Source organism: Melitaea cinxia, chromosome 21 (genome assembly GCF_905220565.1).
Source record: "Melitaea cinxia chromosome 21, ilMelCinx1.1, whole genome shotgun sequence".
Lineage (NCBI taxonomy): Eukaryota > Metazoa > Arthropoda > Insecta > Lepidoptera > Nymphalidae > Melitaea > Melitaea cinxia.
The window spans coordinates 13168098-13240186 of NC_059414.1; the positions used below are offsets into that span (position 1 = coordinate 13168098).

Consider the following 72089-nt stretch of genomic DNA (forward strand, 5'->3'; position numbering starts at 1 on the left):
AAAACTATAATTATACTAGCTGACCCCGCAAACGTTTCGTTGCCATATATGTTATTAACCCGCTTAACCCCCCCCCCCCCTTATAACTTAGGGGTATGAAAAATAGATGTTGGCCGATTCTCAGACCTATCCGATATGCCCACAAAATTTTATTAAAATCGGTCGAGCCGTTTCGGAGGAGTTCAATGTTTAACACCATGACACGAGAATTTTATATATTAGAAGATAAAACAGCTGCACTAGGGTAACTGTTTAGCCCCGGGGCGAGGTGGCGAATGCAAGCGCGACCCCATCTCGCCCCACTCAGGCGGACGACTGCTCACACGAGGTGGATTTTTAGTCAGTAGGAGTCTGACATAGCCCTCTGGTGGCCCCGCGCTGGAGAGTATCCATGATGGATTTTCCCTACGTAAAAAAGGGGTAACTGTTTAGCTAGCTTAATTTTAGTGCTAATTTGATAATTTTTTATTTTGCCACGAGAAGTTGTAGCAGCTGTATATAGACAAATATCACTCACAAAATTAAAATCTTTCTTAGAAAAATAATAGCGATTTTTAATAATCAGTAATATCAGTGATGTTTCTTACTACTGCGTAACCAGTACCGACCTATCTAACTAACCTATCACGACAACTATCAGTGTCGTGAACAAGAACCGAAGAGTTGTCAGCTTAACGTACCACCTGAGACTCACAAGGGCAGACATCCAGAACGAAAATACATATTGGTCCTAGTAAAAATAATCCAGGATTCGAACTTATGACCACCGGTATTTAGATGCCTAGACGCATCATTACACCATAGTGGTTGCAAATTGATTAAACGATTTTTTTGTCAAGTTTGTATACTAAAAATTAGACTGCCATCTCATCCGCACCAATCCATCTCATTCATGCCTTCAATATCTTGATTATACCACGTGCCATTGACGAAACAATCTGTGCTAGATGAACACTGCTTTTGGCTTGACTGATTTAATGATATACAAGGCCAAGATACTTAAATGGCAGGCAAAGGCTCAAGTGGTTGGAAGAAGTGCAACAAGATGTTAAAATTATTAGTGTGACAAGTTTGAGAGCTGGAAGAAAGCTGCAGACAGGGTGAGTTAGATAATTTTTCTTGACCAGGCCAATGCCCTCATCTAGCCCTTAAAATTATGAGTACGATTAAGGGACACTTATAATCCATTAAACCAAAAATAAAGCTGGTCAGAATAAGGGTCACTAAGCATTTTCAGTCTGAGTAACGTATCACCGGCCATGTTGCAGCTAATTGTGCGCGCATCGAACGTCAGTCACTCGTTTATTTATACACGTAACAAGCCAGGTGTAGTGCTAATTACATCACAGTGCATACCACGATCTGATCTCCATCAGAGATCAAATGCTGACTTAGCACTAATGAGCAGACTGGATAGGGTAGACAAAGTGATTGACAAGTTCGAATAACCTACAGCTGGGAATGTTTCACCTCTTATTTGGAAGTGCCTATTTAAAATCTGGTTCATAGATTACTTAAGTCCGAATTGATTCGTAGACGTATTGTATTTTTTTATTAGATAGTAGTCTTCAGGGAATTTGTGACGGTGCTGGTTAGCACCGTCTCAGAATTTACGTAGCGATGAAATAATCACAAATGCTTTGACATTTTTAAATTGACTAAGACCTGTAAGTGTGGAAAAAATGTTGTTTTTTTTTGACTGACTAAATGACTGACTAATTAGCCATAAGTCCGCCCATTGTACTTCACTGTCTGTAACTATCTTTATGCTTTGTTTGTAATATATTTGTGGTGTACAATAAGGTATAAAATAAAATAAACAAATAAAAATAAATATAATGAAAAGGTGTACCTAGTAATTTTACATTTGGTTTAAATATTTTTAATGGCGTGACTAAAAAAAATAGTGACGTAATAATACAATACGCCATTCGGCAGAACATAGCTTGTAACTGTCCACAATAAAGTAACTTTGAATTTGGTTTTGTAAAAATGTAGTGAGGTTGCATTAAGTTTAGGTTATAGAAGATAATTACAATCATTAAAAATGTATTGACCAACTCTTGACTTCACTTATATTCAATTATAAAATATTATCAGTACATGGTCAAAAAATATTATTGATTGTGATAAGCAGGTATACTTAACTAATATTAAAAAAAAAAACAAGATAAAACGTTATCAACCAATCGGGTGCCAAAACCTAACAAAGGTGAAACCACAACGGAAGTATAGTTATTAGTATAATGATTGGGACATTCGACACGAAGACGTGATATGATCGCAAACGTAGTTGACATAAATCGCGCCCGGCGACCGGTATGCTCACCGCTGTCACCGCTGACTTCACGAAAAGGTATCGCTACAAACAGCAACATTATTCACAACAGGGCTGCCGTTGTTGTTGAAATACCTACAATGATGTCCATTTGTTTTTGAAGTAAAACATCTTTACGCGCGCTTGACTTGGGGAGTAGGTAACTTGGTGAATGCGTGACGAGAACGTTACGAAATGTGTAATGGGACGAGACGAACGGAGCAAGAGAGAGAGGTGCGAACACACATTTTCTTTCTGTCTTACTCTTATAGCCAGTTACGTTTCGTATCTAAGACACAGTGCAGGCCTGTTGCTAAAAAAGTTTTACTTTAGTCACGTGGTCTAAAGCACGCCCGTTTTTTTCTTTATTTTGATTAATAATAATAGTTCGAGTCATAAGGAATTGTAAGTAAATTACCATTGGAGCTGTCTGATAACTGATTAGATGATAAATTAATAAAAATATTTAAATTTCCACATTTAAAGGTTTGTGGAGGTAATAAGTGTCAATAACGACAATAATAGATTTATTCGTAAGTCAGTCAGGCATTCAGTTCAGCGTATTGCAGTCCACTGCTGGACATAGGCCTCCCCAAGTTCGCAAATTATCGTATGTATTTATCCGTAAATCATAGTAAAAAACAACAACTTTGAATGAGTACCTACTTATTAGGATTTCGTATCCAAACTGTACCATTTACTGACTATCCACTGTCTGTCTATCAGTGCAAACTTCGTCTTTGCAAATATAATGGGTACCTATATGGAAGTATATATTTTTCACAATAAGCATGTTACTATGGTTCCTATAACAATTTACATAGCAAAAGTTTGTGAGGATGGGTGAAAAGATGTTTGGTACGTTGATAGCCAAGATACTTTTTATACTGTTACCACAGTATTTGACATCACGTGACTTAAACTGCGAGCTACAGCCTGTACATACGTAATAAAAAATAAATAATCATATAATTCAAAAATATTCACAGAGTGCCTCTAGTAGTGATGGAAACTGGATGAGGATTGCGCACCATTTGGCTTATTGTGGATAAGAGGAGTCCCATGACTAACAATGGGCTGCGGATGGCTATATTATGCGATGGAATCCAACTTGCAGTAAATATGTTTTTCAATAGTAATAAGTATAATAAAATAAGCAGTTCGTCAACGGACATCGGACCGTGCACACACGTATTAGCAACCTTAAGCAATTTATACCGGCACAGTGGTTCCCAAACCAAACCGTTAAAATGTTTAAATGTATTCGTTGTAACGTTGAGTTTAGAGATGGAGCGCAATGCTCTGTTTGTCAGGAACGATTTGACTTTCCTTGTGCTGGAATAACTGAGGGCGGATACCGGAAGCTGGGAGATCGTCGCAATTCATGGAAGTGTCCATCCTGCAAGAGTACAGGAGCTCCTAGTCCACATTTCCTACCCAGTAAGAAGGCACCAGGTTTGTCCCCCACGTCCGCTGACATGGACAGCATGGCTATGGACATAAAGAACCTGACCTCACAATTGGCTTCGCTGCCGACGTTGATGGCAAGTGTGAAAGCTATACAATTAGATATAGAAGAATTGAAGTCACTGAAAGCGGACTTAACCGATATCAAGCTCCTAAGGCCTGAGTTATCCGAAGTGAAATCCTCCCTTGATTTTATACATAGCTCCGTGGAGTCGCTGACCAGTAGAATATCTGAGATAAGCCTCGAAGTACAAGGATTGCTGAAAACCAAGGATGATCTTAATCAGCTACAACAAAGATTTGACAGCCTCGACATTAAGATAAAGGAAATGGAGCAAAGGTCTCGACTAAATAATATAGAAATAAAGGGTGTTCCAATGACTGCTTCGGAAAACCTGTTTGAAGTCTTGGAAAAGCTCGGCAATTATATCGGCTTCAGCATACCGAAAGAGCAGGTTAATCACATAGCTAGAATACCTATGCGAAACAATGAGCACAACAAAACCATCATTGTAGCTCTGCACACCAGGAATTTGAAGGAGGACTTTGTTGCTGCTGCAAAAAAATCTACCATAAGTTCGGCGGACCTGGGTTTTACAGCTAATCAAAGAATATTTGTCAATGACCACCTGACGCTGGAGAACAAGTTGCTATTGAATAAGACAAAAAACTTAGGAAGGGAGAAGGGGTTCGCCTATATTTGGGTAAAAGGATGCAAAATATTTGCTCGAAAAAGCCCTACCTCCCACGCTATTATAATAAAGTCAGAATCAGACTTGAAAAAGAAAATTGTTTAATATGTGAATTTATCCTATTATGTAACTTTAGTTTAATAGTATTATTATATTTACAATTATTCAGTCTCTTTAGTTTGAGAAGCCACGGCTCGCTCGCACTCGATTGTCGCATATTATCACAAGGTACGAACTCACGTATTTTACTCATTCTATCGCCTGTCAGCTTATTATACTGTCCCGCTCATGACCGACCAGCCAATTGTACTTACCTTATATTTTGCAGATCGACGTGTTATGTTTATGCCATCTACCCTACTAATTGTGAATTCATTTTTATTTTTAATTATCGTAAATATTATCATTGTAGTCACTATCCTACTACTGCGGTAAAAATTTATACTAGATTATTATTCATCTATGTAGTTACTTTACAGTTAATTATGCCTAATTGTAGCCTACACTCTTTGATTTTAAAATGATTCTTAATGTTTATTATCAGAATGTTCGTGGTTTACGAACAAAAACTTCGGCGTTCTATCGTAATATCTGTCTCAATTCTTATGACATTGTATGTTTAACCGAAACATGGTCAATCGACGGTATCAGAGATAGCGAATTATTCGACGCACGTTATATAGTGTGGAGAAGGGACCGAGATTATATTAAAACTAAACAATCACTGGGTGGCGGAGTGTTAATCGCCGTTCGTAAGGAGCTTGCCGCTCAAATTCAACGTGAGTGGTGTTCAAATGCTGAGGACCTGTGGGTAACTGTAACACTCCGCTGTCGAAAACCGACTATTGTTTATAAATTGCACATATGTGTTGTCTACATTTGTAATCAGGGAACGACGTGCTCATCGGCATCACAGCTAACGACCTTTTCTGAACATCTACCCGAAATAGTCTTAAAAAATCCGTGTGATAAATATTTAATAATGGGGGATTTTAATTTACCGAATTTATCATGGGTACAATCACAAGATTCCATATACACTGCTACCAATATTCATGGTACCCACCAATTTGACTTTTTGGATTGTGTGAACATATGTAATCTATCGCAATACAATTGTGTTTTGAACTCTAATGACAGGATACTCGATTTAATATTTTGTAATGGTGAAGTAAGTGTTACTCGATGCCGAGACTCATTATTGCCGATGGATTCACATCATCCGGCGCTGTGTGTGTCGGCCGAGTTTGTTCAATTGCACACCCTTCGGCCTAGTCAATATATAAAATATTTATATAACAAAGGTGACTATGAATCAATTAACAGAAAAATAATTGATATAAATTGGTTTGCTGAATTTTCTTGTAGGTCCCTACTTCACGCAGTCGACTTTTTTTATGAAGCTTTAAATGATTTAAGAAGCACCCACGTACCAACAAAAGTAGTTAATAACTCACAAAAATATCCTCCTTGGTTTGAAACATGCCTAATTAAAATTATAAAGGAAAAATCTAAATTTCACTCTAAATACAAAATTTATGGAAACTATTCAGATTACCTGTCATTTACTATTCTAAGAGACCGCGTTAAGCACCTGGAAAAAGAAATGTTTGACAAATACATCTCTAACATTGAAAGAAACATCGCTAAGAACCCAAAAGCTTTCTGGACTTATATAAAATCTAAAAATCAGCACAATAATACGTATCCTGCAGTGATGAGTCTCGGCCATAAATCGAGTGATAAAGGGGAGGATATTTGCAGTATGTTTAGTGAGTATTTTCAATCAATATTCTTGACCAATATTAACTCCACTATTGACTACTCTGAGAGCACTGCGGCGACCTTGTCAGATATTGAAGATATTGAAATTACTCAGTTTGAAATACAGAAGTTATTGGAATCATTAAACATCAGTAAATCTGCCGGCCCTGACGCTATTCCAGCCGTATTTATTATTAGGTGCGCCAAGAGTCTAGCCTTTCCTCTTTCCTTATTGTTTAGACGTTCTCTGAAAGAGGGCATTGTTCCCCCAATTTGGAAGTCAGCTTTCATCACGCCAGTACATAAAAAAGGGCCTAAAAATAAAATTGAGAACTATAGACCTATATCTAAGCTGTGTCTTTTTGCTAAAGTATTAGAAAGAATTGTATATAAACAAGTTTACGCTTGCTTGAGACATACATTTGCCTCTGAACAACATGGCTTTATAAAAGGAAGGTCTACTACTTCTAACCTAATTTTGTGTGCTGACTATTTATCTCAGCATATGTCAGAGCCTTCACAGGTAGACGTGGTGTATACCGATTATAGCAAGTGTTTCGATAGGATTGATCACGTCTTACTTCTACGGAAGCTACAACTGGTAGGCATAAGAGGTAACCTATATAGATGGCTGACCTCCTACATACACAACAGGTCACAAACCGTGGCTTTAAAAGGATTCACTTCTTCTGCCATTTATATTCCATCGGGCGTTCCTCAGGGATCCTTGTTGGGTCCACTGCTTTTCAATATATTTATCATCGACATTTCTTCATGTTTCATTCATTCCAAAATACTTTTATATGCCGATGATATGAAAATCATGTGTCCAATTAGAAGTATTGACTCTGCTATACATCTTCAAGACGACCTTCACAGATTCGAATTATATTGCTCCGACAATAAATTAGATCTTAACGTTTCTAAGTGTTACATCTGTTCATACACTCGTAAGCCCAACCCCATTGTATTCAATTATAAACTGAAAAACTCTGACATTTCTAGAGTTACTTCTATTCGCGACTTGGGGGTCACTTTTGACTCAAATTTAACCTTTGATATCCATATTGACTCTATAGTGAATAAAGCATCTAAATCACTTGGATTTATACTTCGTATGTCCTCTGACTTTACGTCAATTAAAACAATTAAAATATTATACTGTTCGTACGTAAGAAGTCACTTAGAGTATGCATCCCAGATCTGGAGCCCTATCTATAATACCTATATTAATCGAATTGAACGTCTACAAAAACGCTTTTTATCGTATCTACAATTCAGAACAAAAGAATATATACCTGGATATTTGAGACGCTGTCGTAAATTTCATGTTCTACCGCTACAAAATAGAAGACGCATAGCTGATCTAGCTTATTTATTGAACATTGCAAATGGCTCGGTCGACTGTCCTGAGCTATTAGAACGTATCGGTCTGAGAGTTCCTTCATCACCTAGGAGACTTTGTTCAATCTTTATACCCAGTACTAGAACTAATTATAGCCAGAATCGTTACTTGGTGAGAGCGAGCAGATTTTTCAATGAGACTGCAGATAAACTGGATTTAGACCTATTTAACACTACAAGTCACTATCTAAAACGTCTTATGGCTGATCAGTTTTTTAACTATAGGTAGACTGGCCTAGGGAAACAAATTTTTATTCTTATTTTATTTTATTTATTTTTTTTAACTTTAGTACTCTAGTCTTTTCTTAGCGCATTAGTGCACGTGTCTGTCCTATATTTAAGTTCACTTGTGTACCTATATGTGGAAACTTTTAATTGGCCTTTATGTACCTACTTGTATATTTAAATCCATGTAATTTAGCTGTAAGTTTTCCTGTAAAATAAATAAATAAATAAATAAATAAAGTAAAACTAAAGAACATAAGAGCAGAGATTTTTGTGTACCGAAATGTACAAAATTGTGTACCGTTTCATTTTAACAATGTAAGTAAGGTCGCGAACTCGCTTATGATACACCATACCGTTGTAAACTATTTTGGTAACTGGTTACAATCAAGACATATGCCTAATTGCACTATAATTGCTTAAAAAAGCTAAAATATAATAATATTGATGCACATAATTAAAAACAAGCCTTATTTAGAATTATAAACCAAATAAACCAAAAAGTGTTTATTGCTTTGAATTATGTTCAGGCGCAACCTTTATTGCATACTTTGCAAAATTTTCTTCTACATAATTCGTATTTTTTTTATATATTAATTTTATACCCGATTGTGTGTTAGGAATTTAGCTAACATAAAATGATCGATTAAAAATATATACGGCTTATTTTATACAACTAGGTCAGCAAACAAGCGTACGGCTCACCTTACTCACACTGCTTGAAAACAGTACTATTTAGCGGCGATCTTTTCGAAGGTTTGTGTACTTTCCCAGTACAGCTGCTCCAAATTAAATCAAGATATTTCGTATTATATCCTCACCTCAAGATAATAAAATTTGATAGTAAAATTTGAGGTAGCCCTGTTCGTTCACAGGTAAGTAAAACTATGCGAAGCGCCATCTATTCCGGGGCGCATTAATCAAGAGAATGGACGATTTATTAAGATCTGACGACGGCTCGGAGTATGCGTCGATGTGGATCGCTGTTACACGACATCGTGGAATCTGACGAGCTATTTTGAATCCAATGAATATTGATAATCATTTCTTGAATTTAGATTTGAAATTTAACAAAGTACTAACAGTAATAAAACTTTTACTGATATGGGATTTACTCCGAATGTGAACATGAGAACCAGTCACCCGCGACCACGGCATCTGAAACATCGCAAAAATGCCCGATATTTTGGAGATGTAGATTCCGCGTAAATATAAGTCCTAATAATGACTGTAAAGTTTAAAAACTTGTACCAGCATAATTATCTAACAAAATCTGTCGAAATATAGCCCGAAAATATCATTCATATTTTCATAAAGAACTCATTTAAAATATTGTATTATATCATATACTACAGCAAATTATTTTTACGGAAGTTTGCTGTCAATAACTCTTCAATGTCTAAATATTAATAGTTATTTATTTGTAAATAAACAAGACAGTCTATAAGAGAACCTTAAACCCTATATAGTACTAGGTCATCGGATAAAAAATGGCTTCTAAGAAACTATACGTTTGCCCATCTCTTATTATCAGTATACTAAGAAATAGATATACTCAGGGACGAATTAAGATGTACAATTCTCTTTTTTAAATCCTTTGAAAACAATTCAACAAATGAACAAATTCAAATATAAATAAATTTAATAACATCAATAAATAATTTAGTTATTAAACATTAAAAATAATAAATTTAAGAATACTCAGACAAATTTTTAGTTCTCTAATTTATATTAGATATTCTTTTCATTTGTTTCAATTCTGAATACAAGGCCAAAGAATCTCTACCAGCATCTGTTTTCGGAAAACTATAACCTGGCGATCTTTAAGTTGCGAGTGAATAGGTTACTTCTAGGTAAGCGTGCTCCGTCTTAGACCGCATTTTCTCTTATCATCAGGTGAAATAGTGATTAAACGCAAGCCATCATTGTATAATAAATACTATGATTGTTATCATGGCCAATTTAGTCTTCTTCTTCTGCTGGACATTATTATTCCCAGTTTTTACTGTCGCCGCACACTATATATACACACGACGCTTGAAAACCGCCAAATTGTACCACTAAGATTTATTTATTTATTTATTTTGTTTGACGTGTATTATCGTCTAGCTATGTCTTAGCGGATAATCTGGCCCTGCGTGTATTTAATACTGATAATACCTGCGCTCGCGCCGTTTGATAAAAAGCGTAAGACGGCGCCGCGTGTCAAATAATTACTGACATGTACGCTCGTGTAAGAAAGTAATTCACCATTAAAAATAGCGGTAATATTATCTGTTCATTTTAATATTAACACTTTCACGCGAACATGTCAATATTGTAGCTCTATGCGATATTGCACATCATTTTTTCATATAAATTCGAGCGGCGTCTGATGGCGTTCAGCAAATAGCTGATGGTATTGGTATTTGAATATATTGCGCTGACGTTCTTAGACGTCGACGTCCATATACGCTGTGCAATAATATATACCTATATAAAAATGTGCCATTACGAACGACCTATAATAACGCCGACGTATATAGGCACCTGGGCTTTAAAGCATAAATAAACATTGTATTTGTTAATTAACGACGGCTAATAACGTTAACAGTTTAAGAAGTATTTTGTATAAAAATACACCCAAGCACTACCCCCCCGAGGCGCACAAGTCGACTGAAGTAATGAAACTTCTTAGGCGAAACGACGTATAGTGACGTTGTGCGCTAAAAAAGTAGGTACTGAGTATCAGGACGGAATGCCATCAAAGAAGGCAAAATTAATCAGTGCGGCGTAGCACTACAATTTTTAGAATTAGATATGTTGTGGCACAGCAACCAAACTTTTAAACATTAGTATGGCCAGGCACCGTACCTTTACGTTGTGCTCAATAAATCGGGTTTTTGCTGAACGTTATAGTACGTTGTGCCATATCATATCTACCAATATGTGACGTACATATACGTTGTTCGCATGAAAGTGTTAATATTTAAATGATGGAAATATAAGACAGAAAAACATATATATTGAAAAGAAGTTCCTTACGGTAGGCTTGACATTGGGCTGGGCGACCGAACTGAAAAAATGTGATATTAATCATTACAGCCTATACAGTCCACTGTTGGACATAGGCCTCCACAAGTTTACGCCAAAAATAACGTGAACTCGTGTGTTTTGCCCATAGTCACCACGCTGGGCAGGCGGGTTGATGACCGCAGGGCTGGCTTTGTCGCAACGAAGATGCTGCTGGTGGTACTAAAACCGTAAGAAAATATATAACGGAAGTGACGTAGTATCAGTCGCACGACTGTATAATATGACGTTTGTAAAACTAAAATATTACTAGTAAACTTTTTTTTAATTATTTATGTATTTTTATACTGTCGACAAAAATAAATAAAGACATATGTTTGTTTTTATTTCACTTAGTAGTTTGAATTATTATTATTTTCTTTGATTTATTTTATTTTAATGTATTTGTTATTTTCTAAAATACTAAATTTCCTAAATAATTTTATGTACTTAATTAAAAACCAATCAAAAAAATTAAAAAAAAAATCAAGAACGAAAATATATATAAAATTCAACTTTTTTTAAATTGTGTTGCTTCTATACTATCCGAAGAAACTTCGTTCCTACCTGGTGTCCCATGACACCACACAATTTATATATATTTTTTAAAGATACATGAAATAAGCCTTCTAACATTATCTTATCATCGATCTAACATTATCTTATCATCGATGACAAGTATTATAATTCAGTACGAAAATCATGCTGTAATTTCCTTAACTAACTATTCAATTGACGACTTTTATATAAATGATAAAGATATATGGATTTAATTGCGCTGTATTTCATGCATGATTTGATTATAATGATAGTTTCAGTTTTTTAAGACTAATTATTGAGTATCTTATCTCCTTACACTTCTCAGCAGAATCTACATTCCTAATCAGTGGTAGCTTCATAATTGATTTTATTTATTTATTTATTTATTTATTTAATCACGTACAGAACAGGTTACAGCCATTAAAAGATACAGAAATAGTTCATACATAACATAATGTTCAGGTTGAAACCCTAAATGTGCACGACATACAGTAAAATAATACACTAAGCAGAAACAGAAGTGGATGAAAGGGAATATACTTATATAAATTTAAACTTAAAAACTAAAATTGCTTAACCAGTTACATTTATTAAAAGTTTGGTATTAAAAGAAGCGAGATTCACTAAAAACTATTATGATTATAATTTGTTAAATGGCAAATAAAAACTGTGAAACTTGTAAAAATAAATTTTTAATTTTGAATACGATTACTGTAGGATTTTGTCGAAAAGTATGATTTTGGGTTTCAAAAATTATATTCTTCATGTAAAACTCGTCTCCGCGACGGTACCGCCGCGTGCGCAGAGGCGCGCCAACTGCATTACTGTTTAATTGTTATCGGCTCTCACCCGGCGCCGAGACGCCGACCTGCGCCGTATTTCTGCTATAAATCACTTATAATTTAATATCCGCATTAAATCTATATAAATACCTCTCGATTATGATATTAATAGGAACATCTTTTCTGGATTCCTGAATCGAAAAAGTAGATTATCTTTAATATCCTTCCACTTGTTTGTCACTGATGTAATTCTTTATCTGATTTTGATACTAGCTCTGTCTGGACTGCGAAAGGCTGCTGCGATAGCTCTGTCTTGCTAATTTACCTGTTATTTACTGAGAAATAGTTAAGTGTGATGTACTGAGATGAAACATGAGTTTTTTCAACTACAAGATTTGATATGACCAAAATGAAATAAAATTTATTCAAACAGGCCTCAAAATCACTTTCGAATCGTCATTTTACAAATTATATAAGTTTATTTACTTTAAAGTGATTCATCACTTCAGCCTAATACAGTCCTCGCCAGAGTCGGATTGGATTTGAGTGGATACGATTCCTGTCTCAAGTCTGGACTGTAAATACTACAAGGTTTACATAAAAATAATTGACATATTTACATATTTCTTAATTCAACAAGTTCGGCAACAAGAGTAAGACTTGGCTGACGGTAAGCGAATACCGTAGTCTATAGACGCTGGTAACAGCACCAGCATCGCAACCGTGTTCCCGACCCTACCCACAATACTCCCGAGGTCTTGTCAACTTACTTACCACAGGAACACACCACAGCTTGAAAGCAGTATTATTTATTATTTGACATATATTATTTAATCGTCTGTGACGCCGCGTTGGCGCAGAGGTCACAGCCATGGATTGTACCTGTTGCGCTGGCGGTTGCGGGTTCGATCCCCGCACATGACAAACATTTGTATTGGTCATACAGGTGTTTGCCGTGGTCTGGGTGTTTGTGCAGTCCTAGTGGGTCTCCCCACCGTGCCTCGGAGAGCACGTTAAGCCGTCGGTCACGGTTGTTATCATGTACACCTGATAGCGATCGTTACTCATAGTAGATAATATATCCGCCAACCCGCATTGGAGCAGCGTGGTGGACTAAGCTCTGATCCTTCTCCTACATGGGGAAAGAGGCCTGTGCCCAGTAGTGGGATATTACAGGCTGAAGCGATTTAATCGTCTGTAAGGTCAAGGTACTTCTCCAGTGTAAATATCTAATATTTCATCTTAAAATTAAGAACAGTAAAATTATGTCTGTAAACAAATGGATTTGAGTACATACACTACATGTCAAATAATTGAGACTCGACTGAGGTCGTAAACTTTGTCAATTGACTGCACCCTGCGATGTCCGCATTCCTGTGCACAAGCGTTCCGCGTTAGTGCCTTGATACGCCTAGCTCACTAGAAAGTGATCTAGCCTTTTGTTAGACACGAAAGAGATCTAATCCAATTAAGTGGAAGATGTAAAGTCCGACGGGCTTTCCAACTTTCTGACCATATTTTGTTAATATAATAATGGGTCTTGGAATGTTTAGAATAAAGTTTAATGAAATATACTTACTTGATAAATACTTACTTGCACTGACTCTGGTATCAAGTCTCATAAACTAACCTCATCGGGTCTGACGTTTGCATTCGTATTATTTTTTTTTCTCTAGACTTTTTCCTTTTTAGTGTACATAGTTTTTCGGAGATCACATAAAGCTGTCGATCCCAAATTTTATCATAGACAAAAGTAATGTAAATAAAACAGAATAGTCAAAATGCAAAAGTTTCTGCAAAAATCATACTAAATAACACACACAAACGCCTTTCACTTTAGCATATTTGCTACGGTTTCAAAAATACATTACATGTAAATATAACATTACATATATAATACAATAAGAAAAGCTGCCAAAAAAGACTCGAACTTGTTTCTACGAAAATGGAACATTTTACAAAAAGTAATGAAAATATATTAATAAAGATTGTTCGCAATAAACTAATAATCATTTCTTTTAAATGACTTTAGAAGAAGTCGTTATCTAAAAATGTCTACAACATTCAACTTTCTGCCGCCACGCCGTGATCATGTAATTGCGTCAGAGAAAACAAACAAAGAATTACAACAACGAGGCGTTATCAAGAAAAAATAAACAAACCGAAAAATTCTTTGCGTAAACCATTAAAAACAGTTTTATTTACTACAATACGAAAAGTTATAAGAAGAAATATACGATAAAACTAAAGAGATACAGCTGTTAGTTGTGCTTGTTTGCTTAAAATTAAAACAATATTTTAGGAGAAATATTTATTTATACAAAATACCCTGATTGATATCAAATTAACGATTACAAGTTTTCAAGAAAGACATTTTTGTTTTTATAATTTTCAAATATCATATTTACATTACAAACTCAATTTGCTATGAAATAAAATAAAATAAAAACTTGAAGTACATTCAAATTACTAAAACTATTTACAACATATTTATAAAAAAAAAAAACAATTATTTAGTTATTGGTGTAATATCAGACGCATTACTGGAAAATAAAACGGGAGATTCGATGGAATACTGAGTAAATGATCTATCTAAGACTTTTAATAGATTCTGCAACAGATGACTCTGCTCTATAAACAACGTGCTTAAATGTTTCATCTCTTGATCAATTTTCTTTAAATTAAATGTCGTTTGGTCAATTTTCTCCTGCATACCTCGAATTTCTATATTAAAGTTCTGTTCGTTTGTTTGATTCTCGTTCTTAAATTTCGATGCATATTTGTTTTTGTACAACATTTCTTTTACTGATCTACCAGATTTCAATTTATTTATTTGAGCCATTTCGTAAGCGGCCATCATTATATCTGTGGGTAGTCTTTTTTCGTTAGGATTCAGGGGTTTTACGCTTAGTATAACTTTTCCCGCTTCCGGTGACACCAGCGCTGTTCTATATACGTATTTGTGTAAGCATGTTGGCAACCATGCACTGAACATGCCCATTTCAACGAATAATATCAGTTTTGTTTGTCGAACTAATTTCGATAATCCTGCCGTTTTCCGTAGACCTTGAATATCGTGGACGGCTATACCGACTAGTAGATTCATTAGTATTATTGTTACAAACATAAGGAATAAAATGAAAATAATTTGACATGAAAGTTCAGATATTAGTGGTGGATCCTCTTGTGTTGGATCGTTGATTAAAATATTTAAATTCAGTTCTCCGACCATCATTGACAACGTGCTAATAAAACCCATTAATGGATTTGAAAACATTTCTTCGTTTGGAAATACTACACAGAAACAAATCGTAAAACCGAGTAAGAGGCACATGTAAGCCAGTAAAAGTTTCAGAAATTCCGTTAAAACTTTCTGATACATAGCTACATAATCACCAAACATAGGTAGTTGACCCATCATCAACATTAAGTTTGTCCAAGCCCCCAGGACTGCGTATCCACCGACATGATTCTGCCAACCATATTCTTTCTGAATATTATACAAAGAAAATACTGATAGTAGTACGAACCATTCCATCAAGTTTTCGAAACTCGTAAAATATTGATACAAACTTGAATAACCAGTTATACCGGTTAGCTTCCGGACTATTTCGAATGCTGTAATCGCTATTAACACCCACCTCTCAAATTCAATTGGATTGTCTTCTAATATATCACCTAGTAATGACTGACGTTGACAGAGTTCATTTAAGACACCGTATTTCATAGAATTTTTCCCGTTGCACGTTTTCACTACGGCTGTCAACACGTAGATTGATAAGAACGAAACAAACAAGAAGCAAAAGATTAATCTAGCTAAATAGAATTTTCGTATCTTGCGCCATTTCATAAATAAAAATGCTGAACATAAAGGATGCTGCAAAATATCTTTCTGACCTTCATCGATCAAACTGTTTAAGTATGTTATTTCACGAGGGTAAGAATATTTCAATAACTTACCAAAGTCGAATTCGATTTGTACCTCTTCGTTACCTTCCGTCGATCGACTTAATGTAATTCCATTATCTAAATTATTTCTTAAAATAGCCATAGATTTTGGTGTCTTTCTGACTATAACACTTAAGGCAGTATGACCTTTTTTCGATTTGGATGTAACATCTGCTCCTAAAAAGATGAGTGTTTCAACACATTGTGTCAGTCCATCCATAGCAGCTAAATGTAAAGGAGAATAGCCGTACTCATCTTTTTTATTAACTTGAGCGCCCCAGCTCACAAGAGTATCGATGATATCACAAGCGCGCTCAGTATTACATATAGCGGCGTGCAAAGGCGTTCTCTTATCATGATCTTCAGCATTAGGATCAGCGTTTCCATCACGCAAAATTATTTCAACACATTCTAAACTCGAACACCTGGCCGCGAGATGGAGTGCTGTAAAACCTCTATAATTCCTGACGTTGGCTTGGGCACCTTCCGCTAGTAAAAGTTCGACACATTCCGCAAAACCTCTTGACGCTGCCAAATGTAACGCAGTACACTCCTTATCTCTTTGTTTTGTCAATCCTTTAGCACTCAGTTTAGTCTCCTTTAGTAGATATGTGAGGCACCTTAGAGCACCAAGTTCCGCCGCTAAGTGTAAAGCATTGAGTCCTCCCGAAGTACTGTAGCCAGGATCAACACCTTTTTCTATAAATAATTCCATACATTCTAGAGCATCATTACGCACTGCACAATGAACGAGGTTATCTTCACATCCAGCACGTTGCACTACAGCATGTAGAGATGCACCATGAGCTATTAAAACTTCAGCAACTTCAAGAGAGTTCCCAAAGGCAGCACAATGAAGAGGAGCAAAATATTTTGGTGCATAATCTATGTCTGCTCCTATCGATAATAAATAAGCAACAGATCTGCTTGCACCACTAAAGGCAGCTACATGAAGCGCCGTCAGTCCTATTGGCTCACTATAATGTATATCTGCACCTGATTCTATAATAGCCGGAAGCAATTCATCCCGCGTCAGGAAGGCTGCCCATAACAAAGTCAAATTGACAACAACTTCTGGGGCGGAACAAATATGTTCTTCTATATTGTCAGCTGTTATCAAACCACATTCGAGGTCATCAAAAAATCTCCCAGCTCCTAAAGTTAACGCCTTTTCACAAAGAGATTTCCTTATCATATCTTCGGTGAGCCTTGCTTCGGGATCCGGTGCCAAGATATCGAAACTGTGGTACACATTGAAGCCATCTTCAGCCGGGGGTGAAGGTCCAACGAATAAATATTCTTTAGCTTTCCCGGGCTCTGATGCGGATTCGAGTAAATCGATGCTGCGGACATGTTTGAAGTGACTTTTGAGAGGGTATTCTTCTGGTTCACGAGACCTTGTACTAAAAGTCCTGGTTATTCGCGATCTGTTTGTAGAGGGTGTGGGAGTTTGTAACGGTGCCGGCCACCCCATCTCGCGGTAACCAAAGTTGTCCATAGTCGGACGGCGACTAACTGCGGTAGTCTATCTTATCTCATCTCACGAGACAAGCGAGGCGTTGTTTGTCGTCGTGATTTATTACGCTATTTTTAATGCGTATTAATTATATTAAGTAAAATTTTAGGATATGTTATAATACTTTCAATGTCAAATAAACAAAGTATAGGTGTGCTGTACGTATTTAGGATACAGTTCATTAATTTATTTCCATTACGTATATAAGTTTATTGTTATCAATGAAATAGTCAAATACACAAATTGACGTACTGATAAAATGATTACGATTCTTAAAAAGTATTAATTCTGCGGAGTAACTGCTTTTGAAATAAACATTGAAATTTTCGACGAAATAATTCATTCAAATGGTTTATTTGCTTTCGTATCCTTCATGAAACGTTTGTTTATATAATTTGTTTATAAATACATGTTAAGGAAACACAACTCCGTTGTTTATAAAATTACTTAGAAATTTTATATAAATATTTATATTGAATCAACTTCGTATAGACTTTACAGACTGTATCAATAATTTTATTTCTATACGCTAACTGCATCAAAAATTTACGGTAGTTGTCATCTTGTTTTTATTTCTATCATCTTTTCAAATAAATTTATTACAATACTAGCTGTGTCCGCGACTTCGTCCGCGTAGAATTTAACAAAATAGTTATTGTTCAGTTCGCAGTTATAAAATAAAAAAAGTCTAAAATAAAAGTAGCCTAAGTTACTCCTTATTACATCAGCTGTCTCGTCAAAATCGTCCCAACCGTTTCAGAGATTAGCCGGAACAAACAGACAGACAGACAGACAAAAATTATAAAAAAAGTTCTTTTGGTATAAGTACCGTGTATAGGGGAAGAGAAGGTAAGACGGACCACTTAAGGAAAAACCGACATAGAAAAAAAAAATAACAGCTTTATTCTTACTTTTTTAACGTAACATAATTGAGCATTTATTAATTTTACCTATGATTATGGAACACATGAATCAGATCACAGATTTAAAAGATATTGGATGATTTCCAAAATCCTCGTTTTGGTTCGTTTTGCCCACATGTTAAGGTAAAATGAACCACACCTGAAGGTAAAATGGACCTATTGATGAAATGAAACAAATAGTTCGTATACTTATTAAGAAACACATCTTTCACAAATGAACCTAACATCTTCATCATCATCTTCAACACCGGCACAACTGCAGTGTGCCCATAAAGAACATGATGGACACTGAACCCAGCCTTCAGTGGACTCAGAAAATAGATGCGAACAATAAAAACATTGGACTTCTTCTTCATCTTCACCAGATGATTTATTTTTCTTCCTTTTATATTTCCCTTTTCCTTCACCTTTTCCTTTTTGTACTTTTGCTGGTTTTTTCCCCTTCTTTTCAGAGAATAGATTCTGTTTTGCTTTCTTTGCTCTTTGTTTTACCTCCTGGGTCTTTTTATTTGCTTCTAATTCTTCTCGATAAGGTGACGATGTTAGTTCAACTGTCTTTCCGCGTTTAATAGTAGATCTAGTCCGTTTGGAAGTTTTAGGAATAGGCATGATATCCTCTGGACCAATAAAAAAAGACGTAGATGGCTGTGGTTCATTTTTGCTAGCTAAACCTTCCATCTGAGAAATATTTTGGTCATTCGATGTTGACGATTCTACTTTATCACTATTTATGGATGTTTCAGGTTCAACTTTTTTTTCCTCGTCACTTATTTCTGACACATTTTTTTGAGTAGAGTCATGATCGTCCGATACTGGTTCAAGTTCAATAGTTAACGTTTCATCTGTTCTAGACATGAAAAGATCAGGGTCGTTGTGCGTCGACATTGGTTCAGCCATATAAATGTTAGTCGTAGCTGCTGCCAAAAAGTCTGCTTCTGTGAACACATCACGATTTAATGGCCAGATGCCAGTGACTCGAAAGGCGTTATAAGCTGTTGACAAAGTTGCAGCTTTTTGGAAAGCCTTGTCGACTAACTCTGCAACTTGAAATTGGGTTATTATTTTTCCTGAATTCAATCTTAGCCAACTATTTGCAGCTTCTGTATAATAGGTTGAAAAAGGTTTCATAAACCCTACGTCCAAGGGTTGTAGTCGATGGGTGCAGTGTGGCGGAAATGACAGGATGTGCACACCGTTATCTCTACCTAAATTTATAATATCTATATTTTTAGTGTGACTGGCATGCCCATCAAGTAAGAGTAAGACTGGATTATCGACGGACGCTCGTGAAAATTTTATAAACTTTTTGAACCACTCTGTAAAAATTTCTGTTTGAATCCAGCCGCTTTCATGACAAAACGCCCAAGATCCTCGAGGGGCATTAAGCATCAACTCCGGTTTCATCCTTTTACGGGGAAAAATAAACAAAGAAGGCATGTAAGATCCATCCGCACCAAAGCAGCAAACAACAGTAACCAGTTGACCTCGCTCAGCTGAAGTTAATAGCCCCACTTGTTTCTTTCCTTTAGTGCCAATAATCCGAGGCATACTCTTTGGTACAGTAGTCATGCCTGTTTCATCGACGTTGAAGATTCGGTCGGGTGTGAATTTATACTTAGTGACTAAATCAGTCAGTAAATCAAAAAATTGATTAACCATAACTTGGTTAAAGCCGGATGCTCGAGCTAGTGAAGTTGGTTCGGGTTTTCGAAAACTTTGATGCTAACTCTTTCTCTTGTGTTACGTTAAAAACCTGTAAATACCGGCCCATCTTCTTTTCTGTAGCTTTATTTAAGTCTTTTGTAGTTTCATATTTGGTCAGTCTTCTCAATAAAGTAGTCTTTGGAACCTTATAAGTGTTGGCGGCCTTGTTAACTCCCAGTTTGCGAGTTGCCACCTTTTCTATGGCATTTTTCATGTCTTCCTCACGCCAAGATTGGCGATCCGACTTTCTCTTGTAATTATTAACCATCTGTAATAAAAATAAATTTTAAAATTAACGAATTTCGAAACTAAAATCACAAAAAAATACATTAGAAGGCAAAACGGACTACGTAGTCCATTTTGCCCGTTCCATTTTGCCTTTTCGGTAGGTACGTAAATAATGAATAATTTTGAGGTTAAGTTGTCTGCCAAACTCGCTTATTTTATCTTTGAAATAAAGTGAAATAGTAAGTACGTACAACAAAAAATACACAAATCTGTATCAGTAACGTAATAAAAGTGAAGGCCGATCAAAATCTGCTGTTTTTACATCAAAATACACAAAAATTTACTAACCTTGATACACCCGCGTGCCGCTGCATGAGCACTCCAAGGACACTGACCGAAAATGAGTAAGACGCGACTACTAAGGTGTTACAAGTCAGCAATAGATGGTGTTCAGCGTTTTAAAGTTAAAAGAGTGGTCCGTTTTACCCACAGGGTCCGTTTTACCTTCCTTTCCCCTACATTCATATGCATTAAGTAAAAAGCGGTTATTTTAATATTACAAACAGACACATCAATTTTATTTATTTGTATAGATAAGTATACAACAAAGCACCTTAACATTATATACACAATATTTATTTATAAATAGCAAGTTCATTCAAAATTATATGAAATAAATAAGGATAAATTAAATTAAAAACTAATCATATAATAATTTCCATGAATATACAAGAAAACTGAATTCATGTTTTAAGTTCAAACAAAAAAATAATAATCAGACGTTGTTCTTTATATCTGTAAATACACAAAAATGATAAGAGATATTAACAGTGCTTAGTTTCAATTAGTAAATTCAACTAGATTTGAGAACAACGTGAAATGATAAAATTATATAAGTACTCGTAGTTCTTGTTCACGTGTATTTAAACATTATTATTAAATTCATTTGATTCTTAGAATAATTGTAACCTTCGCCACTCAACGATATCATGTGTTCACAATTTTATAACAACTCAGAAGAAGTAAATTGTAAAGTACTTTCAGACGAAGTCCAATGACGCGTCGTTTTTATTTATTTATTTATTTATTATTACCATACATATAACAAAAGTAACAAACATGTAACAAAAGCACAAATTACACATTCACAAAAAACCAAGTAGGTTTACATAGGAACATGTCATTCAACAATCATTCTTGTTCACCTTATCCATAGATATAAAAATGGTGTATATTTCTAACCACACACACTTAACCCATGAGTTTACGCAATTTTTGGCGCGAACTTGTGGAGACCTATGTCCAGCAGTGGACTGCAATAGGCTGACATGTGTGTATATTTCTCTTGATGACGACTATGGTGATCACGACTTTATTTATTTCGTTCATACATTTTTAAAGTTTCCTAATATTTTGTAAGTCCTTATGGCTATTAACAAAAAAAAACGAATGTGCTTTAGACCACACGACTGAAGTAAAACTTCCTTAGTTGCCTATACAGTAATATACGAAACGTAACTTTCCCTCTTTCTATCTTCACTAACTACTATGCTGTGTGGTTACGGCATTAAAGAATATAGCCACCCCCTCTCTTCCCGCGGATGTCGTAAGAGGCGACTAAGGGATAACACAGTTCCACTACTACTTTAGAACTTAAAAAGACGACCAATGGTGGGATAACCATCCAACTGCTGGCTTTGAAATACACAGGCCGAAGATGGGCAGCAGCGTCTTCGGTGCGACAAAGCCAGCCCTCCGGTCACCAACCCGCCTGCCCAGCGTGGTGACTATGGGCAAAAACATGAGTTCACGCCATTTTTGGCGTGAACTTGTGAAGGTCTATGTCTGCGAAAGGCTGATGTGATGTGATCATCTTCACTAACTTATATCTCTTCTTCTTCTTATCTAAACTTCCGTTTGCCTCACCCAGTCACATTTTTCGTAACGCTCTCGTTACACACTCACCAGCTTACTCCCGAAGTCAGGCGTGCGTAAAAAAGTTTTAATTAAAAAATATCACGTATAAAATTGTAAAATTACCGAAAAAAAACTTCGCATGACACTTCACTAAATACGCATCGGGCGCTTTAGCTAGTATAAAATAGTATATATCAAAATTTTAAACATATCTTCTTGGTAAAGATATAAGATTTCATTTACAAAAAACTTTACATGTTACCCAACAGTAACATGCTACACATGTTGTATTGGCCATACAGATGTTTGCTATAGTCATCAAAACGCACGCAGTATGAAGCCACTTAACTCCCTACACTCCGACACATTGTCAACCCACATACAATGACAGAGTAAATACAAATATTAACAGTTCTACGATCCCTTTGTAGCTCTTGACACGTTGTTTGTTCTGTCACGTCAAATATACACCAGACTTGTGGTCAGGGCCTTGATCCCTGACGAGACTTTTTTCGCAGTTAATCAAATCAAGAGGTCAACAAACTAAGCTATAATTATCATGTATAAAATTAGTAAACAAAAATATGCATTTCAACACTTGAATTAGTTAATACGATAAAACATCTTTTAATGATCTTTTAACAAAAAATGTTGTCATGTAAAAAAAATCGTTTAGTTAGACAATGAAAGAGAAATCATATACATTTTAGATAACATTCTCCTTATTTCTCTGGCGCGAACTTGGGAAGGCCTATGTCCAGCAATGGACTGCAATAGGCTGAACTGACTGACTCCTTATTTTACAAAATATATAAGTACCTATTATATTAATTTTATTTTTTATTTATTAAACTTTATTGGAAACACAAAAAAGAAGATACATTTTAGAACGATTACATACAAAAACAAATAATGTATGCAAAGGCGGCCTTATTGCTTATAGCGATCTCTTTCAGGCAAACTTTAATATGTATATTTATTTATTTTTTAGTCTCTACTCGAATTTGAACAGTATGACAGAATTCAGTCAAACGTAGTAAAAGTCTTATTCCAGCTTACCTCTTCCTGCTTCCACTTACATTACAAAATTATGCAAACATTTAGAGAGTTATAAAAAAATAATAATAAACAAAATAAAAGTAGCCTTAGTTACTCCTTATTGCATCAGCTATTTGCCAGTGAAAGTCTCGTCAACATCGGTCTAGCCGTTTCAGAGATTAACCGGAACAAACAGGCAGACAGACAGACAGATAAAAATTGTAAAAAAAAAATATTTTGGCATATGTACCATGTACACATCCATATGTATTTAGTAAAAAGTGGTTATTTTAATATTACAAACAGACACTCCAATTTTATTTATTTGTATAGATGTATTATATATTTTGATCTCAAAAGTTAAGCGTGTCATGTCGTTTGATGTCATTCTCGCGCAAAAAAATGGGTGTGCTTTAGACCACACGACTAGTACCTAAGTAACACTTCTTTAGCTTCATCTAACTTATATCTCCCTCTCAACTTCCGTTCGCCTCGCCCGATCACACTTTTGATAACGCTCTCGTCAAGCGTTCATCAGCTTACTCCCCAAGTCAAGCGTGTAAAGATTTATTTCAAAAACAATCTACATGAACATTGAATATTAAAAAACTAAAATTTTAAGCTTCTATAATTATATCTGCAAAAGTTATAATAATTATAGCGATTACACTTCACCTCATTAATGCAGTCAATATTATGCACCAATCACAAGGCGTGATGAGAGGCTTTACAACGTACGATATATTCTAGAATAGAACTAAACAAATTTACTGGTTTGATAACGTATATTTGAATTTAGAACGTCTAACGAACGAATCTTAATTAGACATAATTTTAGTACGTAACCATTTTCTTTTTTTTTTTACTTTTTGATAGAATAACTTTTTGAACGAAAGATTATGAAGTTTATTAAAGCTTTTAATTTATTTTTATCTGAGAATTTTTTTTTTTTCATATATAAGGAACTTTTAAATATATTTTTAACTTTATGTTTTAGGGGAGAACAGGTAGGATTCGTACACTTTTTACTCTTAGCTTTATAATAGAAAATTATTTAGTTATTGCTAAACAATTTAAATGCTACTATATCTATACAAATACGTTTGGAGTGTGTGTTTGTAATATTAAAATAACTGCTTTTTACTAAATTCATATTATGTATAAAGTATGTATACACGGTACATTTACCAAAATAACATTTTTTATAATTTTCATCTGTCTGTCTGTTTTCATGTACGGCTGTTTTACGAATGAATGACTTTACAGACGAGTTAATAAATTAAATTACGAGGTGTGAAAATAAAAATCGACTCGTTGCACTGAAGCCTGCCAGTACACCGCCGCCGCTATTAGCTGTTAGCGGAGACGCATTAACTGACCTCTTACAAGCACAAACAAAATTGGTTCGTCATGTAAGCGTAGTATTGCTATGACAACTGTACGAATGCTCCCACTGTACTAATCCTACCTGCTCTCCCCTACACAATGTATGATGTTTAGGAACAACTAAGATTTTAGAATCACTTATATTCACTTTTTATAATTTACCGATTATCATTATTATATAAGAATATTTAAAAAATAATCGTATCTTGACACAATCGTATCGTTTGATATCAGTAAAGCTCGCCACTTTCTCCCGAGTGAGCAATGTGAATTAATTAATAAAATAAAACAGTTGGTTCCTTGCCAGACTGGCCGATCAAACGTTACGGCACGGGTGGGTACCATTTAGTGGCAATGTACTGGAAAAGTACCCGCATTACTCGCCCGATTTACGTTACCGAATTAAATTATTAATTTTTGTTGGTAGTGTTAAATACTTTATTAACTATCTATGTTTGTTATGTTCGTTTGTATCTAACGAATGAATAAAGATTTCTTTATGAAAGCTAATTTAGTATTTTGTATATTAAATCTGTCCCCTTGTAAGATTTTGTATATTTTGTATATTTTTGCTGTCGTGTTTTCATTATATTTACGAACCCTATTAAAATTATGTAGTTGATATATGTATGTAAATGTAGGACGACGGTTTTTGATTGCTATTAAAATAGAGATAGAAAATTTTAGTTTATTATTAATTTGTTAGTTTCATAGCCTTTATCTTAAAATTTACTTTTTTCTTTTGAAATACCATTTTCTTATGAAGGTTTAATCGATTTCTTGTAAGTTTTTCTTGTAAAGCCTTCTTCGGCAGTCAAGATTACTCTTACTAATTTTACACTACGAGTACCAGGTAATTATGAACTACTAGGATATCCAATCAGCAAATATATATTCTCTGTAAAGACTATGTATGACGCAATGCTGGATCCTAGTTATGTGATATGACAATTCTATGGTATGTCTCATTATGTACTTACTCTATTACACTATAAAGTACCACCAGGCATTCATGAATAACCAAGAGCTCATCTTTGTAAACATAAGATTTCTATCTCATTGATTGTGTACTTATTTTGTAGTAAAATACTACGAGTTTAAGTACTAGGCAGCTATGAGTGATCAGGAGCACTTTTGTAAACACAGGTTCCCTGTAATGTCCATGCCATCAATTGAGTTTTTTGCAAAGTAACTGTTAATTTTCTTGCCGGTTCTTCTTTAGTAAAATCGTCATACTGAATGTTTAAACTAATAAATAACTATTAATAATAACAATAACTATTCTAGTAATAACTATTGCTAGAATTAATTAATTAAATACAAAATTAATTATTATTAACTTTTAATTACTCAAAATTGCACTTGAAGCCTACTTGAATATAGAAATTCCGCGAATTGAGTACCAGGCGTTCATGAACAAGCAGGATAAATTAATACTCTATTATTTCAAGTATTAACTACTAACGTTATGATCACAGGTCAATACGGGCCAACTCACGCTGTCTCAGTCATTAATGTCTAATAATAATCTATCTTCTAAATATAAAAAAAAAGTGGTCGCTAAGTGCGTTGCTAAAAGTATAACTTGTGAACGGCTGCACTAATTCGACAATTTTTTTTTTCAACGTGTTCTAATATATTGCAAAACGATCTTACGAAATGAAAATTTAAGAATATTGAGCAGAAAACTTCGATAACGTAAGGAAACAAAATTATTATTTCAACTTTAAACGTTCGACAGTTTCCAAGCCAACGTCTGTCAGTTCAGCTAGTTATTAATATTATCCACTTTCCTAGTACGTCTGTTCTCATCGCGGAGAACATGTCGTGATCATTAACCGCAACGACAATGCCAGGTTGACTCTATCGACGATATCGGTTGATATCGGTGACGATATGACAGGTCCGGTCGAGCGGGGACATCGGATCGACGACCGTGGTTCGGAGAGAATAGAAATTATATGCTTTAATATTATTATTATGGAAATTAGATATTAATATTGTTTTAATATTGTGAGAACTTCGTTGTTATGTAAAGTTTTTATTTCTCTTATGTAGTAGTATGTATAGTTATTTAAACATGTTGAGTAAATGGTACATGCGTGGTGGATTAGCCTCCGGCTCCTTTCCTACGTGGAGAAAGAGACCTATGTCCAGCAGTGGGATGTTACACGCTTTTTTTATATAACTAACTAAACTCTGCAAACAATTGTACGGATCACCTGATGGTAAGCGACTACCGTCTGCAACACCAGAAGAATCGCAAGCGCTTTGCCAACCCTATCCTCAATTCTCCCCAGGGGCTCTGGTCACCACTCACCAACAGGAACACAATACTGCTTGAAATAAATATTATTTAGCTGTTATCTTCTGTAAGGTCGAGGTACTACCCCAGTCGGGATGTTGCATGCATACTTTGAGCAGGAAATTTCCTGATGTGCCCTATCTCAATCAATCTGTCATTCAGTCATTCAGAGGTTGAATCGATCAATCAATCAGTTACAGATAAATAATTAATAATTCATACACCACATCAACTGTAACCTTCTTCGTCTAAATACGGGTAATTACGACATTGACTTCGACCTATTCAAATGTAGGTTAATCATATAACAGCCAAATATTTCATATTTACACGCTTCCTTGAACTGACGTAAATATTTATGTACATTAACTTCACATCATCTGAAGTATATGTTCATAAAATTAGCAAACTTGATGCGAACCAGACTCTGAACAAAGGACAAACAAACAAAGGAAAAAACAGTTAATGAATCAAATTCGTTTATTTACGTGATTCTTTGATGTTAATATTTCTCCGTATCCTCAAAAGAGGATTGTTAAAAATTACAAATTTCTCGGAATGTTAAATCAATTTTGATTAAAGTTCATATAGGAACAACTATGCTAACTTTAAACTTTTTTTTTCACTTTATTACAATAGGAATCAACAATAGTTTATTAAAAATTATACATATTTACAATTCACAACTTAAGAACTAAATATTTACAGATAGTTTTGGTATAAATCATGTCCACGTGGAATTGTGTCAAGAATGCTGGCAGCATTTCCCCGTTGAATCGCTATGCCGATTCTCTGGGCAAAAAATGCACCAGCCCTCTTCTCACAAGTGGAGGCAATAAGGCGAGGAGTTAAGACTTTAAGCTGACGTAGGGCACAGCAGGAAATTTCCTGTTCAAAATATGGAGCAGCCCGACTAGGGTAGTAACTCGACCTTACAAAAGATCACAGCTGAATAATACTGTTTCTAAGCAGCGTTGTATTTCTGTTGCTGAGTAAGGTTATCAGAGCTCCTAAGGGGAATTGGGAATAGGGTTGGCAACGTATTTGGGATACTTCTGGTGTTGCAAACGTCTATAAGCTACGGTAATCGCTTACCATCAGGTGAGCCATATGTTTGTTTGCTGATCTAATTATATTTATAAAAAAAGGGCTGCAAGAAGCCGTGTGACGTGTGACGTTGCCGAAGTTTGTCACTCGAATTTCTGCTTCTGAGTTGTGGTGTAGAGAGTTGAACTTTGGATTCGCAACGTTGGTAATATACGTATTATATTTCATACATTTAATTAAAAATATATACATATATTGACCATTAGTCTAAAACACAAACCTTTGCCATCTTTAGGAGTAGATGAATGCAAATTGCAGCCTCGAGTGGGAATCGAACTACAACCGTCAGTGTCAAAACATTTTTTGTTCTTTTTGTTACTCTAGAACAATTTAAAATCCTAGAAGTTATAAACAACATGCATCTAATATGCGTAGTTATCATTTTTTTTTTAAATGAAGCTATAAAGATTTGACATCCGACATAAAAAGATCTATAGCCATTTAATAATCCATCGTTATTTATAAACGTCTATTATATCTAGCAAATTGTATCGCTTCCTGTTTAGCTGTAAGGAGTCATCCGTCATATAACTTATATTGATCATTTATCATAATTTCGCTTTAATCTAACATATTAATTATTATTGACTTAAAAAAAAATCCGATTTGAATAGAAATTAAGAAATGGATTTGAATCAAACTTTTTAGTAGGTAATCTTTTAGCCAAATCAAACAAAATCAATAATTTAATTATAAAATTAGCGATAAGATCACTTTCCCAAACAAGAACCCAAAACCAAAAGAGAAAAGCAAGTTTACTACCGACTATGCCATCATGCTAGTCAGAGACAGGATATACATCATTAAGCGCCATCTAACGGCAGTATAGTCAATTTAGAACTAATAATTATATTAATGAACTGATCGGGATCAGCTGATATGAAATCATGTATCAGGTGATAAGAGATCAAAGATATGTCCTGTTGAAGAGTCTCTAATAATAGATTGAAGATTTAAAGGTTTGCACAGACTACAAGTGGGTTGAGAGAACTGTAGTGTAACGTCAAGTTATTTCTGTGCTACGCTTCAGCCTGTAATATCCCACTGCTGGGCATAGGCCTCTTTCTCATGTAGGAGAAGAATCAGAGCTTAATCCACGACGCTGCTCCAATGTAGGTTGGCGGATACTATGAGTAACGATCGCTATAAGGTGTACATGATAACAACCGGGACCGACGGACGATAATAATTTGTGAAATATAATTTCAAAATAATGACGCGTTAGCGCAGCGGTTATAGCACTTGGTTTATCGCTATTGAGCTGGCGGTTGCGGGTTCGATCTCCGCTAATGACATACATTTGTATTGGCCATATAGATGTTTGTCGTTGTCTGGACGTTTGTGTTTATGTATTTGACTAGACCGTTGGCACAGTTTGTAGTAGGCTCTGCTTTTTATGCTCCGCGGGTTGTGGGTTCGCGGTTGGGGATAACTCAAAAAGTACTTATCTGATCTCAGATTATTATTTCGATTAAAAAGGAATCATGAAAAAACAACATAAAAAAAGTATAGAGAACCTTTTTTGTTTAGTACTCGATCTAGGTAATTACGTAGTACTGTGATATGGGGATCGTCTACGCTGCATTTCATTTAATTTATATTTACTGAATAAGTGTCAATGCAATGGCGTAATGTTCCTACCGATTTACTTATAATTATTATTTAGTAAAAACGATCATTCCAAATTCGAAATATAATCATCGTTAATAAAGTCTATAAAATATCGTATTAATAAAGTTGGTTTCAAAATAATTTCGATTTTTTTTTCGATCTTCTGTCTGTCATAAACTTATTTTTTTTTTTTTATTTATGCATAAAAAAGTTAAAACTAACATTACAGTGAACCCAATGCGCTAGTTAAGTCGATCACAAATTCTACACCTACAGATTTTTGTATACAAATGACATTAAATTTAACAAATAATTTAATCAATTCAATAAAATCAATAAAAAAATTTAAGTCTAACTAATTAAATAATCACACACAAAAAAAATCATAAAATTCATAAAAATAATACATTATGTTATGTTATATAAACCCATATTAAAACATTTATAACTAGTATTAAAAGGACAGCACTTAACACACAAAATGCAAAACAAATCGGTACTGAAAGTGCCTGTCACGAACATTGTAACGTCATTCACTTCGTCACTTACAAGCAATTAAAATACAGATAAACCCTAGGACTAGAGAGAAAACTGAATGGTTTAATTTTGCGTTTATTTCATCAGTCTTGTAAGGAATATTGCAAACGGACGACATTTGTCACAATTCTATTCACAATAATAAAAAATTAAATTAAAAATTTAAAAAAAACCACTGACACAATAAATAAGTTGATTTTAAAAAGTAAAAAATAATTAAAGAAACTCAATATTAAAGTACCTAAGTCTGTACGAGTATTAATAATTCTAAAAATAATTGTGTTTGCTCGCAAACGAAAAAAAAACCGACTTCAATTACATCAACTAGTAATACAACGTAGATCGACAAAAACATAGTCAAGCAACTACGCGTTATCAAAGATTACTCAAAAAGTAGTTATCAGATCTCGATGAAATTTATATGTGACCACATGATAAACATCAGCTTTCGATTAAATCAAAAATTATCAAAATCGGTACACCCAGTAAAAAGTTATTGCGGATTTTCGAGAGTTTCCCTCGATTTGTCTAGGATCCCATCATCAGATCCTAGTTTCGTTATCATGGTACCAAACTAGGGATATCCCCTTTCCAACAAAAAAAGAATTATCAAAATCGATACATCCAGTAGAAAGTTATGCGGTATAATACAACGTAGGTCGACGAAAAAAGCGTCAAGTAAAAACGCATTATTAGATATAACTCGAAAAGTAGTTGTTAGATCTCAAATAAATTTAAATGGGACCAATTGGCACACAAAACCTTTCGATTAAAACAAAATTTGTCGAAATTGGTCTACCCGGTCAAAAGTTCTGATGTAACATACATAAAAAAAAAAAAAAAAAATACAGTCGAATTGAGAACCTCCTCCTTTTTTGGAAGTCGGTTAAAAATACATCGCATTGGGGGACCGCTCCTATTTATTTATTACCTACTATTTATTTTTCATTAGTATCACATGCCTACCTAAGTCTTTTACCCGAGCCATAATATTTAGGCAGACGTCGTTGACGGTCGTATCCGAAACGCAATATTTTGAAGTAATTTTATAAAAGTTTATTTTTAAATTCATCTACGTTGCTTAGTTAGGTTAGTTTAGACTATTTGTCATTGAATTGTTAGGTTTGGAGCGGTCCCCCAACGCGATGTATTTTTTATGATTATTTTATTTATGATAGGGAAATCGAATAAAACCGCTGAACTTTATTTATTTTAAGCCGTTGTGGTCCACTCTCTGATCCTTCTTACATGGGGAAAGAGGCCTATGTCTAGCAGTGGGATATTACTGAAGCGTAAAACAAATACATATAATTTCAATTTGTAAAATATTTTGAATCACTAAAGTGCTTTTGAAGGCTATTTGAATAAACAAATTTTTGATTTCTAGAGTTATCAGAATCCATTGTCGTCCCGTCTGCGGAATATTTCTAGATTAAGACTAACACACAAAATAGGGCAACGAAGTGTTTATTAAAGCACTACATCGCACGTAGTGGTATTAGTCACTTTTATCAATATTAATGCTATCAGCTGTCTGTCCGCTCGCAATAACTCAATTAAGTACGATCAACTTTATTCGCATGAGATCATCCAATACGGTCATATTTATTTGAAATTAATTCAAAGTTTATATTAAAAACAATATAATAGCTGAAACATATTCCTCTATATAATTATATGAAACATTCTCCTGAGGGAATTGGAGATAGGGTCGGCAGCGCGCTTGTGATGCTTCTGGTGTTGTAAGCGTCTATAGGCTACGATAATCGCTTACCATCAGATGAGCCGTACGCTTGTTTGCCGACCGAGTTGTATAAAAATATATATTATATGGGGCCATTCATTAATGAAGTGAGCTGAGAATTGGGGGGAAAGGTACAATGAAATCTCAACAAATCTCATTTAAACCGAGGGGGGGTAATCGAAAATCTCACATCAACTGCAAAAAATATCAAATACTACAGATACTATATATATATATATATGGTGTTCATTTTTTCGCTAAAATAAATCATGACTATTAAAATCATTTAGTTTTTACTTTGAATTTTATTTAATGTAAATAAATTAATATAGTATACTTGAACAGTTTATTATTTTCCGTCAATCTCTATTATATTCAGCGTCAATCTCACGTAAGGGGATCTAAACTCACTACATCTCACCTAAAGGGGGGGAGGTCTAAACTGATTGAAAAAAGCTCACTTAATTAATGGATGCCCCATATATATTATTCGGTTCAAGACTATGTATTAGTGATAAAAAAATGTGTGGATTTAGTGGTTGCACTTCAAGCAAGAATTTTATAAGCCGATTAATCTCTGTTAATTAAAGCAAACATAATTTTGACTAGCCTGTTGGCGCAGTTTTTAGTAGTTCTACTTTCTGCACCGTTGCGAATTCGATTCCCGCCTGAGTCTCAGTGTAATATTTGTATTTATATATTTATATATGTATTATTTTTATGTTTATTTATCAAATAAAAAAACTATTTAGGTATAACAGTCGGTCGTTACCTATAATACAAGCATTAAGTTGCTCAACATAGGAACAGACGACCGTGTGTATATGTTATAAAATATTTATTTATTTTAATTTGTATAATGACGATTCCAGGTGCTTTTGAAGCCTATTTCAATAACTGTTTTATTTTTCATTTGATTTAAATTCATTTACTGTAAAATTTTGATGTGTTTCAAATTATCTTGGTAGGAACTAAATTCTGTGTTTGTGATAGCTTATTTTTGAATTAAAAATACTTATTAAAATTAAGATTTAATACTATTGATGGGGAAAAAATACGAATTATCATCATTTGCCTAATTCCTTGTGCATTTTCTAGACACGTGTCATCCAACATAGCTCACACTTTCATTAATTCCTAATAATGAAATCAAACTATCAACTTCGTCTTTGTTTATATCATACACAGATGATAAGTCATTTTATTTAAGAGTTTATTACACACGAAATTCAATGTAAAATCGTTAATTTAATTTGCTAGCAGCAATTCATTGTTTTAAGCGGTCATTTCTTCTGAATCGACCTCGATTATATGAAAATATGTGTACATGGTAAAAAAAAAGTTTCTCGGTACGAAACTTTTTAAATCCTTATTGAAAAACGAACAATTGATTGTAAATTGATTTCCAATCAGGTAGTTACATTCCAATGCGGGAGTTTTAAGATTTTATACCCGCTATGGTCCCGCCACACTATGTTTGTTGACTTCCTGTATATATTTTTTTCCTGATGACCTGTAAATGTTTATAATAAATAGAAATATATAGTGTATACTAATAAATAGGCTTCTAAATACGTGTAGATGACCTTTTATTGTAATGATCATTTTTTAAAGAAATATCATAAATGATGAAATTAATAAAAATGAAACAAAATTTATGAACTGCGAATCCCGTGAAAAAGGTCGTAAGCGCCATGCAAAACGCATATCATTTAATGTGTTTCTTTCTTTATGTTGACACGTTTTTCGTTTCATTGCCTTTCTAATTAAAACGATTTTAAAGAAGTTTCATTTCAAGAATTGTAGCAAAATAACTAATATAAGCAATGTGTGGTCATATCCTTAAGTAAAGCCATACGGTATAGTAAATAAACTCCGTCGCTGACCATAAAGCGCTATTGTTAGTCGCGTGCGCGGTGCCGGAGTATTTTATGTTTATGTGACGCGACCTTTACTCAAGGGCTGTATAAACTCTATAGCTAAAATTTAAAAAGTTTAAATTTTAATTGTATGCGTTTTCTTTGAAAGCATTTCATTCCTTATTCTTTAATTATCTGACTGCTCTGAAGCTTAAAAGACTTACGGTTAAAATTAACATTCCATTGAACAATTCTGAATTGTGAAGCTCCGAAAGATGTCAGCAGTCTATTTTTAGTGGGGAAATGAAGAATTATAAGCTCCGATATTTGTTCATATATACACCCGTAAATGTGCGCAACTATCAGATACCTTAAAATTATAACATTTATGTGTGTTACTGCATATTCATTCGTTGAAGCTTCGTGAATTCATTTAAAATCGTTGACTGAATTTGTACTTACGGTGAAACGACAAAATTTCCACACTAATCTTTTTTTTTTCAAAACTACATTTTGGACAAATGAATAATCATTCATTTGTCATATTATTTATTTTTTTCCGTCATTTATGATAACATAAAAGGTCTCATTCTACTGTAAGCCGTGGAGTGTTAGGCGTCTATAATTAAACTAATAAAGCGAAGAATCAATTTGTTAAATATTTTCTTAAAAACATATATTTTTACATATGTCAAAATTATATTTACAAGTTAATATCACATTCACGCCTAACGTACTTTGAACCTTTAGAAAATATATATTTATAATTTTTTTCAGTGGTAGTTTGTCCGATAACTATTACTTCTGCTAGCGTCTTCACTTCCTCATTTACTTGTGTTCTCCAATTAAATTTTAGTTCTTCAACAAAATGGTCGACAATGTCTTCTGTAAGTATTTGTATATCTTCTTGTACCAAATATTGTTTACGTAAAGATTTTAATACGTTACCAAAATAGATAGCTAATGTGTCAGCATCATTAGTAAGGGTTTTGTCAATAATGTCTATTAATATAACAATTGCTTTGGATCGTGTTTTATTTTTACTACTATTGCTTGCTCCTAATTTATATTTACCAGTTATAATTGTATCAATCATAGAAAGAAAATGCCGTACTCTTGATAAATTATTAAGTATATCTTTCAGTTTATTGTTGATAATTCCAACTAACTTATCACCGAAAACGTCTCTGAAATAATTGCTTTTTCTTTTAATATCACTGCTAAGCCTGTAACTACATACTTTATTTTACTATCCGGTTTGTTTAGTATTTCCTTTATAACATCTGAAATGAAATCTGAGTAAGCAGGAAATGGTCTTCAAACATGTAGAATTTCGCACGCATATTTGAATTGTAGTTTTTTATCTTCAATTAATTGTTTAGAAAGTTTTTCTTTTAAACCATTGATTTTTTCTATATTAATATCAATTTTTTTAGTAACTTTCTTTAAAATATTATTACATATATCATGTATTATTTGATTCAATGTGATAGCTAAATCCAGTATAATATACTTTTTATCAATGCAACTAATTTTTGAATTGATTTGAAGTATACTATCAGTGTAGTTGTTTGTTATTGAAGTATAGTTTTCAATTGCAATCTTTTCGAAATCAGAAGTATTCATCTTAAGTTTTAATTGTTTTTTATGTATTTTGTTATTAAATTGAATTTGACTCTAGCTACCAAATGTTTATAACAAAGTTCAATTTTCATTTGTTTCGTAAGTTTTCTCTGATATTTTGTGAAATTGGTATTAATGTCTGATTTTAACCCATCTCCTTTTATTTTGTCACTTTTAATGATATCATCGTCATTATTTTTGCTAAGGAAATTGTTGTTTAGTAAATATATGTTTTTCATACTAAGTGTATATTTTGACAAGGGCAATGGGGATGGAATATAATTATTTCACATTGAGAAAAAAAAAATCTGACTTTAATTTTGAAGTTAACACTTCAGAAGCAACCAAAGTGTGCAATCGTTGATACCGCTAGCCTATGAGTTTTATAGCTGCTACATAAAATTACACTTTTTTATATATATTAACCGAATTGATCTAGCGTTTCTCGAGTTTTACACTTATCAATTAACAATTCATTTTTGTTTATATAGATATCAGTTACAAAATTCTATCGCTTACAAGTAAGACTGTACGTACTAACGTACACACTTAGTCAGCGATACCTAAATTGATTAAAACCTAACTAAACGAAAATTTGAAAAAATCTCTTCGATACATATTTCACAAAAAAAAAAAACTTTTTATCCAAAAGGCGTGCAATATTCCTAGCTATAGAAACTATTTTCATGACCTAATTTATTTGTAATCTGTTCCGTTGTATCAATGATTGTCATACTTACCGCAATATTTTAATACGACGAAGTAAATGCACAAAAATATAATATTTTTATCGTGTTTACTGCTCATTTCGAAAACTCGATTGCCTGTTTTAATTAAATTGTACGCGTTGCGTTTAATGATCGTGTAAAACGTATTTCTCGATTAGCAATTTTACGTCCATTAATCACTTTGCGTGATACGTCAATATTCTTTGACGTGGTAGCGCAGTGCTTACAGTAACTGGCTGTTGTGCTAGCGATCGTTGGTTTGATTCCGACTCATCAGATGTTCCCGGACTCTTGATATTGGTTTTTTATTTCTACTATGAATGGTTTAGCGCAGTGGTCACAAAACACCTTAATTATTACTATTATTGTTGTTGTTTTTGGTAATTTTTCTCAGCCTTTGGCTAGTTTGTCTGTATTTACGGGTCAAAACCAAGTAAATGCAGCGTGTGGTGTGTTAAAATTATGTGTTGTGTGGAATTTCGTGTTCGTCAATTTGCAAGAACTTTCTTACGATTATTATTATTATTACTTTCATAAATTACTTTCTTATTTAAAAATATCAATTAATCATCCCTAAAATCATAGCTTCGAACTATTCAAATTTGTAATATAAGTAACTGAATGTCTACTGAAAAGTTTATGGTATCTGCTATTGATTTAAAGATGTCGCCCGCAGCATCTCTAGCAATTATAGCAGATAATATACTACACTTTAGATCTGTAAAACATTTTAAATGTAATTGTGATAATAATAAAATGAAATATTGATGAGATCAATACATATCCCACTACTATAATAGATGCGAAAGTTTATAAGGGTTGAAAGAAAATTATAAAGTAACATTATAACGAAACAGCTTCTTCGCATTTTATCGCTGTTTACTAAGTTTTTTAGTTGCTCGATGCTTCGGATACTTTACAGCAAGCGTGGTCACGGGATTCCTCCCGGCTAAACATTAGAAAACAAAATGATAGATAATTGTTAACTCTTTTACGTAAATACTGTTAAGGGGCTACACTACCTCAGCTCGAATTCAGATTTCACCCGTACTAAATACACATGAGAATTGAGAGCGCTTGGTTATTCATCGCGCGAATTATATGTATTTTCTCCCCACAAACATTATCAATAGTTATTTTTTTAAAAACGCAACATATAAAATGTTCTTCATACTTATTTCAATTACCATGCTTAATCTCAAGTCTATAACTTCTATATTTACTGAGATATTGAGGTTTTAATACAAAAATAGGTAATTTTGCGATTTTTTTGTATCGAGAAAATTTTATGGAATCGTGTTTTTGAAACATATGAAAGATAGTTTATGTCCTGAACATTACCATACATAAATTTCAAACTTAAATTCTGCCGAGTGGAAAATAAGCAATTTGAGGTAGCATACACTCTTAATTCAAAATCTTGATAAATCTGCATAGAAATAATACATATATAAATACAAATATTACACCCATACTTAGGCAGGGATCGAAGCAGAAGAAAGTAGGGTCACTACAAACTGAGTAAACGGGCTAGTCAAAGTTGGGCCAGTTAAACTCAGTTTAGCAGTATTTAGTAGTCAAATATAAACATCATCACATCAACGATCTACGTAACATCGACGGTGTGGGCTGGATGAGGACTGCAAAGAAACGGGAAGTTTGGCGCAAACTGGGGTAGGGCACAGCAAGAAATTTTTTGTTCAATATACAGAGCAGACCGACTGGGGTAGTACCTGGACCGTACAGAAGGTCACAGCTAAATTATACTGTTTTCAAATAGTATTGTGTTCCTGTTGGTGAGTAAGGTGATCAGAGCTCTTGGGGGTATTGGGGATTGGGTCGGCAACGCGCTTGCAATGCTTCTGGTGTTGCAAACGTCTATAATATATATATATATATATATATATATATATATATATATATAGCTACGGCAATCGCTGACTGTATAAGGTGATCCGTACGCTTTTTTGCCGAACTAGTTATATATAAAAATAAATATGGGCAGACCTATGTCCAGCAGTGGACTGTAATATGCTGAAGCGAGCGATATTTCAAATTTAGGTACTATAAGTTCTCTGGCCCGGTAAACATCTTACTGCTAACAATAATAACTGTTTTATTCACGAATGTATCGATCTCTTTTATTTTATTTTTTACAAATTTATTCGTAACTATAACGAAAAAAATATTTATCTCCTTTGGTTCAGTCGTTCGGTATTATGCGTGTAAATACATTTCGAGGACTAATTTTTATTTATTTAGAATTTCAAATTCAAACAAGTTGTCCGCAACTAAAACGAAATAACACAAGCTCTTGTCAAATCAATCGCTTAATTATTTTGTCCTCGGGTAAAACAGCAACATTGTACATCAGTGTTTAATTAGTAACGAGTTTATAAATAATTATTGAAAATATTTAAAACAGAAACAAATAAACTGATGAAGAACTAGTTTGTAAAGTGATTAATTTACCATTTAACTCTAGATCAGGCCTTCTCAAACAATGGACGATACAATTATAGATGTTAGATAAAGGTGGATTAAAAGAGTAGAAACCCGCGCCGTTTGGATAAGTATTAGGCCTTTACCGACTGCTAAAGAAAAGATATCTTATATTTATTATTCTTAGTGTTATTTGTTAGTTCAGCCAAATGCAGTCCACTGCTGGACATAAGCCTCCCCAAGTTCGTACCAGACGTCCTGGTTTTCTGCAATCCTCGTCCAGCCTACACCGGAAATCTTAACATTCTTAGTGTTTACATTTGTACATTTACACTAGCCCGATAGGAGTTTTCAATCTACGTGAAATTGGTGATATCATCTGTATTACTTTGGCACTACTGGGAGCAATTAATCCAAACATATGAATGGACGTTTAATTTTTACTTTAACTCTTTTTAAACAAATTAGTTAACTTGCAAACGAAAATAAAAACTGACTTCAAATACATCGACCATTAATGCAACGTAGAAAGAAGAAAAAATAGTCAAGTAAATACGCATTGTAAGAGATAACTCAAAAAGTAATTGTCAGATCTCAATAAAATTTAAACGGGACCACATGACAAGCACCACCTTTCAATTAATATAAGAGTCATCAAAATCGGTCCACTCAGTAAATAATTCTGAGGTAACACACATAAAAAAACAGTCAAATCCTTAAATGAAGTCAGTTAAAAAAGATAAGTTGGATTAATCTTTTCAGAATGTAGGTAGTAGGAATGAGGATTAAATAAATGCTTAAAGTTGAAAAGTTGGGAATCTCTGGCTTCAATAAAATCACGCCTCGGGTGCTCAGGGCTGTCAGGTGCAAGTTATTATTTATTGTGCGTGTTTGCGCATTCATTGCAGATATCAAGTTAGGCAATAAGTGATTTTATATCCATAAATATTAATATGAAGAGTTTACAATACAATACACTTTATTGTACACCAAAAGAGAGATAAAACATATAGATTTAAACAGAGTATCATAAGGTACAAAGGGCGGCCTTATCGCTGAAAAGCGATCTCTTCCAGGCAACCTAGGGGCAGAGGAGTTGGTATTGTGTCGGTGTAGGTGTACAAATTGAAACATAAACGTTTGAATATATTTACTTATTTGCATACATACATACACAGATACATGCATACATAAATACATACATGCATAAACACATACACAAACACATACATAAAAAACATACATACAAGCTTACTTATTAACTTACGGAACGTAACCCTCTCTCTTTCTGTTTTCACTAACTTATGTCTCCCTCTTAACTTCCGTTCATCTCGCCCGATCAAACTTTTCGTAACACTCTCGTCACACTTTCACCAGGTTACTCCCCAAGTCAAGCATGCGTAAAGAAGTTTTACTTCAAAAAGTTTCTTACTCAATTATAACAAAGTATTATATTTATGACTATCCATACACACACACAGGACACAAGAACAACACCCATGAACACATTTATGAATATATATATATATATATATATTACACTATAATAGCCAATACAAACGTTTATCATGACTGGACATCGAACGCAGACCGCCAGCCAACCCATCGTTGTAATTAATAAATACCACCCAAGTCACATTATAAAATTTATTTCTACTACAAATTGCCCCCCTGCCTATTTACATGTCTACTCTATGTCTAGAGAAAAACAAAGATATTTTAACACTTTATAATTAAAATAAATTAGTACTAAAATACTTAGTAGCTGAAGTAATAAAAAAATATTTTTATTATGTATCTATTTTTTCTAAAGTTAAACAATAGATAATAATAATATATAGATAACATAATGTTACAGAACTTGTATAATTGAATTACTTGTAGAATGGTACTAATATAATAAAACTCGGGAAGGCCTATGTATATGTAATCTATTTTTTAAATATTTATAACCATCTGGCATGTCCAAACCATCGTATCCTAAGCTATCATACATAACAAATTAAATTATACATCAAAATAGCTTAAAATAAAATCATGAAAATTTAGTAAATAAAACTAACACTTACAAAAATGAGTTGTAAAAACTTAAAAGTAGCAGCCCTGTGTCTTTGCTAGGATAATAGAATACGGCGCTTTTGTATCATTCGTACTAGAATTGTACGAATTGACATAATTATCTACGGCGTATTCAATAAAATAGTACATAATAGAAACACATATCGCAATAAAAATAATTTAAATAAAATCAATTATACACACAACCTTCATAAATAAACATATGAAGTCTAAAATTGAAATTAAATAAAAATGAAAAAAGCATAATTTTGAATCTTCATTTCATAATTCATAAATTTATCAAGTATATTTAATGCTTTTCAATTTTATATTAATTATAATTTAATGGAATAAATATTTATAAATAAATGCTCTATAGGGCACTATCTGTTTCACCAGCAAACAGGCGTAAGACTCACCTGATAATAAGCGGATACCGTAGCCTATAGACGCCTGCAACACTAAAAAGCGGTATTATTTTGCTGTGATTTTCTATGAGGTAGAGGTAACTTCCCCTGTCGGACTACTCCAGATTTTGAGCAGGATATTTCTTGTTCCCCACCTCAATTAAGAATACCTCAACACTTTTTTTTTTAAATATCTTATCAAAAATCGACCGTTCCAGCGGGGATTGAACCTGCATCTCCGACTGACCGTGTCGGTGCTCTAGCCAATTAAGCTATGAAACGATGTACTCGATAGATCGAAATTTTTGGTATGATGATTTTATATTCGGTCTAAGCGACCGTGGCGCCGTCTATAGTGAGTTCTTTACAGAAACCCGTAACTATTAAAAGTTTCATATTACAATGAAAATCTTTGACAGGAGACGACACCATGCTATTTTTAATTTATACGATTTTATTTTTGTGTTACCCACACATTAGGAAATTCTTAATATTTTTTTAATATCATATCAAAAATCGACCGTTCCAGCGGGGATCGAACCTGCATCTCCGACTGACCGTGTCGGTGCTCTAGCTAATTAAGCTATGGAACGATGTACTCGCTAGATCGAAATTTTTGGTATGATGATTTTATATTCGGTTTAAGCGACCGTGGCGCCGTCTATAGTGAGTACTTCAACACTATGAGACGAAAAATACGACCGTCAACGAACATTAGATCTCTTAATAATTGTGTTTGCAGGCAAACGAAAAAAACCGACTTCAATTACATGGACAAGTAATACAACGTAGAAACACGAAAAAATAGTCAAGTAAATGCGCATTATCAAAGATTACTCCTTAAAAGTTGGAATCAGATCTCGATTAAATTTAAATGTGACCACATTATAAATATCGGCTTTCGATTAAAAATCATTAAAATCGTCAAATCATTTCTCTGTGATCACATCATCAGATCTTAGTTTCCTTACCGCACTTAAAATATCTCCTTTCCAACAAAAAAATAATTATCAAAATCGGTTCATAAACGTCGAAGCTATCCTCGAACATACATAATGTATATACGATCGAATTGAGTAACCTCCTCCTTTTGTGAAGTCGGTTAAAAAAGGTGACGCTTGATCTGAGTGCACACAAAATGCCCTTATCACACTTTTTTTTTCAGTCTTCTGCCCAAAGTTTGCTGGATCGCAACGACTGGAAGACAGTAAGGATTCATCATTACAGCCTATACAGTCCACTGCCGGACAAAGGCCTCCACAAGTTTACGCCAAAAATAACGTGAACTCATGTGTTTTGCCCATAATCACCACGCTGGGCAGGCGGGTTGGTGACCGCAGTACTGGCTTTGTCGCACCGAAGACGCTACTGCCCGTCTTCGGCCTGTGTATTTCAAAGCCAGCAGTTGGATGGTTATCCCGCCATCGGTCGGCTTCTTAAGTTCCAAGGTGGTTTTGGAACCTTGTTATCCCTTAGTCGCCTCTTACGACACCCACGGGAAGAGAGGGGGTGGCTAAATTCTTTAGTGCCGTAGCCACACAGCACCAGTAAGGATTATTAGTATATAAATGCATAAAAAGTAATGCAGAAGACTTGAAATAATTATCTTCTTAAAAATGCGAACTCGATGATCCCGACGAACTAAAACATGAAGAAAATCAATAAAACGTGTCTATATGATTTAAAAACAGAAAACGTGAAGACGATGTAAATACTATAAAACTATTGACTTGACTATAAAATCCGGTACAACAGCGTATATTCCACGTCTAAATACCACATATTTCCAGATTTACCTCAGCATGATAATTAAACTCTAAGTCTAAATTCTGACCATTCGTCTAAATTCCTTGCTTACGTAATAACCCATTAGTGTTTCAACACGGCGACAAAGCGATATTCTTCGTTGACAGAATGATGCGTATGCGACTCCTGTACTACTTTGAGTGCGGTTCAAGTTAGGAGTGATTAACGAATAAGAAAATAATAATAAGTCTAAATGTCAATTCAATCAATCTTATAAGTCATTTATATTTATTTGTATTGGTCCGACACTTACATTTTTGTTTAGTTTAAGCCGTAATTAAATTTCTTATTCACTTATATGTACAACAACAAAAAACTACAATAATTGTGTTTGCTCGCAAACGAAAAAAAAAACCGACTTCAATTACATCGACAAGTAATACAACGTAGATCGACGAAAAAATAGTCAAGCAACTACGCGTTATCAAAGATTACTCAAAAAGTAGTTATTAGATGTCGATAAAATTTATATGTGACTACATGATAAACATTAGCTTTCGATTAAATTAAAAATTATCAAAATCGGTACACCCAGTAAAAAGTTATTACGGATTTTCGAGAGTTTCCCCCGATTTCTCTAGGATCCCATCATCAGATCCTGGTTTCCTTGTCACCGTACCAAACTAGGGATATCCCCTTTCCAACAAAAAAAGAATTATCAAAATCGGTACATCCAGTAGAAAGTTATGCGGTATAATACAACGTAGGTCGACGAAAAAAGCGTCAAGTAAAAACGCATTATTAGATATAGCTCGAAAAGTAGTTGTTAGATCTCAAATAAATTTAAATGGGACCAATTGGTACACACCACCTTTCGATTAAAACAAAATTTGTCGAAATCGGTCTACCCGGTCAAAAGTTCTGATGTAACATACATAAAAAAAAAAAAAAAAAAAAATACAGTCGAATTGAGAACCTCCTCCTTTTTTGGAAGTCGGTTAAAAATACAAAGTTCCAATTTAAATGAGGTATCCTTAGAAAATCAGGTCAACGACACGTATTCGGCGTTCTTGATGAAATGAAGATAGAATTTAAAGTACATATTAAAGAGATCGTATATACATCGATTGATCGTTTGGAATTCTTTTCGGGCGACATATAGTAAAGAAAATTCTTTTTGAAGTGAAACTGCTTAAGGCGCATGAGGGTAATAATTTTAAGGATGAAACGTGCAACGTTTTGATTAAACGGTAACGTTTTCGTCGAACAGTTAATGTTGTTTTTGGTAGGTAGAGCCACCTAGCGTGTACTATAGAAACTACAAAGGTTGTTACAAACTAATCCTGTACATACAAACTATGCAAATAATTCTAACCTTAGCCGTATAGTTAGTTATCACATATAATGAGTTTTATTCAGAAATAGATTTGTTCAACATGACAAAAACAATTTTAAAAAAAGCACTCAAAAGTAAAGATGTAATTAATTAAAACACACGCACTCACACACGAATAGAACACACACACACGCACACGCACACATACACACACACACACAACTACTCACTCAATTAAATTCATAATTTATTTTTTTACAAACGCTTATAATACGAGATGTCTTCTAATTTGTTAAATAATATATTTAAACAAACTGTGTAATCCTGTTTTGGTTATTAGTAATTGTTATATTATACTTTAACAAAATAAGCTGTGTATTAACTGTTGGATTATCCAATAAATAAATAAATAAATAAATAGCTAGATGGTGCTGGAACGGAAATCTAAAGCTTTAGATTTTTATAAATGTAAACGAGGCTTACAAATTAGTTTACAAAGAAGTTTCACTTCTGACATGTGTACTTTGTAAAATAGATATCTATCATTATAAATAGAACTATATTTCTACCTCTACATAAATACCTACATCTATTTCAAAAATTATATTAATTATACGACAATCGAAATACAATAATACAATATTTTAATCGGATTCAAAAAACGAGAAGGTTCCCAATCGACTCCATTTTTGTCAATCGCAACCTGTTGCTTGTCGTGTTGTACCGTTTAAATTTGAACGATATCTGCCTATTAGTGTTTGAGTACTGCTGATAATGGGTATTGTACTATATATACTTGGTGACTTATATTAAAGTAGTTTTTTTTTAGAACAAACGCTTTTATTAAACAAATTCTTACTTCTATCTTTACGCTTTTGTCTTATACCATACACAAGTAACGGTATAAATCAGAAGGATGGTCCACATAGCGCGCTAATACGACACTCGGGATGGACTTATGGTACAAGCGAGATCGGGATCAGAACTGGACGCTGGATGAGAGGAATTTATTGTGATCTTCCCTTGTTAATTGTACAGTTATAGTTTCTTGTATATACAGATCGAGATTTGAGTTTAATTATAACCTATATGCGGATACATGGTGTGGAATTATAGATGAAATGGTAAAGGTTTTATTTAGATATTTGTACCAATATAGCCTATTTGATTACTGAATAGTTTATCAACCGTTCTGCTGATTTAAATTATTTTAAAAATAGAAGAATTGTCGTAATAAGTATTTTTTTCGGTGATTCTTTAATTCAATGGTTGCCGTTGTGACCATTAGTAAAAAAAAATATATTTTTTTTAATTCTAAAAACCAGTTCTAGTAATGATAAAGAAGAACTCGTACAAACATACCTACAGATTATTTAGCTTTATCATAATTATAATACAAAAAAAAATCTCACACCTAATTCTATTCTAGTATAAAATCTCGTGTTCGAGTTCCGGAAGTATATGCATTGTAAACACCTAAAAAGTTGTTATAACGAATTTTATAACCCAATAATATTTGTCATGGTCATGGATTCAACCCGTGACATGTGACACCATAAACCAGTCATTTGTAATATTTGGGTAAACTTGGTATAAATTGTATTACCATAAAGAAGAATATTCAATAAAATTATGTATTCAATAAAATATAAATAAAACAATAAATGATATAAATATCTTATAACCTACACACACGGTCGTCTGTTCCTATGGTGAGCAACTTAATGCTTGTGTTACAGGTAACAGCCGACTGTTATAACTATTATTATTTTTTGATAAATATACATTGTAATAATACATATATAAATACAAATATTACACCCAGACTTAGGCGGGAATCGAACCCACAACACGCGAACAGAAAGCAGAACCACTATAAACTGCGCCAACAGGCTAGCCGAGAAGAAGACGAACCAAGACGACTCATAAAATAAGATTCTAAACTCAAATCTTGATCCAATTTACACCACAGAGAGTAGAAATATACCAATCATTTGATTGGAAACCGTAATTTTTTAAGTTACTATTTTTGTCTGCAGCCTCTGGCTACTGGTCGTTATTATTCCCGAATTTCTTAGAAGAGCCTTCATTATTCAGGGTTCTGCGGCTATAGTATCAACCTAATAAAATGATTCGTAAAAAAAATCACGCATAATTTATATACATATGTATATTAATAACAAACACAAGGTTTGTATGAAGAAAAATAAAAACAAACGATAAACCGTGTAAAAAATTTAAAATCGCGATAGCTTTGATTACTATTTTTTTTTAATTATTTAAGCTCATTTTACATAAAAAGTTACAGTAATGCACTCCAAAAATCGCATCTCCGGATTTGTTCGGAGTCTTAAGTACTAATCAAATCATATTTAATCATAGGTAATATAAAAATTGTAATTTTTGTCTTAAATACTAGTCTCAAACATCACCTTTAAAATAAGCATTTTATTTCATTATTCTTATGATTTAATATCAAATAAACAATTTTGTATTCACAAAACAATTTCACAAACAATAAACAATTTTGTATTCACTTTTAATTTTTTGGGAATCGATTTTTGTACAATGAGTAACAATTTTGTTTTGTAATAATATATCGACTATAGTATATTAGCCAATGTATGATACGATTCAGTCTGTAACGTCCCACTGCTGGGCATAGGCATCTTTCTCCATATAGCAGAATGGTTTGAGCTTAATCCACTATGGTGCTCCACGAGTTGGCGGATATAGATTTAGTATTTAATTACATGAAAAAAATAAGAGAACAGGTTTTTTTTAAATACTAAAATTAGATAACTTTGCTAAACAATCCTTTGCTGTGTGGTTACGGCATTAAGAATATAGCCACCCCCTCTCTTCCCGTAGGTGTCGTAAGAGGCGACTAAGGAATAACACAGTTCCACTGCTACCTTGAAACTTAAAAAGCCGACCGATGGCGGGATAGCCATCCAACTCCTGGCCTTGAAATATACAGGTCGAAGACGGGCAGCAGTGTCTTCGGTAAGAAAAAAGGTGCCAAACCGCCTGCCCAGCGTGGTGACTATGGGCAAAACACATGAATTCACTCCATTTTTGGCGCGAAATTATGGAGGCCAATGTCCAGCAGTGGACTGAATTAGGCTGATGTGATGAAACAATCCTATAACATGAACATTTAGTACTTTTGTAATAAGAAAATAAGTTTTAATAATGAAAATCTTTAACCACTGTTACTTATAATAACAGACAAACAAATAGATTGAAGAAACCAAGTTAATGAAATGTTAGAAAATAAAGTAAATACTTTAATACAATATTTATTAATACAATATTTACATTAGGTATATTTTTTTAAGCATTATGACAACTTCGAACTTCATTTTTGTTTATTGTACACCTAACCTACTTCAACACGTAACAAAATATATACGTAGTTTCAATAATCGCATCAACCTGCGCGGTCGTCTGTACGTAATTTACATATTTATCAGCTTTGCTACCGTTTGATTCGTCTCGGAACACGCGTAATGAAAGTTTACGACTTTTTAATACACGGGCCTCTGCAACACCGCTTACATACAAGCTTTGATTTCCTACTTTGCTTTATTATTAAATTTTATTCTTTATATTTCGTAGTGTGCCATTTTTAGCTTTATATTTTATCTGTCTGTAAAATTCAATGATGATCTAATCCATTTCGTTGATAAACTTAAGATAAAGCAAACAGAATGAAAAAAAAATTATGTCTTGGGGCTTTTTTAAATATTCATGACTAATCCATAATCCGCAGTCAGACGCCGTGGCAGATTAAGCTCCAGTAAATCCTGTTTTTAACCGACTTCAAAAAAAGGAGGAGGTTACTCAATTCGACCGTATATATATATATATATTTTTTTTTAATGTATGTTCGGGGATAACTCCGTCGTCTATGAACCGATTTTGATTAATCTTTTTTTATTGGAAAGGAGATATCCCTAGTTTGGTACCATGCTAAGGAAACCAGGATCTGATGATGGGATTCCAGAGAAATCGAGGGAAACTCTCGAAAATCCGCATAACTTTTTACTGGGTGTACCGATTTTGATGATTTTTAATTTAATCGAAAGCCGATGTTTATCCTGTGTTCACATATAAATTTCATCGAGATCTGATTACAACTTTTGAAAGTAATCTTTGACAATGCGTATTTACTTGACTATTTTTTCGTCTACCTACGTTGTATTAGGTACTTGTTGATATAATTGAAGTCGGTTTTTCTTCGTTTGCCTGTAAACACAATAATTATATGTTCTTATAACAAAAATTTTCAACACACAGACAAACTTACTTCAATTTAATTATGTTAGATTTGGTCCTTTAATGAAACTTAGCAATTGACTCCGCTCATGAGCTTAATAACATATGTATGAAATTAACAAAATATTGCAATTTTAAACAACCGTGTCATGTTAAATTACTGACATTCTTGAAAATTGTTCTTGGATTACCATTAAAATTGACTACCCAATGTATCAATAAACTTTTAAATCAAATAAACAAATTACGGCACGTAACATTTAATTTATTAAAATGTTTTTAGTAGGTCCACAAGATTTTTTTTTATAAACTTTTACAATTTTTTACAATTCTCCGAACATATATAAAATATATATATATATATATATATATATATATATATATATATATACGGTCGAATTGAGTCACCTCCTCCTTTTTTGAAATCGGTTAAAAAGGAATGAAAAAAAGAAAAAGTATACAGAATAAAAACAGGAACCAGTACAAAAGTCTCGTTCTACCCTACAAATATCAGCAACAAATTCATCTTTAAATTGAACCCTTTGTGTAAGAGCATCATATTATAGTACTTTTTATTTTTTATTTTAATAATTGGCACATATTATTGCTCGTACGACTGTTATTTTCTTCGGCATTTATCATCACTTGAATAGTTGGCATTTTCTAATATAATCACGTGTCCAATTATAATAATACGATTTTTTCACGGCTGTCATTTAAAGTGCTATAGTATTGGAGTAATTCTTACATGTTAATTTAACTTGACATTTAACGGAGGTAGGGCACAGCAGAAATTTCCTACACAAAATATGGAGCAGCCCGACTGGGGTAGTACCTCGACCTTACAGAAGATCACAGCAAAATAATACTGTTTTCAAGCAGTACTGTGTTCCTGTTGGTGAGTAAGGTGACCAGAGCTCTTGGGGGGATTGGGGATTGGGTCTGCAACGCGCTTGCGATGCTTCTGGTGTTGCAGGTGTCTATAAGCTACGGTAATCGCTTACCATCAGGTGAGCCGTACGCTTGTTTGCCGACCTAGTGACATAAAAAAAATGTATTTATAGGTGACGGTGTGAGAGTAATATTTTATCTTATTTACCATCACGGTAGATCACGGGACGACTTGCTGTATTAACATCCAAAACGTCGGGAATCTAAAAAACTTAATAAATCCAAAAAAGTTGTTTCATTATAATGAGTGAAATTCGCGTAAAAAATACAATTTTTTATTGACATTCTAATTATAGTTTCCCTTTATAAATATATGCTAATATTATTGTAGCATCATTTCAGCCTATCGCAGTCCACTGATGGACATAGGCCTCCAGAAGTTCGCGCCAAAAATGGCGCGAACTCATGTATTTTGCCCACAGTCACCACGCTGGGCAGGCGGGTTGGTGACCGCAGGGCTGGCTTTGTCGCACCGAAAACGCTGCTGCCCGTCTTTGGCCTGTATATTTCAAAACCAGCAGTTGGATGGTTATCCCGCCATCGTTCGGCTTTTTAAGTTTCAAGGTAGTAGTGGAACTGTGTTATCCCTTAGTCGCCTCTTACGACACCCACAAGAAGAGAGGGCATTATAGCATACTGTTAGTCATTTTACACCTGCAGTTTTTGGGTTGACTACACATAGCGGGCAAACAACGATCTACGGGTCCAGTACAATTACAACTTCAGGGTTCTGATGGAGCTGCCGCGGCAGTGCAGTGCCTGAGGCATGTTTGTGGAGACGCATATGGATAATTTTTGCGCCGTTATGAGGTAACGATGGGCCTCCATGTTAGCCCTCCTCCGCGGGTACTCCGGCAGAATGCTGAATGTTGTTGACCGGTGGGACTCGCCACAATGTCGCCGAATTGTGTAACTGTATCGTACTAAATTTAGTTTCTAACTTTTAAAGTGTTACTAACAACGTTTATGGATGGAAATCTAAAATAAATTACTACGATTATTATTATTATACATATAAATCTGAAGAGATTGTTTTTTTATTTGTTTGAACGCAACGCGCTAATCCCAAAAATTATTAGTTCGATTGAAAAAATATTTTTGTGTTGGATTGTCTACTATTTACGAAGAACGGGTATAGGTTATATAATATTTTAGTATGTGTGTATCTCAAATTAACTCGGATGAAACCGCGGGGCACAGCTGGTCATATTAATACTCGGATTTATTAATATTGTCAGTTCTTTATTTAAATTATTTTAACTTCAAATACAATTTGGTCCTATAATTGATTAATCATAATTATTGTAAGTAATAAATTCACTCCATTATTTTATGACGCGTTAGCGTAGCGGTCACAGCACTGGCTGTTGCGCTGGTGGTCGCGAATTCGATTCACGCTCACGACAGGCATTTGTATTGGCCATATAGATGTTAGTCGTGGTCTCGACGTTTGTGCTTGTGTAATCTGTGTGTTCCCAGATCCTTGACACAGGAGAAAATCCTACAGAGGGCCGTTGAGTGTGAAGCGACTTTTTTTCTGAAAATTTTAGAAATTTGTGAATTGTTTTCTGCCGCAGAGGCTACGCTAAATTTTCAAAAACAAACTATTTTTTTATTTTACTGTAACGTCTCCTTCCTATTTAGGTCCTGGAGCAAATCTCAAAAGTAACTGCGGAGTTTCTTGCCGTTTCTTCTCTGCAAAATCTACATTCCGAATCGGTGGTAGTTTACTTTTTAAAAATGACAATCACTTAAAAATTTCAATTTGTAAAACGACCGTTCGAAGGTGCTTTTGAAGCCTATTTGAATAAAGCTGGAGCTGATTTGTAGTTCGACTTTTAATCATAAGGTAGTTGCGGAAATTTGATACTTAACCGCCAAATAAAAATAAACAGAAATAGTTTTGAACACGTTCACATATTCGCGTATTTCATCGAGTCGAGGCATCGTGATTTTTTGCGTTATTAGAAAATCAATTGATACGGACAGATAAGTATCTTTATTTTATATAATTATACATTGCTAATAACTCATGCGGACATCGACCCGCGATCAATCACGACGCTGTTGTTAGGTATATAGGTGTACAGACTGACAACCGTTTTCATAAATCTATTTCTGGTTTTGCCCACTAGCGATTGATTTTTGACACAATTTTTATGAAACTTACGTCTTTTTTTTGGTATCTCAGGGGAACTCATTTACGGGTGATTTAAATCAGGAATTTCAACTATACGCATTTTAGTTATATAATATAGCGCAGGCACTCTCATACAATATAATAATTTATATCATCATTATCATCATCATTACAGCCTTTACAGTCCACTACTGGACATAGGCCTCCACAAGTTTACGCCAAAAATAGCGTGAACTCATGTGTTTTGCCCATAGTCACCACGCTGGGCAGGCGGGTTGGTGACCGCAGGGCAGGCTTTGTCGCACCGAAGACGCTGCTGCCCGTCTTCGGCCTGTATATTTCAAAGCCAGCACTTGGATGGTTATCCCGCCATCGGTCGGCTTTTCAAGTTCCAAGGTGGTAGCGGAACTATGTTATCCCTTAGTCGCCTCTTACGACACCCACAATTATAACAATAATTTATAATGGGTTGCTAAATTTAATAAACAAGAATTGTTTTTTTTACTACTGCATTTACCAAGGTGGAAAATTCCAGAAAAACCATACTTCTCAAAATAATTATTCGAAATAGACAAAGTCTCAAGACAATCTAGCCATAAATTAACATAGCCTTTTATGGTATAAGTAATCCAAAATCTGTTACTTTATAATTGTAACATTAACAAAAAGTTTACTCCCGTCTAGACATCACTATCTCGTAATAACTTTTTTCCTGATTATAAATAATAAAAAATTTGATCCTAAAATTAATTGAAGCTACCAAAACAGGTCTCAATAATGTATTAGTATTGATATCAAAACAGGAATTGATCACAACAAATTAATTTTTTCGCGAGTATTAATTGTGGCGCTCGGCAACCACAGAACCGCAAAAAAAATACCGATTTAATATTCATACTTTTTTGTACCATAGAAATTTGCAGTCTTACCATAGAATTTTACATATAAATAAATATAAATATCTTTAACATACACACACGGTCGTCTGTTCCTAAAGTAAGTAACTTAACGCCTGTGTATTACGTTACAGCCGACTGGTATAGCTACATATATTTTTTTTTGTTAAACATATTTATACATAAACATAAATAAATATTTATATTACACCCAGATTCGGGGTGGGAATCGAACTCACAACCCTCGGAGCAGAAAGCAGGGTCACTAGAAACTGCGCCAATGGGCTAGTCACACATATAGTTTATTTGAGTATTAATTAAAAATAATAATAAATGTTTTTGGTTTTCTACTACCTCAGCCTCATGATGATGATGATGGGTGATGATAATGAAACAACTGCTTCGAATTTTATCGCGGTTAATTAGGTCCTTTAGATGCCCGAAGTTTCGGATACTTTACAGCAACCATAGTGATGGGAGGACTGCTATTGTTATAATAAAAAATAATATAATATTTACTTATAAATGAACGATTTAAATTTAGTATCTATTCAATAATAATAATCTTTATTCCCCCTCTCGATCTCTTGCAGATTTCTTGGTTTTGATTAACTTTATAATACATAAAAAATAAGTATATTTTAACTAAATGAATTATGTTTTGAAAAATTAATTCGCCACTTTAGCTAACACTTTCTAATTAACCAAAAGAAATATGGCAGTAAACTAAAGTCCTGAGCACAATGTAACGCAGATATCTTTTGCAGCACAAACATCTGACGTGTATAGGAACTGATGACACAATGTCGCTATGAATGTCTCTAGAGATATTTTAATTGAGATGGATGTTAGAAAATTACGAGGAAATAATGCAATAATGCGCATAGGTCATACATTTAAATGATGAAGTTAATATAATAGTCGCTAAACAGAAGAGAATTACGGAATTACTACTCACTCACTCTACGCACTGTTTATTTATATGTTTATTATAAAGAAATTATTTTCTCACTAGACCTTATTAATGTGAATTTTTCTTTGTATAATGGCCTCCCCACCGTACCTCGGACAGCACTTTTAGCTGTCGATCCCGGTTGTTATCAAATACACTAGAAAGCTATCGTTACTCACAGTAGGGAGATTACTTACACATTAAAAGAAATTGTTCGAAAATAAATTAGAAAGAATTAAAATAACATTAATAAACATTTAAAAAAAAAGTTTTGAAGGGAAATTAAAAAAAAAATCAAATACAACAGCCTAAAAACCTTCTCTAAATTCTAAGATTTATTTAAATTGATTTACTATACGAACAAAATTAATAGTAATTTGTGATATTTAATTAAAAATTTATTTCCCAAATATGATCGTACACCTTTAGCCGTGTTGTTAATACATAACTATTTCATAAGTCATTGTTGACTCACTCGCTGTGTCGTGGGAGAAAAATTCTATGTAATTTACGTTGTCAACGTATCAATTGATATTTGTATTATTCAATAAGAATTTCATTTGCTAACAATTATGTTCTGTTTACAATCGATGAGAATTACTGAACTTAACATAACATAACAATACACTTTATTGCACACCAAAACAGAAATAATACATATTATGGACTTAGAGTATCATCAGGCACAAAGGGCGGCCTTATCGCTAAAAAGCGATCTCTTCCAGGCAACCTAGGGGCAGAGGAGATGGTATTGTTACAGTGTAGGTGTACAAATTAATTATTAATTATTATTATTATTATTAACTTAATTATATTTCAAGATATATATGCTATACTAACTGTACCCCGCGATTTTGTCTGCGCTAATTTGAGAAAAAAAGGCACCAAAACATTATATGCCCAATAGCGTCAGGAAATGGACTATTCAATACAAAACGATTTTTTTCAATTCGTAGCACTAGTTCCTTAAATTAGCACGTTTGAAAAAACAAAGTATAGATACGTATTAAAATATGGCCCATTTTAACATCTAATACTAAATAACGTGCCGTATAGCTTCGTGAACATAAACGTGAATTGGAACCAGATATCTTAAATTTTCTTAAATTTTTAAGTGCTGAAATTTGTATTTAAATATCTTCTTCTTCTTTTACTTTGGCTCCCTGAAAGATTTGCCAATATCTGAGTGGAGCTTAGCTTATGTTATGAGAATCGTTAAGCTAGGGCAGAAAACTTTGCTTTGTGTAAGGCTTTGTGGGAATGCAAATCGTAAGATCAAAAATAAAGACCAAAAAGTGAATCAGAAATAACGTCGGAGTTGTTGCCAGTTTTTCACAATTTTAAGTGCCGAGTTAGTATCTGAAACATATTTAAATATTTTTAAACAGTTTAATAAGGCAAAGCTTACAGACAGATCAGAGTAGCTGTAGCGTTATTATTTTAATATTCTTGTGATGCGTATTCGTAATGAGTTTGATAGAAGTCGACTCAGAAGATTACCGTTTTAAAAAAATATGCGGAAATATGAGAAATATCTTAGTTTGCTTCGATGACACATATTATAATTATTAATACCTTAGAGCTTCTACAGACGTCAGATCTTCTAACAGGTGATTGTTTTAATAATTATTATTTAATAAAAACAGCGAAAAATAATACGCTTCAGCCTGTAATAACCCATTGCTGGGCACAGGACTCTTTCCCCATTTAGGAGAAGAATCGGAGCTTAATCCACCACGCTGCTCCAATGAGGGTTGGTTCTACGTATGTCTGATAATGCCTCGTATTTTTAGTTAATTAAGTTAGTGATTATTGATTTTCCGCCCTTAATATGTGCACACTTCTAACCGCTGCTACTGTATCGTGTCCAGTACCCAAAGGTTATCTGGAAGTAATCGCTATTTAGCGACAAGATCGCCTTTGTACATCTTGTATTGTATCTCTCTTTATATGTGTCTGTATTTTGGTGTACATTAAGAATAAAAAAATAAGGTACGCCGTTGCAATTTGTTCTATCGACGATGATCAGTTTCTCGTGAAAAAGGTCGTAAGTACGTGTGACCTAGTTTGTCTTTAGTCTACAGAAGCCCTAACACTAATCTATACGTACTACATACAAATAAATAAAATTGGAGTGTCTGAAATATTAAAATAACCGCTTTTTACTAAATGCATATGAATGTGAATATGATACATATTATATCAAAATATTTTTTTTACAACTTTTGTCTGTCTGTCTGTCTGTTTGTTTGTTCCGGCTAATCTCTGAAACAGCTAGACCGATTTTGACGGGTCTTTCACTGGCAGATAGCTGATGTAATAAGAAGTAACTTAGGCTACTTTTAGTTTAGAAATTTATTTTGTAACTCTGTGAACTGAACAATATCCTTTTTGTTAGATTCCACGTGGACCAAGTCGCGGGCACAGCTAGTCTGTTATATGTTCATAATTGTAAACATCTACGCCCTTTACATTAGTATATAGTAGTTTCGCTTAATGAAGAATACGTAAACTCTATTTACTCAACGATTAATCTAATAAATTAAAATTGCATCAAGCGATCACGAATGCAATCACCGCTTCCTTGATTGCACCTCGTAATTCGTATCTATCTTTATCTATATCTTTTACCTATCTATTTATATTTCTATAAATTGTTACCGGTTTTTACGATTTCCGTTCGATTATCTGCTCGTTATAATTGTGTTTATGTTTTGCCAATTTGTTTGAAGAGCGATATTTTAATATATATTGGCATCGTTAAATACGTATCGCACATTACCGTTTGATAATAGAGGTACTTCACCAACTTTCCGGTTTAATATTGACTGAAGGTCTATCTGTGCTAAAGCTCCAATTCCTGCTCGGAAAGTATACGTATTTGTACAAATATTTTTCTCTATTCCAAATATTATGTGCGTCAAAAAATACGGCCGCAGGTATCTAGTGTTACCATAAAAATCAGATGACTGTCCAGCAAGAAGGCCGTATGATTTAGCTCTGACACGTATTTTTTCATATGTAAAGAGGTATTTGTCCAACAATGGGACGTTAAGCATACGCTGTTATTTATCATATTGTTTCAAAAATAACTAAAAATTTATTAATAGGCAATTCAGTCTAGTATATAAATCGAATTTAGTCAACCGAAATATTTGTAGCTATCATAGATATACAAGTTTACCGCATCTCAACAGTAAATGGGCAAAAAGCTGCAAAATAAAAGTTTAAAAAACCCCTTTCAGCGGGATTCGGCAGCGCATTCAAACAAAATGATGAACAAAACGTAGTATGCATGGTTTGTAAAATACAGAAAGCATAAACCATTTTTTTATACATTACTAGCGACACGCCCCGGCTTCGCACAGTTGCAAAAACTATCAGTGTTCCTCTACTATATTATGCATGTATTGTACATACAAACCTTCCTCTGGAATCACTGTATTTACTAAAGAAAACCGCATCAAAATCCGTCGCGTATTTTTTAAAGATTTAAGTATACAGACAGCGGGAAGTGACTTTGTTTTATACTCTGTAATTATAAATATTGCAGCAAAGTGAAAGCTTGTCTTTTTATAATTATTTACGCATTTACAGCGTTACCTTTATCTATATATCTATGGTTATAACTAAATGTAGATTTGGTGACATTGTATCTCATGCAAGATATTATCAATTATTATTAAAACATATTTTATCTTTTTAAATCAAGTTTATTTTTTCTTCTCTGCAGAATCTACGAGTAGGTATATTCTGAACTAGTGATAGCTTTATAATCAAAATCGAAATCAAAAATAGCTTTATTCATATTTTACGATACTATAATTTTAATTTGTAAAACGACGATTCGAAGGTGCTTTTGAAGCCTATTTGAATAAATTTATTTTTGATTTACTTATCAAAGTGTGAGTAATTCTGTACATTGATTTTTTTTCAATATTTCTTTTCATTGTCTTCTACTTACCCGTTGTACGCTACTTTACTCAAAACAGCTTATTTAATTATTTTAATGTGAAAGTTCTCATTTCAAAATAAAAGCGATTTTGACTTGCATATAGGTAAGACTTTATTTGCAAGAAGGCATAAAACTCAATGATACATATATCACAGATATCTTGTTCAAAATATAGAATTAAATATTTACAACTTAAATGTAATAACTTGTAACCAAATTTGCAATAAAAATATAGCTGTGAATACTAAATCCAAATAATTGTTTTTGCTCGCAAACGTAAAAAAACGGACTTCAATTACAACGACAAGTAATAGGTACAATGTATTACAAGAACAAGTAATTACTCAAAAAGTAGTTACCAGATCTCAATCAAATATAAAAAGGACTACAAGATAAGCATCAGCTTTCGATCAAAATTAGAATCATCAAAATCGGTATATCCAGTAAAAAGTTATGTAAAGGTAGAAGAAAAAATAGTAAAGTAAAAACTATCTAGTAATAATCTCGATCAAATTTAAATGGCTCTCGACTAAAAAAAGAATCATCAAAATCGGTCCACTCAGTAAAAAGTAATGAGGTAACACACAACAAAACAAATACCCTAGAATTTAGAACCTTCTCATTTTTTGAAGTCGGTTAATAAAAGCTAATTTCATTAAATTTTTGAAACCGAATTACTAGTAACCAAACTATTTTCACTTACGAATCATTAGTTACGTATAACCTAGAACAGATGATATAATATAGAATCGTAATTGTGGGAATCCCGGACGATGCACGGGAATTAACTGATACGACATGACCTTTTAACCTCGTCAATACAAATAGTTACCACTATTGAAAAAAAAAAGTTCATTGTGCTATTGTTATCAACCTTAGCAACATTTCGCTTTCATTTCGTTCATTTTCTTCCGTGACAATATTCTGTTCTTTACTACTGAATATTCAATTAAAAATCCAACCAAATGATAGAGCTGTCTTTACTCTACTGCGAACTTTGGGCACTTTATAATTCTCGTGCCACAGTGCCACAGTTACAATACTCTTCCGAAACGGCTGGACCGATTTTTATGAAATTTTATGTGCATATCGGCTAGGTCTGAGAATCGGGTAATATATAGATTTAATTAATTAATACAAAAATTTACACTGTAATATGCCGGTTGCTTGATGTTATAGAAAAGATAGAGTCGAGAGCTATATTTTAGAGCAAGCAAATAACTGCATAAATAGGCGCGAAATTCAAAAATAGAACGTTATGTTCAACTAGAACCATAAATACGTGTGTTACGGTAAAATCCCGAATAAATGGAAAATCCTAGGACGAGTTTAGGATTTACCAACATTGATTGGTAAACATCAGGACGCAATGTCATAATTTCTCGAAGTATTTCCATTGCTATTTGATACGTATTACTTACTTTAAACGTTTATTGATTATAATTTAGTCAGCATAGAAAATTTCTGAGATTAATTTTTGAGTAGTCTCTTCGAAACATAGGAGAAAAATCTTGCTAAAATTGATAGACCTCACCATTGTCTACCTCAGAAACAGCAAAAAAAATGTTCAGTTTATTTTTAGTTAGTTTATAATCGAAAGCTTTCTCTCTTTTTCTCGAGACTTTTTGAGTTATCACTACATACGAGTAGTATAAAACAAAGTCGCTTTCTCTGTCTCTATGTATGCTTAAATCTTTAAAACTACGCAACGGATTTTGATGCGGTTGTTTTAATAGATAGAGTGATTGAAGAGGAAGGTTTATATGTATAGTACATGCATAATATAGTAGAGGAATACTGGTAGTTTTTGCAACCGTGCGAAGCCGGGGCGGATCGCTAGTCTGTAATAAATACGTGTTTGCTATTTTCTCGACTGCCTGCGTTTTATTTGTTGATATATAATAAAAATGTAAATATTTGTGCACGCTAATCTCGGAAAAGATTTAGACGATTTGGATGTGGTTTTCAATTATATATTGTGGTAAGCTTCACGTAACACTTAGTGTTTGTTTTATATCAATCGGTTCATAAATAAAAAAGTTGTGCCAATTTAAAGAATCACGTTGAACATGTAAATACCCAAACTAATAAACCAAAAGATATATCCCAAAAAAATGCCGTCCAAGATCACTATTCCAAGTGGACGAAATTGTGGGCACAGCTAGTTGGTAATATTATTGATATAATACAAGTAGAGCTATCTTGTGATTATCTAATATATCATTTACCAATACACAGACTAACGTCACACAAGTTCAATCATATTATAACAAGCTTATTTACTTTACCTATATATTACGTGTCATTTAAATTTAGTTAGTCAATGAACAGTTCATACAAAAATCACAGGAAATCGTTACGACTAAGGAAGTCGTAAATGATGGTTTAATATACATATAATATAATAAAACTGTAGCGGGACTTTGTCTTTATATACACTATGTTGTTATTATATATTAAGAAATACGGACATTTCTAGAAGTCATTAAAAAGTGGGTATTATTTTTAGAAACAAAAATTGTAGATTTGCGCAAAAATGTTCGTTGAAAAAACCAAAAAAAAAGTGTTGTAATTTAAAAATGTACTTAATCTTTTATTTGTATACTTAAACCATATCTCATATATTTTGAATCTTATATATATAATTCTCGTGTCACAATGTTAGTATAATTTAATACTCCTCCGACAAGGCTGGACCGATTTGTATGAAATTTTGTGTGCATATCGGATAGGTCTGAGAGTCAGCCAACATCTATTTTTCATACCCCTAAGGGTGGGGAGGGGTTAAGGGGATTAATAACATATATGGCAAAATAACGTTTGCGGGGTCAACCCGCAACCGCCAGCGCAACAGGTATAATTCATGGCTGTGACCGTTGCGCCAACACGGCGTCTATGTCTATCCTTATATATTATATTTATTTATCGTACGATATAATAAAACGAGCAACGAAATACAGAGCCGAGAGGAAAGTATGATATGAATCTATTTAAGCATACATGGGTAATGAAGGCGACGCAGTGCGATTTCCTATGGGGATTCAGACAGTGAGGCTCTATCCACACCTTGCCTCTGCATCGCGTCCGGTGCGATAAGCTCAGGCGAATGAACTTGATGATTAAATGATACAGTATTATTTAATAGTTATAATTTGTTTCAATAGTCAAAACTCTTACAGTTTCGTTTCTTTTCGACTCTATACTGACCAGTGCCAAAAAGGTAAGTTTTCACCAAATTTCGAGGACATTTTTTTTTGTGGGAGATAAAAATAAAAAAACCTAAGTCACTTTTTGTATTTTTGCACTTAGTCATGAATTAACGTTCTTCGCCTCCCCTCCCCACTTTCCGACCTCAAATCGCCAGTAAATTGTTATTCCTCTTATTTTCGTTATATTTTCATACTTTCCTAAAGGTTTCCATCCTAATCTAAACTCTTTTTGGTCTCAAAAATTATCGACCCTGGTTCGATTTATTACTAACATTTTTTAAGACTGAGGTTTTTCATTTCATTCTTTAAACAGACGGAAAAAATATCCTGCTAAAAGTCTCCAGCACCAGCTGGCCAACTGGCTACGGTAACTGTTCACCATCAGGTCAGGTTTACGCATGTTTTCGGACCTAGTCGTGTACCTATTAAAAAAACAAACGAACATCAAAGTTCTGCGCGTTTGTAAGACTTCTCTAGTGACACAACGCTATCTATTATTATAGTAAGGTACTACAAATGTATTTTGTTTAATAAGTTTTATTTGAAAATAAATATAAAATTAGTATTGTCATTGATTTTACTGTAAAAAGGTTTTAAGAGTTTAAATTATTTGTTATATAACATTATACTCTTTAAATAGCTACTTATCATGATATTACTATAATATTTTTATTATTTGGCTACAACAATGTACATGTTCTGCTCCTACAATTAGTTAACAACCACACATACGAATATTTATCGTATCTTTCATTTTATATGATTTACCTCTAAAAATATTTTAAAGAATGATAACCATAGTTTGCAAAGTGTTCTCATCTTACCAATTTTTTTTTAGTTTCAAACCAGTTTACAAAATAACAATCGTAAATCCATTTTAATGTGAAATGGTGCTTCTACTACCGTTATGACATTAAACGTGTGGACACATAGCGACCCAGATGTACGTTTGTTAAGCGATGTTAAGCGGCATTGACCTGTGTTAATTAGATGATTAATTATGTTAATGTTTGATTGAATGTTAATATCTAATCATAGGATTTACTATCTTTGTTTTATTTTGACATAAGCGGTGTGTTATTCAAAACGGTTTCGATTAGTGAGAGCATAGACAGTCGTAATTTGGAGAAAGTATTCATTTATGTTTTTTATTCACACATTTTGCACTTATTTGCACATCAACATAGAGTAATAAAAGTAGATAAAATTTATTTATCGTTAATACAGCGATCTATTACGGGCTACAATTTTTGGGCAGCTTATCGGAAAAAACATTTGTAAAAATTTACATGTTAAAAAATATATTTAAAAAAAAGTAATGGCAGAATATTTACACTTATTTAGTTTTTTAATACATTCGTTATTAACTTACCAAAATTTTATATAAATTAGTATACGAAAGTTGATTGTAAAATGTATTATTCCCTAAAAACGTGAAAACAATTCACAATAAATATAATTCCATTCCAACTTCAATGTATGTAAAAGAAATAAACAATGGCAAATATATGTATAGTAAAATAGAGTAAGATCCCTAAATATATGATTGAAGAAAACCAGCAAAAGATTTCTACCTCATTCGTCTGTCTTCATCAGACTACATTCTCACCTATCCTTTAAAAATGTAAGTTCAGTTAAACTCATTTGCAAATTTGCGCTTGGCAGCCTCATTATTTTACCCAGGGGTGTAAAGAATACGTGTCATCCGAGTTTAGGTCCTTAAGGATTACAGGCGATGTAATTTATACACATATAATATATAGTCTGTTAGTAAAAAAAATCCTGTTACTGATTTGATTTGTTTATAAAATACTAGAGGACCTGCCGAACTTCGTATACCTTTCATATATTAGTGAAAATTATGGACTTAACTTTCTGAACGCACTTTTAAATATTTGACAATCAATTGACAATTTTTTGACAAAAGACATCAAATGTTTCACGGCTAGGCACATTTAGTATCGGAAATGTTCTCCATCCCACGTGACATTGGCGAAATGATATGTGTCAAACTGACAACTAAAAGCCATTCATCAAAGAACTGAACTAGTATCGGAAAATAAAATTGCGTTTTTAATATTTTCCGTTACTTATTATTTATTTTTATCACCGTTTTAACCTTCCCTGAACGCTAACAAATATTTCAAGATCATAATTAGCCAAATCGCTCCAGCCATTCTCGGGTTTTAGCGAGACAAACGAACAGCAATTGATTTTTACACATATACAGATTAAAATAAAACTTTACATTATGTCACTGGTGTATTTTATTAATTTATCATATAATGTGTATTTTTGTTGCACTGTAATTCATGTCACGCACACTTTGTCACTGTATTTGTATGAGATTGACACACATAATAGCATACTATCACGCAATAATGGTTTGAAACATCTACAACGCGTTAGTTGCAATAGGTGATCTCTTGGGTGCTCTGTCGACCGCTTTGTAACAGTGGCATAGCGGTATGTGGTCTGTAGTTTACGAGTTCTATAAAACTTTTATACACTGACCACTAAGTGCTATTACGTACATATTATTTTGTAACATTCATATCGCTTTAGATATTGTTGTATGTAACTATATATTTAAATAATAAATACATATCTACCCAATATATAAACGGTCGTCTGTTCCTAAAGTAAGCAACTTAATGCTTGTGTTATAGGTAACAGGCGACTGGTAAAACTGCATTTTTTTCGATATGCATACTTATAAATAATAAATAATAAATATATAAATAAATATATATATTACACCTAGACTCGGGGTGGGAATCGAACCCACAACCCCTGGAACAGAAAACAAGGTCACTACAAGCTGCGCCAACGGGCTAGTCAAAATTATATAGCAAAATAATAATATTTAATAAGTCGGCAAACAAACGTACGGCCCGGCCCACCCGGTGGTAAGCGATTAGCGTAGCCTATAGACGGCTGCTACAACAGAAGCATCGCAAGCGTATTACCGACCCTACCTCCTCCTACCCGACCCTCCTCAGGAGCTCTGGTCACCTTACTTACCACAGGAGCACGACATAGCTTTGAAGCAGTATTATTTAGCTGTGATCTTCTGTAAGGTCGAGGTACTTCCCCAGTCAGACTGCTGCAGATTTTGAGTAGGCTATTTCTTGCTTTACTCTACCTCAGTTAAATCAAGATGCAAATAAATATTTGTTTGCCAATACATTTAACTATTATATAAAAACTTTTAAAATAAGTGTAAAATGTGTTAAAATATTAACGCCTAGTAAAAGTTGAAGCAAGTTTTTGTCTAAATATAGCTTAATGCCGTAACTACAGGATGTACTTAAAATAAACCTTAGAATGAAGCATAGCTAAAGAATTGGAAGAACTACAGGAGGCTCGGAGGATACTTACTAAATTGTACTCCCATTCCTTTAGTCTAGACAGGGGTTCTTAATTAAGGGTGCTCATATACTCGTACATAGGAACGAGAGGAGACATTCTAAAAGAGTGTGAAACAGTATTTTTGTTACTTTAAATATGAACCTAGTTTAATTGCTAGTTTTTTAATAAAAATAAAATTATATAAATATAATTAAATAAAAATAAAATTATATAAATATAATTTAATAAAAATAAAATTATATAAATATAATTTAATAAAATTAAATTATATAAATATAATTTAATAAAAATAAAATTATATAAATATAATAAATATAATTTACGCATAAGTTTGACACTTTTTTTATGCTGTTATTATTTGTATACTTCTTTTTCTTTTTCTTCGGCTTTAGCTCCCTTGCGGAATTGCCAGTATCAGGGATGCTTCGGTGTTCGGTGAGTGATGTTCGGTGAGTGTCAGCTAAGACATAATTATTTGTATTATATTGTTTTTTTTTTTTTTTTTTCGAAGTGAAAAAGTGCTGTTGGCCCTAGCGGCCTTTACAGCGTCACCGGTGAGAGGGGCCGGGCACTTAGGCTAGCCGGCCGCGAAGGAAGAATGGGAGCCCTCTGGGAGGGCTCGGGGGGGAAAGACGCCCGCCCTAAGGGTGTCTCCTAGCGAGATCGCACCTCGGCTTAGAGCGTCGTCGGAGTGGAGGAGGCGCTATGCGGAGCGCTGAGACGGCTTACGGACGGTCAGCTACGCGCCTAGGCGCGTGCGAGCCGTCAGAACGCGGGGACCTCGCCCTCGCCGGCGGGGGCGGTGTGTGTGTGTCCTGTGTGTGGTGGTGTATATGGCGTTAAGCGCCGTGATCCTATCGTCAGGGTCGGTTAAGACGTGCATGGGACGCCTTTGTACGGTCTGTAAGTTACCTCTACCTACGTATTTACAAGCCTCTGCTACAAGAGGATTTGGGTGACTGCGCGCTCTCTCAAAATACGCTGTAGCGAGTATTTTGAGGTGCTTCGCGATTGAATCGATCTTAAGGTCGCGATGTAAGTCGACATTACGCACGTACCACGGCGAGTACGTGGCAGTGCGCAGAAACTTGTTCTGAATGATTTGGAGCCTATGGATGAGGGTTGGCGCCACATGACCGAAGACGGGGCACGCGTAAGTCATAATAGGTCGTATGCAGGCCTTGTATAATGTCGTCTTATTTCTAAGAGACATTTTACTCCTCCCGCATAGCAGTGTGTGCAGTCGGCCTAATATGAACGCTGCCCTGTTTCGGACCCGGTTAATGTAGGCTCTGAATGTAAGTTTACTATCGAGTATAACGCCTAGGTATTTTGTTTCCTTTAGCCAAGGAATCGGGGTGCCAAATAGGGTTATTTTCCCGGGTCGACCTTTTGTCCAGAAGACGCGTCTGGTGTGCTTGACAAAGTGCACTGCTGCACTCTTTTCGGGATTTACTTCGATTCTCCATTTCCTAAACCACTCACCTAGGGCGGTGGCCGCGGATTGGAGTCGAGAAGTTATAGCCTCGATGGAGGTGCCGGTCGTGAAGATGGCCGTCTCATCGGCGAATAGGGCCAGCTTGGTGGCTTTATTTTTAGGAATCGGTATGTCATTCGTGTACAACGAATATAGAAGCGGTGACAGCACCGAGCCCTGAGGGACTCCGGCGCAAATAGGACGGGGCGATGACAGAGTGCTGTCGACCCGATATCTAAAAGTGCGATTTGACAGGAAGTCTCGTATGATGCGCACGAGATTATCTGGCAGTTCTAGTTGATAGAGCTTGTATATCAAGCCGTTATGCCAGACTTTGTCGAATGCCTTAGCGACATCGAAGAATAGAGCCCCCGTGGTGTGAGTACGGGATGTGGCGAAACCTTTTAGGATGTGCTCCGTTAAGCGGTGCACCTGGTGTACTGAGGAGTGATGGGCTCGAAGCCCGAATTGCTCGTCAATGAGCGGAGAACGCATTTGTTGCGTGGCAGCCTTGAGGCGGGTGTGGATAATTTTCTCATACACCTTACCGAGGGTGTTGAGAAGACTAATGGGTCGATAGCTCGAAGGGAGGTTCCTGGGTTTTCCAGGTTTGGGGATTCCTATCACGGTCACCTCTTTCCACTGATCGGGGAACGAGCGACCGGCCAGAAGGGCGTTGTAAATCATGACGAGCAGCATGATAAGCTGCTGAGGAAGGCGTTTGAGTGTCTTGTTGGTGATTCGGTCGGGACCCGGGGCTTTTTTCGCGTGGAGTTCCTTAATGATCGATTCAACTTCTTCCACCGTCGTCGGTGGAAGCGTTTCGTTGGATGGCGGTGAGGCCGCCCTACGTTCGACGAACCCGTCCACCGTCGAGAGGTGTATGGGATCGCACGGCTCAGTGCTTGGGGAGCATTGGCTCTCCAGACTACTCGCAAGGCACTCGGCCTTGTCCAGGTCGTCGAGGGCTGGTGGGAGATTCGGCCTAATGAGGGGGGGTGTAGAGGCTACGGTGACGCCACGGAGTCTCTTCGCCCACGACCAGTAAGCGGTGTGCGACGGGGTGAGTTCCCCTAGACGTCTACTGTAGTAGTCATCCCTGAGGTCGGCGAAGTGAGCTTTCACCTCCCTCTGTAGGGAACGGAGTTTCCTCCGATTGTCGTCAGTCGGGTAAGAGTCATGGGCTCTGGTTTGTGCATTTTTACGCCTAATGAGGTCTCTTAACTCCTCTGGGAGCTGCCAACGCTCGCCCGGGCGGATTGGCATCTCCCGAGAGCAGTCATCGATCTTATTTTTAATAAAAGAGGTTAATTTTGACGCGGCCGCTTTAGCTACGTCTACCGAATCGATTGTGTCGGGTATACCTTGGAGGTGGTCTGAGTCTAGGGAGTATTTGTATTATAAAGACTTACTTTACTTTTATTACAAAAAGGAATATTCAGACCGTAATCAAATTAACGCCATCTATTGATAAATATTCCCTCGCGACACAACGCCATCTATTATAAAATAGAAGTACTTTATATCACAATTTTGATTGTTTATTACATACATTTGTTGCACACTCGAACGTAATCAATTGTATTTTTACGCTCAACAGCCTCTAATAGAATAAAAAATCTCGTTCAGAGATGCGAAACCACAAAACAGATATACCTAAACGCCTAGAACACGACTTTCTGACTTGTATGCATAAACTGTATGTCTTCATACAAGCAATTGTTGTAAGATGAATAAAACAAAGTTACTACACATCTTCAAATGAACCGAGCGAAATTGTATTCAGCTATTAATACGAAAAATATATTTCTAGCGATGTGGTTGAATAACTCCTATTAAATATATATATGCGGGTCACGCGGGTATGTTGAAAACGGTGCTATTAATCATTTTGCCGTTTTATTATAACACTACTGAATAGTGGATTACTTTGACAGATTACTTAGCGAGAACAAAACGTAGTTAAATTAGTTGCCAAAATATTTCATACTTCACTTTATTTAAAAAATTAATAATTAAATTTTGTTTTTTGATACAGGAGAAGTAAGCGGTTAAGTCATAAATAAATAATGGATTATCCAAGCATAAGTATATTCATTCGTAGTACAGGTTTATGGTGTCTATTATTTATGCAGTAACTATTTATTGAAGAAGATTCAGTTAATCAGAGAAACAAAAAAAACAACTTCAAAATAAAAGACCGCTACAAGTCACAAAATAAATTATAATTACAAAATAAATTACAATTGATTTAGTAGAAAACCAATTTTTCGTACTTTTTTAAAATCAACCAGTTGACGTTGATATTATATAGGTAACTATCTAACAAGCAAACAAAGCCTTTCTTCTTTTGAATTAATTTAAATTGAATTAATTATGGTGTACAAAATTCACCATTTAAATTTTTTTTGTACGAATCTAACGACTCCTCAAAAGTTAAACTCCTTCAAACCGTTTAGGCTACAGTAGAAAACTTAGAAATCTACATACACACATTCGAGTCTATACTCGAAAAAATTATCCTCCTTCTGAGCAGTTGGGTAAAAACGCAAGTTCAACTGCGCAGTCGTGTTCATTAAACAAAGTGCAAATATTTTCAATTACCGTCAACATAACAACAATTATTGTAAATAATTAAATAAACATACTATTATGAACCGTTCGCTCAGCAAGGTGACCGACATGTCTGCATGATTTAAACCCACTTACAGACAGGGCCGGACTAAGTTATCTAGAGGGAAAGTTGACATAATTATACTAATAAGCCCCTGAAATAAATTTTATTTCCTATATTTGTAGTAATTTATGTAAGAAAAATAATTTTGTATGTAGTATAGCAATAACAGTAACGAAAATGTCAACTAATTTAAGACAGCCAATAGATACCTACTCAAAATTGGTAAAAGGATCCGATCTTTGCGAGTGGAGAGCCTCACGGGCGCGCGCATTCCTGTAGGAAGGGACCGGACCTTGTACCTGGTCTTTACGCAAGAGGAGAAGAGATTGCTGACTGACCAGGGATACGGGTCCGGTGAGGGATCGCGCGTCTTAACCATCCATGAGGCGCAGGGCCAGACCTATGAGGACGTCATTGTCCTCCGGACGAAGACAAGGAGGCTCAAGATTCACGACAGTGTCTCGCACGCTGTAGTCGCGGTGACTAGGCACACCAACACCTGTGTCTATTACACCGACGATCGTGACGACGCAATTGGTCGCTTTGTGGCGAAGGCAGCGGAAACTTCTGAAAAAGACATCCTCGAGCACAGCCTCAGGATGGCGATTCACCACAGGGATGCCGCCGTCATTGAGGGTGTGCTCGAAATGTTAAAATTGTAGCACACCTTATTTGTAGGAATAAATTGTAATTTAACGTAAGGAAAAAACTTAGGAGTAAGTAAAAAAAAAAAAAAACTAATAATAACATAGGTTAAGTGTATATTGTAAGTAGGCCAAGTAGGCCATAAGTGTACATATACGTTAGCTAGACAATAAGTGTACATATATTATAGATAACAAGTAAGTGTATATATAGATAATAATAATTATTATAATAGTGACAACAATAATTAAAGTAAGGCGCAATATAATTCTATGTCTTTTTGCATGTAAGATATCAATTAAGTTTAGCATAATTTTGGTCGGTGGACTCACGTCTGCATTAGGGATACTAAGTTAGAATAATTAGGTCTCTTAATGTAAGCTGCAGTAGTGTAACAAGTAAACGATCAGTAATAAAACTAAAAATCGGAATAACAAAAGCATGGGCACTATAAGCCTGTGGACATAACTTTATTTATAAAAAAAAAAAAAAAAAAATCGGTAAAACCTACCTTCACGTTGTGTAGGCTGTATCAAAAATATACCTATTTAAATGATGCTTATAAACGTTTTAAATAACTTGTAAAAAAAAATAACAAATCGATTCTCTTGTGAAAAACCACGAAAAATCTAAGGATTTATTATTTTCATTATTAATTTAATGTTATTTTAAGTATTATAAAACTTAACGTAGGTGTTTTGATACATGTAATATTGTAGTGTTATTGTAATTGTAAAAGTAAAATGTAGTATGATAATAACTAAGCCCCTGTTTTATTTATTCCCTGGGAGCCTTTGTTAATCTGAGTGCGGTCCTGATCTTTGTTATCGTCCTTTCAGTCTTTCAATTGTCAATAATGTATTGTCCGTATTGTATTGCCTTCAGTTTGAATTTGTTTTGTTACCGAATAACTATATTAGCCTATTGTTTTCTCGCTGCTTTATGTCCGTGACTTTGTGTAAATTCATACTTTTTTTTAAAGAAAGGAAAAAAAAACAAAGAAATGAATCACTAAGAGAGTCACCCATGAAAGAGAGACCATGGCGCCTGCGACGTCGCAAAAATATGGGACATACAGATTAATAAAAAAAAGCCCTTGAGCACACAAGTCAAAATATTTAGTGGCTGTGAGTTTAAAAACTTAGGGACTGTTTCACCATTTATTTGACGGATGATATCCATCAGATAAATGTTTTTGATGTATTATTCTTTTGCATCATCGAATTTCGTCTGTATTTATGAGATATTCTATTCGCAAATATGAATCTTAAACGTTAGTTAATCGTGACTTATTTGAAGGATAAATTTTATCCACAACTGGTGAGACAGGCTTTTTATAAAGACAGAAAATAATAAAAATTTTGTTATAATGAAATGCAAGAGTACCTTATAACATTTTTTTTTATGTCACTAGGTCGGCAAACAAGCGTACGGCTCACCTGATGGTAAGCGATTACCGTAGCTCATAGACGCCTGCAACACCAGAAGCATCGCAAGCGCGTTGCCGACCCAATCCCCAATCCCCCCAGGAGCTGGTAGGTAAAATAGATAGTTGGTAGGTAGTAGCAATGTACTGATATGATCTGATATAATTGATAACACAAATATCTTGCTTATCTAACTAAGTAAATAAGTAACTTAACTAAATTAATTGTAGCTATTTAATTACATTATTTTCATTCATCTAGCTTAAACATACAAAAATTGATTTTGAGAAAAGGGACGTTCTCGCATTGTTTTTCTAGCCAAGTTCATTTTAACTTTGTAATTAAAATACAAAACAACCGTTTTTAATTCTGTACCAGTTGTTAATTTTTTAAGTATGGATCAATAAATATTTTATAGTTCCGATTGTAAACAAGGAGTGTTTATTACACCTTAGAATTTTTATGATGAGCTAATTTTACTTATATTTAAGTCATTTTTATGAATATTCAATAAATCTAAGTATTGGGGAAGAAAAGAAAGCTAGGTGTGATTGAAGGTTTGATACCAATATTTAAATATTGGCTTGGCTTTGAAATTTGGGTTAAAAGACTTAAAAAAAGACGAAAAAAATAATTATATTTTAAATTACGGTTATTTTCTAATTATTATTTTTTTTTAAATTGGTGAGCAACATTTTTTTTACTTATGTTTTCTTTGAACCTAGTGTAATCGAAAGTAGGTTAATTTTGAATGATTACGTATTGTTACGTAAAAACATGAGGGTAGATACGGGCTTTACGTGTTTTGGTAAGATTTGTTACACAAATTATTTTTATAAAACGCCAAACATTTTGAATTCCTTTTTCACAAACAAACAACACAACTAACATTAATTGCTAAATAATACCTATAATAGTTTGTAAATTATTATGTAAATTTTCTGCAAATACAATATAGTTTTTCTTAAAAAATTTTGTATTTTAAAATAAAACTTAACTTAGAAATAGATACATTAAAATTAATAAGTAATAAACGTATGAAATAAGCGGATGAACAAAATAAACTAATATTAAATAATAACTTCACTAACTTACATCTAGTGCTAACAGAAATTATTAAAAAGTAATTTAAAACTATAATTATCAGAAACTTTTTTTCTATGTGGCTTTTTCAATGAGTAAAAAATTTACAATGAATAAATACAATTCAAACACAAGCTTAGAAACCTTAGAAGTATCCGAACGGTGAGTGGGAGATCTCAAGATCGCGCGCCGTGACGTTTCATCCGCCCGGCTGCCGGTACCCCTGCCCTGCTCCCGCAGTCCGCCGCGCGACGTCGCGCTTACCGCATGTGAGATTGTTGTCGCTCTCGACGACCACTCCGCATTAATTTAGAACTGACCTGTGAACAAATACAACCGTGATTAAACGTTCTGTGCCGCATAACAGTGAACTGAACTCGTGTGTCTTGTGTGTATAAAATATATATACGTTGCAACATAATCTCTCCTAAACATCTACGGCTATCTCTGCGTGAGTATTCCAAAGTTACTTAACTGTACTTTCCATCCATGGTTTGTCGAGCTATGCCGGTTCTAAGGTGCGTATTCGCGGAAAAAAACCTGTCGTCTCGAATGATTGGCTACGCGGGTTGTTTTGTGTAAAAATGTTAGATCTAGGTCGCTACCTGGTGGCTAGTGC

At 34.2% G+C, this 72089-nt stretch overlaps 2 protein-coding genes across 2 annotated transcripts; one reads left to right on the top strand and one right to left on the bottom strand.

Moving 5' to 3' along the window:
• Positions 1-3567: 3567 nt before the first annotated feature.
• LOC123663967 lies at positions 3568-4581 on the top strand. Its single transcript, XM_045598604.1, has one exon. It carries the CDS (start codon positions 3568-3570, stop codon positions 4579-4581), a length of 1014 nt encoding a protein of 337 aa, XP_045454560.1.
• Positions 4582-14706: 10125 nt separating this feature from the next.
• Positions 14707-17688, bottom strand: LOC123664076 (transient receptor potential channel pyrexia-like). The gene has a single exon (XM_045598693.1). It carries the CDS (start codon positions 17686-17688, stop codon positions 14752-14754), a length of 2937 nt encoding a protein of 978 aa, XP_045454649.1. The 3' UTR covers positions 14707-14751.
• Between the last annotated feature and the right edge of the window lie 54401 nt (positions 17689-72089).

Bases quoted from the DNA above. Each gene is read 5' to 3' on its own strand.
- LOC123663967 (XM_045598604.1), top strand. From the start codon at position 3,568: ATGTTTAAATGTATTCGTTGTAACGTTGAGTTTAGAGATGGAGCGCAA.
- LOC123664076 (XM_045598693.1), bottom strand. From the start codon at position 17,688: ATGGACAACTTTGGTTACCGCGAGATGGGGTGGCCGGCACCGTTACAA.